The 72089-nt window shown below is 42.6% G+C and overlaps 1 protein-coding gene across 4 annotated transcripts; it reads left to right on the top strand.

Moving 5' to 3' along the window:
* The first annotated feature begins 13156 nt into the window (after positions 1 to 13156).
* Positions 13157 to 63144, top strand: LOC106574301 (activin receptor type-2A). Of its 4 annotated transcripts, XM_014150108.3 has the most exons (12): positions 13157 to 13575; positions 14181 to 14323; positions 44765 to 44972; positions 45988 to 46109; positions 47125 to 47279; positions 53288 to 53437; positions 53807 to 53950; positions 56023 to 56168; positions 56288 to 56402; positions 56682 to 56820; positions 57237 to 57367; positions 57903 to 63144. In XM_014150108.3, the coding sequence occupies exons 2-12, from the start codon at positions 14269 to 14271 to the stop codon at positions 58095 to 58097; spliced, it is 1560 nt and encodes a 519-aa protein (XP_014005583.1). In that variant the 5' UTR covers positions 13157 to 13575; positions 14181 to 14268; the 3' UTR covers positions 58098 to 63144. The 4 variants fall into 4 exon arrangements, with proteins under 4 accessions (XP_014005583.1, XP_014005586.1, XP_014005584.1 ...); XM_014150111.3 differs by having other exon boundaries at positions 13157 to 14323; positions 45991 to 46097; XM_014150109.3 differs by having other exon boundaries at positions 13157 to 14323; positions 45991 to 46109.
* The last annotated feature ends 8945 nt before the right edge of the window (positions 63145 to 72089 follow it).

Raw genomic sequence — 72089 nt, 5'->3', positions numbered from 1 at the left:
AGGTCGCAGTGGTGGGTAGTATATGGGGCTTTGGTGACAAAATGGATGGCACTGTGATAGACTGCATCCAATTTATTGAGTAGGGTATTGGAGGCTATTTTGTAAATGACATCGCCGAAGTCGAGGATCGGTAGGATGGTCAGTTTTACGAGGGTATGTTTGGCAGCATGAGTGAAGGATGCTTTGTTGCGAAATAGGAAGCCAATTCTAGATTTAACTTTGGATTGGAGATGTTTGATGTGAGTCTGGAAGGAGAGTTTACAGTCTAACCAGACACCTAGGTATTTGTAGTTGTCCACATATTCTAAGTCAGAACCGTCCAGAGTAGTGATGCTGGACGGGCGGGCAGGTGCAGGCAGCGATCGGTTGCAGAGCATGCATTTAGTTTTACTTGTATTTAACAGCAGTTGGAGGCCACGGAAGAAGAGTTGAATGGCATTGAAGCTCATCTGGAGGGTTGTTAGCACAGTGTCCAAAGAAGGGCCAGAAGTATACAGAATGGTGTCGTCTGCATAGAGGTGGATCAGAGACTCACCAACAGTAAGAGCGACATCATTGATGTATACAGAGAAGAGAGTCGGCCAAAGAATTGAACCCTGTGGCTGTAAACCCGATGTCAACACAACATCAATCATAAAACCAAACCCAAATAATTTTTTGTGATGCTGAAATAGAAGTAGCTATTATATGTCAACTTAATCAGATAGTGGAATGTTAGGCCTCTAAAAATCCTCCTGAGATATTCACTGAAAACTGTTGCTGCATAAGTGTCCACTGCACGCTTTGCTGGAGAGGCTGAAGTGAGGCACATGCCTGCTCTGTACGTACATTTAAGACATATTTAATGTACGTATGCAGTATGCCAATCATGAACAACCTAACTAACTAGCATCATCATATGCAATGGATGGATGTGTAATGCCGTTACAGGAGATTTTGTTTCCTAATGAGATTATGAGGAGGGTAATACTGCATTCCAAATGACACCCTATACCCTATATAACCCTATGGGTCCTGGTAAAAAGTAGTGCACTTGGTTGGGAATAGGGTGCCATTTGGGACACAGCAGGTGCCAGTAGGATGTACCCTATATGTATTGTTATCTCTATGCCATGTAGCCTAAGCCTGTACTTCATTGCAAAGCACATTTTCCTATGTGATATACTATTCTATTCTTCCTTCCCTTACATTGCTGCCTTACTCAAGAAGCGAGAAATAGAAAGGAAGAAAGAGAAAAGGATGACAACATGACTATGCCATGTGGTAAGGCTGTTAGCCTTACTACATGAACTCCATCTAATCCTGTACAATTTTATCCCGGGGCCTGGGACTATAGGACAGTAATGGCTTTGGCAGAGATCAGCTGCAGGCAGGTGGCAACCATTACCAGGTGTGAATAAGATCAGGTGTGTCAATGGATCAAGCTGTTTAGATCCAAACGGACTTCCTGTCACCACTTGTCTTTGACTTTTAGATTTAGCAACATCGTGAGTAGGCATTACAAGGCAGTAACTAAGTGATATATATTCAGTTTACTTCAAGATCAAATTGCCATATCTCGCTATTGAATACTGGCCTGTTCATACTAGCTGTAGGGGTGTTATATTCCACACTACTGAAGCAAATGTTTTCTCCCTAAATGTTTTGGATAAAATCATTTAACAAGCCAGAACATTGGCAAGTGTCCTTCTCAAGTGATTACTTTTATTACACACGCATGGCTTATATAGCAAGTTCTAGGCTAAGGATAGGAATGCAGAAAGTTTGTCAGAGCAGTACCATTCTGTATGAACAATTTAACATTCCCTAACAAAAACCTAAATATAAACAAACAGCCAACTCGCTGCCAAGGCTGTCCTACTTTTTCATCCTTCAAATACATAAACATTTTCTATGTTAAAAGAATGACAATATCCCCAAACTGGAATACATGGTGTTGGTGAACTTGGTAAGTTATAGGAAGGAGAAGTAGCCAAGGTTTGTAGAGAAGTTCTCACAAAGATTTTAAAACAAGGAACATTTCGACAAGTGGGGACAAGGAAAAAGGCTATTTTAGACTTAGGGGTTAGGTTTAGGGTTACAATTAGGGTTAGGGGTTAGAGAGGGCTCCCGAGTGATGCAGCAGTCTAAGGCACTGCATCTCAGTGCTTGAGGTGTCACTACAAACACCCTGGTTTGAATCCAGGCTGTATCACAACTGGCCGTGATTGGGAGTCCCATAGGGTGGCGCATAATTGGCCCAGCGTTGTCCGGGTTTGGCCGGAGTAGGCCGTCATTGTAAATAAAAATGTGTTCTTAACTGACTTGCCAAGTTAAATAAAGGTTCATAAAAAAAACAAAATGGGTTAGGGGAAATAGGATTTTCAATAGAATCAATTGTTTGGTCCCCACAAGAACAGTAAAACAAATGTGTGTGTGTGTGTGTGTGTGTGTGTGTGTGTGTGTGTGTGTGCTCGCAGTGGGAGAGAATTTATCTTAGTGGCATACTGTAATCTCTCCTGTGCCAAGATCCCTGGCCTTGTTTGGCGGTTGTCCCATTTGGCATGTAGAATTGTTTCAAATCTTAAATTGTGCTCCTGTCATACATTTATATAGACTGCTGCTTGACTACAACTGACAAAGAAAGTGTTCTCGGTGTACAATTGGGGTCCTCAAACCAGTGGGCCTGCTGTAACATTGGCAGGAGGACATCCCTACTCTATTCACCTCACATTGTACACTTAGCAAGCTACGTAACAGCAGGAGGACATGGCTGCCCGGTTGGGTAATAGTTGAAATCCTGTGTGACCACTTGGCCTTTTTAACTAAGAACTAGTCCTCATGTAATTAGGATATGCTGCTCTAGTCCAATTACCGTCTCTTATGCAGCCAGAGATTGGGATTGGGAGTGAGAACAAGTTTAAGTGCATGTGTGTGCCTATGACCTATTGGGTCAGAATCTTTCAAACCAGAACCATAAAAACTTGAGCAATAATCCAAACACTTAATGTTAAAAGGTATTTCTACTGGCTACTGTAGCGCTCCTACAACACAATGCTACTGTATTTTGCCTGCCAACAAAGTACCTAACACACAGTGGTGTTATATTTGTGTAGGTATGACAACATCAGTGTAGCTTGGAAAAACACTACAGTATGACAAATCACTGTTGACATCAAAGAATTCCAACTATCCCAGACACTGAGCCTTATGTGTTACAGTAGCACACAAGTAGAATGGGTACGCCTTTGTGTGTTGTGGGGGAGAGAGAGAGAGGGGGGGGGCACTGTTGCCTGAGTACATTAATCATAGCCTCATCCATCAAAACCAATTTAGCCTGATAGATCACCTTGTGTAGTCAGATAAATCCTTCAGCTACCAACATGCAGGAGGCAAATACATTAATTTCCTTGAGACACAGGGTTTATGGGTACATTTCACCACAAATCACCACCAGTCCACCATCATGAAATTGTAAAAAACATGATCCTGCTTGTGGTAGGCCTACACCTTTCCTTGCTCCACTTACCATTGATTTTCCAATCAACTCCACGGGGGTTAGCTGACTAAACTCCACTCCATGGTGAAGGAAGTTTATGATGAACTCCGCCAATGGAGTGGAGCAGAGACCAGGCTTTGTGGAATTCAGCTCCGACTACATCAATCAGCCAAAAGTCAGTTCTTAAAAAAAAAAAAAAAAGAATTGCGTTCCTTTCTTTGTTTGCTGAAATCCACACTTTTTCAATAAATGTGTTGCACGTGGCAATTGAATCTCAACAAGGAAACAATCGGAGGTTATATTAAATTAACGTTTATTGAAAAAGTATGAATTTCAGCAAACAAAAAAAGGCACGCAACTACAGAGGACAAACATAGTTACAATGTAAGCGTTTAATCATTAAAATGTTTAAGTATTGACCTTGGGTGAATTGATGTAGTCAGAAGCGAGAGGTTTTACTCCGCCCAAAGTCTGTCCATAAAAATAAGCCCAAGAAAGAGGGTTTTAACTTCTATGGGCTACGTGGGACGCTAGCGTCCCACCTGCGGGACACAGCCAGTGAAATATCAGGGCGGCAAATTCATCAGGGCGGCAACAAAATGTCATAATTCAAATTTCTCAAACATACAACTATTTTACACCATTTTAAAGATACACCTCTCCTTAATCCAACCACATTGTCCGATTTTCAAAAAGGCTTTACGGCGAAAGCAAAAAGTTAGATTATGTTAGGACAGTGCCAACACAAGAAAAACCACACAGCCATTTTCCAAGCAGGAGAGGGGTCACAAAAACCAAAAATACAGCTAAAATTAAGCACCAACCTTTGACGATCTTCATCAGATGGCACTCCTAGGACTCAATGTTACACAATACATGTATGTTTTGTTCGATAAAGTTCATATTTATATCCAAAAACCCCATTTTACATTGGTGCATGATGTTCAGAAAATATTTTGCCTCAAACTTCCGGTGAATCAGAACAACAATTTACAAAAATACTCATCATAAACGTTGATAAAATATTCAACTGTTATTCAAAGAATTATAGATAAACATCTCCTTAATGCAACCGCTGTGACAGATTTTAAAAAATCTTCACGGGAAAGCACACTTTGCAATAATCTGAGTACGGCACTCAGAAAAATACATCAGGCAATACAGATACCCGCCATTTTGGAGTCATCTAAAATCATAAATAGCATTATAAATATTCACTTACCTTTGATCTTCATCAGAAGGCACTTCCAGGAATCCCAGGTCCACAATAAATGTTGTTTTGTTCGATAAAGTCCATAATTTATGTCCAAATACCTCCTTGTTGTTTGCGCGTTCAGTAAGCTACTCCAAATGTAGGATGCACGCCGAAAATTTCATGACGAAAAATCAAAAAAAGTTATATTTACGTTCGTAGAAACATGTCAAACGTTGTATAGCATCAATCTTTAGGGCCTTTTTAACATAAAACTTCAATAATATTCCAATCGGACGATTGCAATGTCTTGAAAAACGTTATGGAACACAGCTACCTCATCACGTGAATGTGCGCCAATGAACTCATGTCATTTTCTGAGTCACCAACTTCCCGGCCTTCTTGTTCACTCTCTGTTCACTGCAAAAGCCTGAAACAAGGTTCTAAAGACTGTTGACATCTAGTGGAAGCCCTAGGAAGTGCAAAATGAACCCTAAATCACTGTGTGTTAGATAGGCAATGACTTGAAAAGACTACAAGCATCAGATTTCCCACTTCCTGGTTGGATTTTTCTCAGGTTTTTGGCTACCATATGAGTTCTGTTATACTCACAGACATCATTCAAACAGTTTTAGAAACTTCAGAGTGTTTTCTATCCAAATCTACTAATAATATGCAAATATTTGACTCTGGGCCCGAGTATTAGGCAGTTTACTCTGGGCACGCTTTTCATCCGAAATCAAAAATACTGCCCCCTATAAACAAAATTATTTTTGGGAGGCTGGCTTCTTGACTGGAGGCTTTACTGAGTTTGAAGTGGAAGGAGTACAGGGCTTAGCATGTCTCTCTCTCTCTCTCTCTCTCTCTCTCTCTCTCTCATGCTAAAAAGAGATTTCGGCTTGGAAAAGTTCGATATTTTCAGGAATCAGGTAATTGGTTAAGGGAGGAGGATTGGAGGGAAAGAGAGAGGAGGCTGAAAATACTGAGGGAGGCAGAGGATAGGTTTGAATCAGTTGAAGCTAGCAATAACAAGGAAGAGTGTATGTCGAGGAAGATTGGTGTCAAGTTCAAACAGAGTGGGCCGGATGCCAGTTTGAGTTCTGGAGGTGAAATGGAAGGGGTAGAAGGAATTGTGAGGAGCTCGGAGCCCGAGCCTTGCATTGATGGCTGATCCACGGGTAGTTGGGTGGAAAAGATGGTGGGTGCTGTTGAGTCGGTAAGTGGACTTGTGATGTTTGTTCGTGTTTCTTCAGATCAGAGGGAGACGGCACTTTGTGCAACGCAACCCAGGGAAATGCCGGTATCTTGCTTTGCGCTTAGGTACAGGGCACCATTGAAGGGAGGGATTTCTGGGTTAGCGTTAAGTGTGGAGGTGGAGCAATTTATGTTGAAGATTCCTGGTGTTTGTGCCACTCGCCACTTGGTGCGATGCAGATCCGGTGGGGAGTGTGGTGATTCAGAATCTTTACTTAACACAGTAATGTTAGGATACATGAGTAATGCTGTTAAAGCTTTTTGTGGCGAATACACTGCGGTGTTATGTGTCACGTTTATGGGCATGTCACAGAAGTGTGTAGGAGAGAGATTCCAAGATGTGGGAAGTGTGCAGGAGGACATGGGACAGAGGAATGTGCAGTTTTGGTGGAAAACGTTGTGCGTCTCAACTGTAGGAGTGCCCATGTTGCTAGAGATCAGATGTGTCCTGTGAGAGAGAGGCAGGTTGATGTGGCCAGGGTCTGAGTAGTGCAGAAGATGTTGTATGCTAAGGCAGTGAAGAAAGTAGAGGAAGGTGAATCAAGGTTGAGGGATTCTGAGAGGAGCCCTGTGAATAGTAGATCTGTGCTAGAACCGAGGGATAGGCCAATGAGTGATACAGTAAGGTTGGTTTCTTAGCGTTCATAGCAATCGTTATCAACTGTACCACAGAGATGGATCATAAGTCACAGAAAATAGATGTTGTGGTGGCAGCTGCAGAGAAGTACTTGGGGTTACGAGAGTTGACTTCAGAAGAGTTACAGGGTGTGTTGAGTGGTAGTGTCCCGTCCTCTCAGGCCGTTGCCCTGGGGTAGGATCAGATAGGGTTAAAGTAGTAGAATAAGGTGGTGGGTTTTAACAAGTGAAGGGTTAGTTGGTAGGGTAATTAAAAATATGTTACATTTGACATTTTAAATTTAAAAAATCCCGTTTCCCCTTTTCCCATTTTGTATCACAACTATTGTTCAGTTGGGGGCTGTAATGCAACATACTGGATGCTAACTGCCGTAGAAGAAGAACTGAGGAATTTTAGCATTTTTGGTCAACAAAAAATGTAATTGCTAATTTGCTACGTGAGACTTATTCGATCAAAGAGAAGTGTTATAATGGTTAGGTTGTTACGAATGCACTAATATAAGTGGCACACGTGGCATTTCGGCAACTTTGAAGAAAAAAAAACGACTGAGTTTTTCCTGTAATATAGATAGAGGACTCATCATGGATATAACCTGTTTGAGCATGGACATTGCCATTGAGGGCTTCCACCATTTTAAAGTAGTCATTTGGGTGGGGATTCCTGTACGTTGGGAGCAATCAGCCAATGATGAAGAAGAAAATTGACTACTTTAAAATGGAGATTGCCTCAATGGCATTACCCATGCTGTCACCAATACTATAATGGCACAAATACAAAGATGAGTCCTGTATCTATCTCTATGGCCTGTTCACATGCATATCTGCCTTCTCATTGGCTTGAATGGTCACACCTGATCTCTCCTCCTCCCGTTTGCTTTCCATCTTTGAGGACATGTATTTCCATTGTTATAGTGGTCATTCGAATATCTTGACAATAGTTGTCTCTGCTCCACTCCGTTAGTGGAGTTCATCAAAACCCACTAAGCATTTACCGACAACGACATCCTTTGGAAGTCTTTTTTTGGTCATGTTTGAATGTCTTTTTTTGGTGCAGTCCGGACCGGCCTTGATTTCAACGTCCAAGGAGATGACTATATTTGGTTCAGATTTTGTCCTGTCTGGACCGGCCTTGATTTCAACGTCCACAGACCTTCATTTGGCCCAAACATAGACGTCTATAATTGGTTCAGATTTGGTCCAGTCCGGGTATGGCCTATATTTGGGCCAAATATAGACGGCTATAATTGGTTCAGATTTGTTCCGGTTCAGACAGGCCTTGATTTAACCCGAACATAGATGTACAGTTTAAGTCGGAAGTTTTACATACACCTTAGCCAAATACATTTACTCCGTTTTTCACCTGACATTTAATCCTAGTAAAAATTATCTCTCTTAGGTCAGTTAAGATCACCACTTTATTTTAAGAATGTGAAATGTCAGAATAATAGTAGAGAGAATGAATTATTTCAGCTTTTATTTCTTTCATCACATTCCCAGTGGGTCAGAAGTTTACATACACTCAATTAGTATTTGGTAGCATTGCCTTTCAATTGTTTAACTTTGGTCAAACGTTTCGGGTAGCCTTCCACAAGCCTCCCACAATAAGTTGGGTGAAATTTGGACCATTCCTCCTGACAGAGCTGGTGTAACTGTGTCATGTTTGTAGGCCTCCTTGCTCACACATGCTTTTTCAGTTCTGCCCACACATTTTCTATAGGATTGAGGTCAGGGCTTTGTGATGGCCACTCCAATACCTTGACTTTGTTGTCCTTAAGCCATTTTGACACAACTTTGGAAGTATGGTTGGGGTCATTGTCCATTTGGAAGACACATTTGCGACCAAGCTTTAACTTCCTGACTGATGTCTTGAGATGTTGCTTCAGTATATCCACATAATTGTCCTACCTCATTATGACATCTATTTTGTGAAGTGCACCAGTCCCTCCTGCAGCAAAGCACCCCCACAACAAGATGCTGCCACCCCTGTGCTTCACGGTTGGGATGGTGTTCTTTGGCTTGCAAGCGTCCCCCTTTTTCCTCCAAACATAATGATGGTCATTATGGCCAAACAGTTCTATTTTTGTTTCATCAGACCAGAGGACATTTCTCCAAAAAGTACGATCTTTGTCCCCATGTGCAGTTGCAAATCGTAGTCTGGCTTTTTTATGGCGGTTTTGGAGCAGTGGCTTCTTCTTTGCTGAGCGGCCTTTCAGGTTATGTCGATATAGGACTTGTTTTACTGTGGCTATAGATACTTTTGTACCTGTTTCCTCCAGCATCTTCACAAGGTCCTTTGCTGTTTTTCTGGGATTGATTTGCACTTTTCGCCACAAAGTATCTCTAGGAGACAGAACGCGTCTCCTTACTGAGCGGAATGACGGCTGCGTGGTCCCATGGTGTTTATATTTGTGCACTATTGTTTGTACAGATGAACGTGGTACCTTCAGGCGTTTGGAAATTGCTTCCAAGGATGAACAAGACTTGGCTGATTTCTTTTGATTTTCCCATGATGTCAAGCAAAGAGGCACTGAGTTTGAAGGTAGGCCTTGAAATACATCCACAGGTACACCTCCAATTGACTCAAATGATGTCAATTAGCCTAACAGAAGCTTCAAAAGCCATGACATCATTTTCTGGAATTTTCCAAGCTGTTTAAAGGCACAGTCAACTTACTGTATGCAAACTTCTGAGCCACTGGAATTGTGATACAGTGAATTATAAGTGAAATAACCTGTCTGTAAACAATTGTTGGAAAAATGACTTATGTCATGCACAAAGTCGATGTACTAACCTACTTGCCAAAACTATAGTTTGTTAACAAGAAATGTGTGGAGTGGTTGAAAAACGAGTTTTAATGACTCCAACCTAGAAGTATGTAAACTACCGAATTCAACTGTATATAATTGGTTCAGATTTGGCCCGGTCCAGACCGGACCAAATCTGAACCAATCATAGATGTCTATGTTTCACAAGTTTGGACAGCACAGCACAATACAGTACAGTAGAGCACAGCAGAGTACAGTACATCACAGTACACAGTAAATAAATGTACAGTATAATACAGTAGAGCACAGTAAACTGTACTGTACTCTACTGAATTAAACTATACTGTACTGTACTCTAATGAATTAAACTGTAGTATACTGTTTTGCACTGTACTGTAGTTTACGGAATAAAACTATGATGTCCTGTACCGTACCATATTTACCGAACTGTACTGCACTCTACTGTGTTCTACTGTACTAAACTGTGCCGTACTATACTATGATGTTCAAACTTGTGAAACATCGCCTGGACGTCTATGATTCATTCAGATTTGGATCTGGTCTGTACAGAGTAAATTTGTACTTGTTTGAGGGCGGTATTCATTAGGATAATACCCAGCATGCTTATTTTTAAGTTTACATTTTGGTAATTCAGGAGATGCTCTTATCCATTCAGTGCATTCAGCTAAGGTACACAAATGAAAACATCACAGTCATAGCAAGAAAACAATTATGTAACTGTTATTGATAATGTTATTGTAGTTGAAGTGGTCTTTTGGTTTATTCTGTAGGTTAGACTACTTTGAACATCATTGCTGCCAGTTTTAAAAGCTACTATAAGTGCATGAGACATGGGAGCAATAATCAATATTTTGCTGCAATCTCCAGTTGGCTCCTCTGTCCTACATTAAGGATGTACTCTGAGATCTTAAGCACAACAAATATGTAACATATTGCACAAATTGGATTCCCTGAAGAAGGCACAGCGATAACGAAACATTGGTGTTGACTGGGAGTTATATATATATATATAGAGAGAGAGAGTATGCGACTCTCTTTATTTATTTATATAGCTTACAAATTGGATTCATAACATATTACACGAATATCAAATTTTGTACAATATCATGCAAATTGCAAAATGTGTAACATATCACACAAAATGGATGACATAGTACACAATTGAATGATGTAGTACACAAAATACAGTGACCACTTTTGGATCGTGAGCACCAATTTCAAAACTACTGTCTGGAATTATACAAAAGTTTGAGAGTGCATTCTGTTAAGGATCCTGTAGGACCGTTGTCCCTATACCGGGACGGTTGTTGCTAAAGTGCGCTAACGTGACTAGAATGACATTGTAAGTAACAGCAAACTTTCCAGGACATAGACATGTCTTATATGGCCAGAAAGCTTACATTCTTGTTAATCTAACTGCACTGTCCAATTTACAGTAGCTTTTACAGTGAAAAAATACCATGCCATTGTTTGATGAGTGCACAACAACAAACTTGTATCTCAGCAACTGGTTTGATACAGTCACCTCTGAAGGTAAATAATGTACTTACATTCAGTAATCTTGCTCTGATTTGTCACCCTGAGGGTCCCAGAGATAAAATGTAGCATAGTTTTGTTTGATAAAATATTTTTTTTATATTCAAATGTATGAAATGAGTTCTACAGTTTCAACCCCTGCTGTCTCTGGCTCCACACCCGCCCCGCCATCTAGATGTGTGAAAGTTAGTGTATAAGCTAATGATCCATCATGTATGAAATTTCTGGGAGTGTGTAAACTTACATTTTGTATTACCATATCATTTTTGTATGTGCTCTATAGTTATGTACTTGAAAATGTATCAATTGACCAATTCGGCACATTTGGCCAGATTTGATTAGAAAATATTGTGCAGTATTGCAATGCTTCACTGGATCAATCTGAAACTTGGCCGGGTGGCCAAAATCTAAATTGTCCCTAGACTCCTATATTATATTATGGTCTTTCTCTTGCATTTAAAAGATGATAGAAAATAAATAAACAAAAACATGTGTTTTTTGCATTATCTTTTGCCAGATCTAATGTGTTATATTCTCCTACATTCATTTCACATTTCCACAAACTTCAAAGTGTTTCCTTTCAAATAGAATCGAGAAAATGCATATCCTTGCTTCAGGTCCTGAGCTACAGGCAGTTAGATGAAATGTATCAGAAATACAGTGTAGACATTGTTAATGTTGTAAATGACTATTGTAGCTGGAAAAGGCTGATTCTTTTTTTTAAATTGAATATCAACATAGGCGTACAGATGCCCAGCAACCATCACTCCTGGGTTCCAATGGCACGTTGTGATAGCTAATCCAAGTTTATAATTTTAAAAGGCTAATTGATCATTAGAAAACCCTTTTGCAATTATGTTCGCACAGCTGAAAACTGTTGTCCTGATTAAAGAAGCTATAAAACTGACCTTCTTTAGACTAGTTGAATATCTGGAGCATCATCATATATGGGTTCGATTACAGGCTCAAAATGACCCGAAACAAAGGACTTTCTTCTGAAACGCGTCAGTCTATTCTTGTTCTGTGAAATGAAGGCTATTCCATGTGAGAAACTGCCAAGAAACTGAAGATCTTGTACAACGCTGTGTACTACTCCCTTCACAGAACAGCACAAACTGTCTCTAACTAGAATAGAAAGAGGAGTGGGAGGCCCCGGTGCACAACTGAGTAAGAGGACAAGTACATTACAGTGTCTAGTTTGAGAAACAGACGCCTCACAAGTCCTCAACTGGCAGCTTCATTAAATAGTACCTACAAAACACCAGTCTTTGCGTTTATGGTTACTACATGATTCTACAATGTAGAAAATAGTAAAAATAAAGAAAAACCCTTGAATGAGTAGGTGTCCACATTTTTGACTGGTACTGTATGTGCAGTTGAAATTTGACCATAGAATCAACGTCCAGAAAATATGTATTTTCACCATTCATTCAGCATGTAAAATGCACCTGATTTCAACATCCTTAAAATATGTATTTTCAACGTCCACAAAATACATATTTTCGATGTCCAGAAAATGTAACCTTTATTTAACTAGGCAAGTCAGTTAAGAACAAATTCTTATTTACAATGACAGCCTACCGGGGACAGTGGGTAAACTGCCTTGTTCAGGGGCAGAACAACAGATTTTGACTTTATCAACTCAGGGATTTAATCCAGCAACCTTTTGGTTCCTGGCTGAACGCTCTAACCACTAGGCTACCTGCCTCACGTAAAATACTATTTTTCTATATCCGGAATATATGTATTTTCAGCGTCCACAAAATACGTATTTGCGATGTTTAGAAAAGGCGTATTTTCGATATCTGGAAAATAAGCCCGGAAAATACGTATTTTCACCTTTCATTCCGCACCTAAAATGCACCGTCTGGAAAATACATCTAAAAGAAAACATAATTTGCTTTCTGGGAAACTTCCTTCATGGAGTTGAGTTTCGTCAGCTAGGGAGTATATTGCTTTTTGGGATTGTCTCTCTTCCTTCATGGGTTGATCTGAAACTGAACAGGACATGTAAAACAACTACCTATTAGAATCTATCATATTTATTTCACCTATCCAATGATTTTCGTTCAGAGCATATGAAGGAGAGGACATAAAAGGAGGAATCCACGTAGACTATTGAGATGTATCCCAAATATGAACGGTTCTCTTCCTCTCTGATTGGATTCCAGTCATCTTTAGGCTGCCCGAGCTCGCTTTCGATTTGACGAGAGGGTGTTTGAGTAAACGGAGGGGAGGGGTCTGAGGGTGCAGTAAAGAAAAAAACAAAGACAATCCACACCAAACGCCATCTTGAAACTGTGGCACTGGTCACAGAAGAGGGAAACTATGAGGATACTGCACGCTTGGGAAAATGCTGTACTGCCGTTCTTGTCTTTGATACACTCATGACTTGACAGCAGCGTGTTGTCAAAACTTATTCGCTGTTGATCTCATGTGCGTTTCCCAACGACGTGTCTGATAACATTTTGGTTGCTCCAAAGCTGCAATTGGATACGATTTTTACAGACACTGGTTGCCAGCTTTTACGGTGTGCACAACTAGCTCGTAAAAGCCAAATGACAGAACACATTGCAATCCATTGGGAAGGGGAAATACAATGTTTCTGTTTGGAATCGGATTATGCGCTAGCATAACGTTAACGTTACATGTTGGAAGGTGAAGACAGCGTTGTGAGGACCAAGAAATGAGATGTATGAAATATAACGTTAGTCCACGAAATGTGGTGTATTGAAACGTCTTATCTTGCAAGCTGATGTTAGATCATTTACGATAACTAGCAAACTACGTAATTTAAACTACCTGAAACTAGCTAACCTGCTAAGATTGAGGGTTAATTAGATATGTTCCATGATATTGTTGCTAATTTGACTGTTTAGCATATTTACCTGGTTTCGTCTAACTAGGTAAATTAACAAGATTGAATGTAAAGAAAGGTAACATCAATGTTAAACACAGTGGAATAGTTGCCTAGTAATATTGCTAGCTACAAGTACTGTAACGTGCTACGGACAGTTAGACCAACCTGCAACAAGTCAGTCATTAGCTATGGTTTTAACCATTTTGTAGCCTCTAGCTAGCTACACAAGTATCACCTCTTCCACATTTTTGGGCATAATTCTTCAGGACCTGCAACTGTGTAACGTAGTAGTAAGCCTATAGGCTGGCCAGTGGATATTTTGGAGTGGGTCTTCTCAACAAACACCTGTCAACTGGAAAGTCCGTGTCAATACCACGCAATGTTGACAATACTAGCTTGCAAACTAGCTGGCTAGTTACATTTTCTTTTTTTGCACAGACCTTCACAACACACGGTGGAGGAGCAAACCTTTGCAGCTGTGTGTTGTTTATTTCCCAGAAATAAAAGGATTTCAATTGGATTGAAAATGGGAGCCGCTAGTGAGCTGGCGTTTGCTGTTTTTCTCATCTCGTTTTCCTCAGGTGGGTGGATATCTGTTGGTAAAATAATTGGCTTTGTATGCATGGTTGTGTTAGAAATACTGTACTACTGTACACAGTTAGTGATACAATGCGTCATGGCCTTTGACCGTGACACTCGCCTCATTTTAAAGTTTATTACACTTTGTTTGAACAGAGATCCCGATTTGTTTTTCTTATTCATTAACAAGTATACTGATACCTCCTGTTATGTAAAAAATGCAATTTGTTGCATGGCTCAGTCTGTGCAGTAGCAGTGATTGCATACTTTAATGCACTTGGGTGTCTTCTGAGTCAGGGACTTGTATAAGTGGGAAGATATGTTAATTCATAATGTAAGACAAATCGCAGTGTGTGGACATACCTGGAATATGCCTCATCCTCAGTGTGTGCCGCATTACATTTCCAGTGCACCAAGACCACTGACAAAACAAAAAAAAATCAGAAGCATCCATGGTGCTATCATCTGAGGGGAACTAGCCATAAGTCACCTATGCCATCTATCATTTTGTAGAGTGTTAGGGGTCAAAATGAAACTGTATATGGTGTTATACTTTGTATTTCATGTCATATACAAGTTTCTCAGGAACACAACACTATATTTCATGAGGATAGGACTTACTGTTGCTGAGATCTTATCTGAAGTGATCGGAAAAGGTCAAAAGGTTGTGGGCTGGTCTATGTTAATCCCGAGTCAAATATGGCACCAAATCACCTGTTGGGATTCTTACATTCAACATGTTTTTTTCCCAATAAGATATTGTTTTGCCATTTTTAGGGCTGGTGTAGAACAGAGATTCAAGTAAAATGTATTAAATTAAAATGCAATATTACACAAACATGGCACTTAATTTGCAAATGAGGCAGTACGGAATGCATAATAACAGTAATGTATGACCAAGAATTTTAGGTAGGTTGGTCATATTAACAAATGATCATGATTTATACAAAACTGAGAATGTGTAACAATATGAACCAATTTATGAAATTAGAATGCAACTTTTTATACTACTTTATGCAAAGTAAACTCAACAAAAAAGATGTCCCTTTTTTCAGGACCCAGTCTTTCAAAGATCATTTGTAAAAATCCAAATAACTTCACAGAACTTCATTGTAAAGGGTTTAAACACTGTTTCTCATGCTTGTTCAATGTACCTTAAATAATTAATTAACATGCACCTGTGGAACGGTCATTAAGACACTAACAGTTTACAGACAGTAGGCAATTAAGGTCACAGTTATGAAAACTTAGTACACTAAAGAGGCCTTTCTACTGACTCTGAAAAACACCAAAAGAAAGATGCCCAGGGTCCCTGCTCATCTGCATGAATGTGGCTTTAGCATGCTGTAAGGAGGTGAAATAAAAAAATGAAGACTGCAGGTGTGGCCAGGGCAATAAATTGCAATGTCTGTACTGTGAGACACCTAAGACAGCACTACAGGGAGACAGGATGGACAGCTGATCGTCCTCGCAGTGGCATACCACGTGTAACACCTGCACAGGATCGGTACATCTGAACATCACACCTGCGGGACGGGTACAGGATGGCTGTACTGTGAGACACCTAAGACAGCGCTACAGGGAGACGGGATGGACAGCTGATCGTCCTCGCAGTGGCATACCACGTGTAACACCTGCACAGGATCGGTACATCTGAACATCACACCTGCGGGACGGGTACAGGATGGCAACAACAACTGCCCGAGTTACACCAGGAACGCACAATCCCTCTATCAGTGCTCAGACTGTCCGCAATAGGCTGGACTGAGGGCTTGTAGGCCTGTTGTAAGGCAGGTCCTCACCAGACATCACCGGCAACATCGTTGCCTACGGGCACAAACCCACCGTCGCTGGACCAGACAGGACTGGCAAAAAGTGCTCTTCATTGACGAGTTGCGGTTTTGTCTCACCAGAGGTGATGGTCTGATTCGCGTTTATCGTGGAAGGAATGCATTACACCGAGGAATGTACTCTGGAGCGGGATCGAGGTGGAGGGTCCGTCATGGTCTGAGGCGGTGTGTCACAGCATCATCGGACTGAGCTTGTTATCATTGCAGGCAATCTCAATGCTGTGCGTTACAGGGAAGACATCCTCCTCCCTCATGAGGTACCCTTCCTGCAGACTCATCCTGATATGGCCCTCCAGCATGACAATGCCACCAGCCATACTGCGCGTTCTGTGCGTGATTTCCTGCAAGACAGGAATGTTAGTGTTCTGCCATGGCCAGTGAAGAGCCCGGATCTCAATCCCATTGAGCACATCTGGGACCTGTTGGATCGGAGGGTGAGGGCTAGGACAAATATTATTTTTTTTCTCCATAAATGTCTGGGAACTTACAGGCACCTTGGTGGAAGACTGGGGTAACATCTCACAGCAAGAACTAGCAAAACTGGTGCAGTCCATGAGGAGGAGATGCACTGCAGTACTAAATGCAGCTGGTGGCCACCAGATACTGACTGTTACTTTTGATTTTGTTCAGGGACACATTATAAAATTTCTGTTAGTCACGTCTGTGGAACTTGTTCAGTTCATGTCTGTTGTTGAATCTTACGTTCATACAAATATTTACACATGTTAAGTTTTCTGAAAATAAACGCAGTTGACAGTGAGAGGACGTTGCTTTATTTGCTGAGTTTAGTATACAACAGAACAACAGCAAAAAAACCTTGTGAAGATGCTGGAGGAAACCGGTACAAAAGTATCTATATCCACAGTAAAACAAGTCCTATGTCGACATAACCTGAAAGGCCGCTCCAAAACCGCCATAAAAAGCCAGACTACAGTTTGCAACTGCACATGGGGACAAAGATCGTACTTTTTGGAGAAATGTCCTCTGGTCTGATGAAACATAATTAGAACTGTTTGGCCATAATGAACATGGTTATGTTTGGAGGTAAAAGGGGGATACTTGCAAGCCGAAGAACACCATCCCAACTGTGAAGCACGGGGGTGGCAGCATCATGTTGTGGGGGTATTTTGCTGCAGGATGGACTCGTGCACTTCACAAAATAGATGGCATCATGAGGCAGGAAAATTGTGGATATATTGAAGCAACATCTCAACACATCAGTCACGAAGTTAATGCTTGGTCGTAAATGGGTCTTCCAAATGGACAATGACCCCGAAGCATACTTCCAAAGTTGTGGCAAAATGGCTTAAGGACAACAATGTCAAGGTATTGGGGTGGCCATCACAAAGCCCTGACCTCCAATTTTATAGAAAATGTGTGAGCAGAACTGAAAAAGTGTGTGCGAGCAAGGAGGCCTACAAACCTGACTCAGTTACACCAGCTCTGTCAGGAGGAATGGGCCAAAATTCACCCAACTTATTGTGGGAAGCTTGTGGAAGGCTACCCAAAACATTTGACCCAAGTTAAACAATTTAAAGGCCATGTTACCAAATACTAATTGAGTGTATGTAAACTTATGACCCACTGGGAATGTGATGAAATAAATAAAAGCTTAAATAAATCCTCTTCTATTTTTGACATTTCACATTCTTAAAATAAAGTGGTGATCTTAACTGACCTAATGACAGGGAATTTTTACTAGAATTAAATGTCAGGAATTGTGAAGCTGAGTTTAAATGTATTTGGCTAAGATGTATAGTTTTGGCATATTTATTTCATGTAAACTTTCTTTTGTTGTCCAGAAGCCAAAGGCACAACCCTAGTCATATTAGCAACCCATCCTAGTTATTGCATCTTTAGATTCTTTGTACATTTCTAACAGATATTTGAATCTCTGTCACATATGGATGCGCCGTCAGGTGCACTGTTTAGAATGGTGTTTTCTGGCGCTTTGCATTTTGGCAAGTGTTTGAAAATGTTTTATTGGCAGTTAATTACATCAGTTGCATGTTCTGTTAAGATGCATTACCATCATTTAAATGTGATTTCAGTCATTCTGAGCACCGTGGGTGGAAGCCCTAATGGGTTATGCACCAAATGACCGGTAAATTCAAATCTTCCCGGGTCACGTTGTTCGGCACCACATTTTCTGAACCGAAACCCTGATACAGCCACTGCAGAGCAGCACTGCCTCTCGCCCAGAACGTTATCTCAGCGAACGGCGTCAAGCCAACTTACTCGCTCATACAGCTAGCTAGCATCTTGTCATGAAAACAGGTGGCAATGTGAATTTTGACTTCTCATACACCAAAATGTAGCTACAAAACTCAACTTTGTAACTTATGTTTTTTTTGTGTCTCTGAAAACATCTGAATGACCAAAGCGAAGGAAAAACATTTAACCTTATATTTCAGTCCAATGGATGTCTGATGACTGAAACACCCTCAGAACGTTCCCATACTTGTTGGCAATACAATGTCACATCAATCTTACTCTGGTAGAGCGTAATACCAATGGCAAAGAGCAAATATGAGCGCACGGGTTTCGTGAAGGCTGTCCCACAGATTTTACAGTTTTTAGCACGGCACTTTGCATTTGGGCCCATGGTTAACTTCCACATTCAGGTATTCAAAGGATTTTATGTATTTTAACCATATTTAGTGAAAGTGTTTTTGATCACACATAGCATCCATTGTTTGTCGTGTCACCTAACTGAGTACCCACTGTCAATAGATGTTATCTTAGATGGCAAATCATTGGGGAAATACCATCCTGACCTGTACTGTTTTCATTTGAGTGGTGTCACTGTTTTGTCATCCTGTGGCATCACATAACATCTAGGCCTATACTGGAAATGCAAAATAAAACCATATGCTTTTGTCTGGTGGTGGTGGACCTCGTCTGATTAATAAAGACTACAACTTGCTGACTTGACACTATATGGAATTAAATGCAGAATCCTCACTGGGGAGCAAGCTGCCTAGATAATCTTGTATGCTGTCTGCTTTTGAAAGCTGCTGCTGCCCTAACAGTTGGTCAGTCAAGCAGTGTTTCCCCTATATTCATTTAGCAGCTGAGACGCGCTTTTAAAGGGATAGTCATTGGCTCAATGACTGGAAGTCTATGCAAACAGCCACCTTTGCCACCGCTGTTGAAAAAAATCCTAGGGGAAACACTGTCAAGGTTATATTTTCAAGGTTTGATGACACATGTAAAAGTATTAGCTTTTCTTGCCACATTACACATTCACATTATTTCATGTACATCTTTCATTCTGTGTTAAGCCTGAATATCTGTCACTAAATGTGGGTGTTTGTATACTGAAGTGAGTAGGAATTATGAGGACAGTAAATATGCATACCCTAGACCCTGAAGAAAGTACTGTAGTGTGACGCTCAATAAAGAATTCAAATGTCTAGCCTCAAGTAGTCCTTTGACTCTGATTTGGGACAAAGGCCCATGTAGAGTTTGATCCTCTTTAAAACAAGGCTAAAGAGGTTAGACTACACAGCCATATGCTAAGGGTAAAGTAGCTGTAGCCCAGCCGCTTAAAGCCTCAGCTCAAAAATGTGTAATGACTTATGTTGGCTTCACCAAAGCCAAGCAACAGCACTATAATTGAATCACACTCATCTTGACATGTCATGTACAGTAATAAAGACATGCTCTGCTGGACTGTAGATTTGTTACTAAAACTGAAACCATACTCCGCTCTGACTGACTGAAGTGGTTGAGGTTTGGTGTGGGATAATAAACGGCTCAATTGCTGTCGCTCGCCTGCCCATGGCCCATTCCATTCCAGGCTTTGTATCCGGTTCAGGTTACCTGCTGCCTCGCTCTCTAGAGTCTGGACTTGGGTTCAAATAGTATTTGAAATCATTCAAGCTTAAGCTGTGTTTGATTAAGCTTGCCTGGTGCACCAGGGCCAATGGAATAGTCCCACAAGTGCAAACCACTCCATTTCATATACTCCAGGCAGGCTCAAGTGAACACTCAAAGTATTCGGAAGAGGCCAAATACTATTTGAACCCAGGCCTGCAGCATCCCTCGGAGTCTCCAGGGAACCCTGGAGGCCCCAGAGCGGAGCCCAGGCGTTCCTCACCGTGTCAGTTAGTGAAAAAGAGCATGCTCCCACCCCCACCAAGGCTCATGTTGACACTGTCAACCACCAGAAACCCAGACCAGAGAAATGATGAAGCCAGACAGATGTAGCAGGCCTAGCCCCCCCCCCCAGGCTTCAGGATGGCTGGATGGCACAGCTGCAGAACATCTCCTTAGTTTTGGCTAGCACAGTTTTTTCAAATAGCAAGGGGAGTTGCACTAAAGATCTTCACGTGTCCAAATATTGGACTCGTTCCGCACTTTTACAGTTTGTTATTTGGGTTAAACTCTTTCTGCAATATTTTGGTCGCTCACAGTTTAAGGAGCTGCTGGTGTTGGCTGGCACTGTGCCCCAGTTTCCTTGTGTCCTTCCTGAATAATTAGGGCCCTAACAAATCTGTGATGTGGATGGAATCCAGACAAAACTGAATTCAACAATATTCAAAAATGTATTGATTTTAGTAGGAAAACCACTAAATGTAATCCGAGATCTACTGCATAATTTTTTTTAACATGACTTAAACGTAAGCCTATGCCATATTAACCAATTAAAAATAAGAATGGAGCAATGAGGTTTGTGCAGTAAACTTTAGGCCCAATACATTATCACTGTGTATTGGCTTTGCTTGAACTGCCCTGCCAATGCATTGTTGTTCGGGCCATTGTTTTAAATTTATATTTGAGGTAGGCTATATTATCACACTGGTAATATATCGGTTGTTGTGTTACTTGTGAAACACAGCTGAGTGAGCATACATTTAAATAATTCAATTTTTCTATTTTACTGGGCTGATGGTGCTGCATCTGATGGTCATTCTCAGCAGAGGAAGAGAGCAGCAGACTGAGTATCTGCCTCTCAACATCCCTCCACTCTCCCTTTCCTCCACTGACACTGACCAAAAAGGGACACTGCCTTCCAGATGATGGCAACTCGAATCGCACTGCATTATTTCTGCCTCGTGCACAAATTCATGTTACTCCTATGAACAAAGTTAAATATTCCTCGATATTAACAAAGTCCCAAGCCGCTAATAATAATAACAACAACGCAAGCCTATAGATACTCGTTCATTACTGCTACAGTGCTTGTTGTAGCACAGAGTGGAAATACGAAGAACGTGCATTCTTTGGCTTATAAAAGTGTTGAATACAAAGTTTTGGCAGTGCTGAGTAATAACTGAAACATGAACTCACTCATAAAAACACTATCTCTTTGCTCTATTCGTTGACAGTCTCTCTGAAGTCATGGTTTGAAACATTTTGAAATCTCACAATATCAGCTTTGCTGTAGCTTTCTTTTATGCCTGCTGCGTTACTGCAGACACGGTCATCTGAGCCATCCGATTGGCCAGTGGCAGGCCTATAGTGCACTTGATTTTCTCTCTGGGCCCGCCGGGAAGGCAGAGTTTGTACCTTCAGACACATGAAATGGTTCAAAATTGCAACCGTCAGCTGAATCTACCCGCAACAGCCCGAGACTAATAAAAAAATTAGGAACACCAGGATTTATTGTTGGGTTTTTAACAAAAATGTTTCGCGATCGACCGGTTGGTGACCACTGTTCTAGAAAGTTGAGTGAAGTTAAATCTCTTGCCGCTCTCTGTGGGTGGATATTTCTGCTATGCGGTCTCTGGGCTACTGCACGCAGCTTAGAGGGAACATAGGTTATCAAATAAAACAAATAAATTATTCACATTACTTTAATAAAATATGGTTAGTAAGTAATGAGCATTAATTGGCAGTCACTACCATCATGGGACTTTTATTGTTTAACTCAGTGTTAAAGAATTCACCCAGATAGTGCATTTAACACCCATTTCTTTTAATGGAAATTGAAAACCGCGATCATTTTTTTTATAACCATACCGACCTCAAAAAGCACTAATTGCTCAGCACTACAGCTTGGTGTGGCAACTGCTTGGTATCTGACCAAAGCCACTACAAAGGGTAGTGCGTACGGCCCAGCACATCACTGTGGCTGAGCTCCCTGCCACTCAGGACCTCTATACCAGGCAGTGTCAGAGCAAGGCCCTAAAAATGGTCAGATTCCAGCCACCCAAGTCCATCCACTCACACATACTACACTGACACTCCAACACACAAATACACATACACAAACAAAATACTCACACATGCGTATTGATGCCACACACACTTTCACACACTTCACATACGCTGCTGCTACTCTGTTTATTATCTATCCTGATTGCCTAGTGACTTTTACCCCTACCCACGTGTACATATTACCTCAATTAACTCTTACCCCTGCATATTGACTCGGTACCGGCCCTCCTTGTATATAGCCTCGTTATTTTTATTATGTTTTTTTATTCATAGCACATTTTTCTTACTTTTTAACTGCATTGTTGGGAAAGGATTCGTAAGTAAGCATTTCACGGTAAACTCTGCTTCTGTTGTATTCGACACATGTGACAAATAAAATGTAATTTGATTTGTATTTTCCTATAACTTTCTGAAGAGGGAACGCGGGAATTCCCCTGCCTGTCTGTGAGTTTTTCTACTTTGTATAGCCGTTAACGATGATGCTAATGATAAAATGATTGATGGAAAGCCTTTCCCAAAATCCTTCCAAATTAAATGTTAACTAAAAAGTTGCCTATGCTTACCTGGCAGAATGATATCAGGATTATTTTAATCAATCTAATTGCGATTTGTTGAGCAAACTCTGCAATCACATGTGCACTGCAGAAACACCACTAACCAAACTATTCTGCTGCCGTGCACTTGAACTAAAGGGTGTCCAACACCCAAATATTAAAGTTTCTCAGATTTTTCCCAGACCTCAAAAGTGGTCTCTTGATGTGTTTTAAGCATACTTTTGTTGTTTTCTATTTTAAAAAAAGCGTAATTTTGAGAGTGATCTTCAGAATTCAAATGTTTGTGAAATGGCCTGTGCAATTTTAAGCTTCATTAGTTGAGTGACAACCAATGTAGTTTGCTAGGTTATTGTTATCAAATGTGCTGTTGAAAATTGTGTTTTATCGGAATAAAGTAACCTAAGCAACTGCCTGAGACGACTCTCATCTGGTAATATAGCCTAGCTGCTGATCAGGGCTTAGGATGCATTTACATTTATTTTGATTGTTCAGGTTCACCAACATCAATAGTTTTGGTAGTTTTGCTTTCAACATCAGTATATATGGTCATTTTTAGATACAGTGTATTCAGACCCCTTCACTTTTTCCACAGTTTGTTACTTTGCAACCTTATTCAAAAATTGATTTTTTTTTTTAATCAATCTACACACAATACCCTATAATAAAAAACGAAAACAGGTTTTTACACATATTTGCGAATTTATAAAAAACGAAGAATCCTTTGCTCTGAGACTCGAAATTCACCTGAGGTGCATCCTATTTCCATTGATCATCCTTGAGATGTTTCTAGAACTTGATTGGGGTCTACCTGTGCTAAATTCAATTGATTGGAAAGGCGCACGCACACACCTGTCTATATAAGGTCCCACAGTTGACAGTGTATGTCAGAGTAAAAACATAGCCATGAGGTCGAAGGAATTGTCAGTAAAGCGCCCAGACAGGATTGTGTCGAGACACAGATCTGGGGAAGGGTATCAAAACATTTCTGCAACATTGAAGGTCCCCAAGGACACAGTGGCCTCCATCATTCTTAAATGGAAGAAGTTTGGAACGACCAAGACTCTTCCTAGAGCTGGCCGCCCGGGCCAAACTGAGCAATCGGGGCGAAGGGCCTTGGTCAGGGAGGTGACCAAGAACCCGATGTTCACTCTGACCAAGCTCCAGAGTTCCTCGGGAGATGGGAGAACCTTCCAGAAGGACAAACATCTCTGCAGCACACCACCAATCAGGCTTTTATTGTACAGTGGACAGACGGAAGCCACTCCTCAGTAAAAGCCACATGACAGTCCGCTTGGAGTTTTCCAAAAGGCACCTAAAGGACTTTCAGACCATGAGAAACTAGATTCTCTAGTCTGATGAAACCAAGATTGAACTATTTGGCCTGAATGCCGAGCGTCACGTCTGGAGGAAACCTGGCACCACCCCTATGGTGAAGCATGGTGGTGGCAGCATCATGCTGTGGGGATGTTTTTCAGTGGCAGAGACTGGGAGACTTGTCAGGATCGAGGGAAAGATGAACAGATCAAAGTACAGAGAGATCCTTGATGAAATCCTGCCCAGTCTCATGACCTCAGTCTGGGGCAAAGGTTCACCTTCCAACAGGACAATGACCCTAAGCACAGCTAAGACAACGCAGCGATGCTCCCCATCCAACCTGACAGAGCTTGAGAGGATCTGCAGAGAAGAATGGGAGAAACTCCCCAAATACAGGTGTGCCAAGCATGTAGCGTTATACCCAAGAAGACTCAAAGCTGTAATTGCTGCCAAAGGTGCTTCAAATAATTACTGGTCTGAATACTTATGTAAATGTTATAAAAAAAATGTTTTTATACATTTGAAAACATTTCTAAAAACCTATTTTTGCTTTGTCGTTATGGGGTATTGTGTGTAGGTTGATGAAAAGCAACAATTTAATCTATTTTAGAATAAGGCTGTAACAAATGTGGAAAAAGTCAATGGGTCTAAATACTTTCCGAATGCACAGGGTCAAGTTGATAAAGTGATTGTTGTCCCTGTTATGACATTTTCTGCCCGCAGTTGACGGTTGAAGCAGAAGGAAAAGAAAACTTCCAAACAGTCTTAAACATTTTGATTTTGAGATGGGGCTGAAATCCAGAGTTATATATTAATTGGCTATATCATAGCTGATTTTTGGAGATAAATATTGATACATTACTAGCTCAATCTCTGTTAACCCACTGTTCCTAGGCCATCATTGAAAAAAAGAATTTGTTCTTAACTGACTTGCCTAGTTAAATAAAGGTAAATAAACAAATAACCTGCAGAAATGACTAGTTAGTCATAATAATAATGTATTACATTTGTACAGCACTGTTCATTATACAATAATAATCTCAGTGCATAAAATACAAGTAAAAAATGTGCATTCGTACTGAACAAAAATAGAAATGCAACATTTTCAATAATTTGACTGAGTTACAGTTCGTATAAGGAAATCAGTCAATTTACATAATTTAATTAGGCCCTAATCTATGGATTTCACAACTGGGCAGGGGTGCATCCATGGGTGGGTGGGCATAAACCCACCCACTTGGGAGCCAGGCCCAGCCAGTCAGATCGAGTTTTTCCCCACAAAACAGCTTTATTACAGACAGAAATACTCCTCAATTTCATCAGCTGTTTGGGTGGCTGGTCTCAGATGATCCCGCAGGTGAAGAAGCCGGATGTGGCAGTCCTGGGGTGGCGTGGTTACACATGGTCTGCGGTTGTGAGGCCGGTTGGACATACTGCCAAATTCTCTAAAACAACGTTGGAGGCGGCTTATGGTAGAGAAATTAACATTTGATTCCCTTGCAACTTCTCTGGTGGACATTCCTGCAGTCAGCATGCCAATTACACACTCCCTCAACTTGTGTAACAAAACTGCACATTTTAGAGTGGCCTTTTATTGTCCCTAGCACAAGGTGCACCTGTGTAATTATCATGCTGTTTAATCAGCTTCTTGGTATGCCACACCTGTCAGGTGGATAGATTGCCTTGGCAAAGGAAAAATGCTCACTAACAGGGATGTAAACAAATTTGTGCACAAAATTTGAGAGAAATAAGCTTTTAGTGCGTATGGAACATTTCTGTGATCTTTTATTTCAGCTCATGAAACATGGGTCAAACACTTTACATGTTGCATTTTATATTTCTGTGCCGTATAGATGCGTATAGAATCGTCTTGAAAGGGAAAGATGCACTTCCCATATTCTGTCAATTGGTGCTTATACCCACTTACACAAAGGTATGTCTATGGTAAGACGTGCATAAATAGGCTAAGGTTACCGTTAGTAAACCATGGGGTTTCACATTCAGCACAATGTGATTTTTCTCAGTGCTCAGGACTCAGGAGGCCTAAAGTAAGAAGGGCCTAGTCCTAAGTGTAATTTATGTGTCCTGCAGATGTTGCCTTATGCTTCACAGGACTGCAGTAGTCTAGACAGACTGGCTGCTCAGCGTACGGCCTTGCTTAGATCCAGGATGATTAACACTGGTTGTTCTACATTTATCATGTTCTGGTTTCAAGTCTCTCAAGACTCTCTTTCCCCTTGCTCATTTTGCTCCCGATAAGATTTTTCATGCCTTACTGTCATCAGATTTTTTTCTTCTCCCTCTCACTGACTCGCTTCCCAAAGCACAAAGGGAAGTCTGTTTTAAGTAGATGGGTTATATGTATCTGCAGCTTGTTGAACAGACGGGTTGATTTGCTTCCAGTAGGCTAATGCACACTAAATGGTTAGAGGGGGACCAATTACTAATAATCATGGCCTATTTAAAGACCTGTAGAACATGCGCATGAGGTATTTTCAAGTCCTGTGGATGAATGAAGCGCCAGTGTAGTAAGAGATACTGGGGAAGACCTTTTTATCAAATAGGCCTGAAATGGTCCTCTCGGCTAAATAGTCCTAGCTATAGGTGGTTGTGAGCAGCCATTTACTTTTCCGTGGTTGAATTGCTCTGAAGATAAGCATTGAATTTTGCTTTCCCCGTTCCCTTCTGGTCATAAATTATGCTTACCACAATTTTCCTCAAGATAATTCCAGACAATTTAGCTAGCTGGGGTCAGTGCACTTACCCCTACACCCAACACTGCTGAGGATAATTAGCAGTTTAAAATTGTATTTCCTTCCTGTAGAATAAACTGTAAGAATGTACACTATGCACAGAGCTGGCTGTAGCCTATTAGGCTGGCGCAGGGCCCTGGAATATGGGTGCTTGTACAGTAGACTAGTTCATTGCGTGCCCTGAATGCTGTAGCCTTGGCCGTAAGCAGTTTAATTGAAGTAGAGACTGATAGGCTGTCGGACATTCCAGCAAGGATTAAGGGGATTGGATGCTGTTGCTGAGTTTGGTGGTTTTACTGGCCTGTATGGAAAGACTGCAGGCTTTGTGACCGGGTCTGGCTAGCGACTAACCGGTTCAGTGTGCTTTGTTTGAAGTCAGTATCAACTTATTATGAATAGAGAAATTATTTATATTGAATAACCAATAACGATACATAAGCCATTTCCAAGTATTGTTAGTTGCTTCTTAACAGTCACTAGAGATGCTGCTCGACATTTGGCCATAAGTGGCTGATTCCAAGGGTCCAGCATCCCTCACCCTGTCACAGTAAAGTGATTTCACCAGGCAGGCAGATTGGAGAGCAATATTCCTCCTGATGGTCTACAGTGGCACTTCTACTGTATATTATATAACTGTAACCCAATCCCAGGAAACCAGCCGCATAGGGGCCGTGTGTGTGTGTGTGTGTGTGTGTGTGTGTGTGTGTGTGTGTGTGTGTGTGTGTGTGTGTGTTGCAGCAGCAGGGTGCACAACCACATGATTCCGCCTGCAGTGAGTCTCCTGTCTCTCTACTCATTGCATAATGCAAGCTGGCTGATAGTCAGCAGCAACCCTACACTGCAGCAGTTGCAGCTGTATAGCTAGCCACTCCTGTCCCTCAGCCACATCACAGAGAGAGAAACCAGGCCCAGTGTTTTTCCATAGCTCCTCCTATGTCGTTGATCATGGCAGAACACGGGCATGTTATTCAGTGGGTGCAATGTCCAGGATGTAGTAGGTATATCTGTAGTCTCGATCGCCAGACTCAGGGTCCCCCACAGCGGTTGTGGTGAGAGACTAGTAGATCTGTAATGCATAGAACACAAACAAAGGTTTTTCTTAATCAGATAACGCTGCATCTTCATACTCAAGTTGGTTGTAATTGTGCAATACAGTTATTGGGTTGAAGGAGTCAACTGAGTGTAACTGAGTAGTAACAAGTGGTTCTAGAAGTTGAACACTCCCCGGTGTCAGTAGAGCTGTTAGCTGTTTAAGGGACCCCTCTCTCACCCATATCTTTTCCTGCCAGTTGTTGGTATTGTAATATGATGCCCCGGTACTCTCGACATAGCCGAGAAGAGAATGAAAAACAATTTCTTCAGGCGTCTGCTACTCTGCTTCTTGACGCTGCTTTATTTATCTGAACTGGGCCCTAAAATGCCTGACATATAGGGTTTTTCTAACATCACGTGAAAGCATAAGGGTCCTGGAAAAATAAACATTAGGCTATATGTCATTACAATTAGTGCTGACTCCGTAGGATCTTAGCTTTGCAGAAGTAAGCAGTGTAACACCATGCAGCTCTAATGGGGCCTGGTCAAAAGTAGTGCGCTATATAGGGAAAAGGGTGCCAATTGCGACACTTCCTACGTAACAGCTACAAGCCTCGGCAGCTGCTGTGCATCCAGTCAGACAAACAGCTGGCTGTAATTGCCCCAATTTTTCAGTTTGACAGACTGAAACAAGTCACTCTTCCAGCTAGAAAGTTGTAGTAGGTGTAGTAAAAGCTGCTCCTGGTCCCAACTGCAGAAAACCTGGGTTGTATTCAGTAGGAATAAAACGGTAGAACACGATCCAAAGAAACTGAGTGAAATGGGGAGGTAGTATACTGAACTTGTCCAATAAGTCATTCTCAACCCATGTCCACTACTCTCCTCACAAAGCCAGTTCTTAAGTCTCGTGAGGCCTCTGCACTCTTGCCTTTGGCTAGCTCCAGTGCTGTTGGAGGTAAAAGCATTACCGTTTAACTTCTTGCCATTCCTCTACACTAGCAGCATCGCAGTGCTTGAGGTGTCAATACAAACTCATGTTCGATCCCGGGCTGTGTTGCAGCCGACTGGGACCGGGAGACCCATGAGGCGGTGCACAATTGGCCCAGCGTCGTCCGGGTTAGGGGAAGATTTGGCCGGCCGGATGTCCTTGTCCCATCGCGCTCTAGGGACTCCTTGTGGCAGGCGGGAGCATGCATGCTGACTTTGGTCACCAGTTGTAAGGTGTTTCCTCGGACACATTGGTGCGGCTGGCTTCCGGATTAAGCCAGTATTGTGTCAAGAAGCAATGCGGCTTGTCAGGGTCGTGTTTCGGAGGATGCATGGCTCTCGATGTTCGCCTCTCCCGAGTCCGTACGGGAGTTGCGGCGATGGGACAAGACTGTAACTACCAATTGGATATCACAAAATTGGGTTAAAAGTACAAAAAAAGATATATACATTCACCACTCCAGTTTATCCTGGAGTGACCCCTGAAATCAGTCCATTGTAAAGGCTGCTGTAATGTTGTACTCGGGGAGCAACTGAATTAATGACTCACTCTGGAGATTTCTCAAATGAATTCCCTTTCACTCCATCTTGGCACTGGGCATCATCACGAGAGCAGGGATTGTTTTTTTAAAGGGTAAAGATGCACCCAGCTTGAAGCAATTCTGTGTGGAGTTTATTTGCGTTCTGTAGGCCTGTCTCTCACAAAATCAACAAGCGAATCGTCAATAATCATTATTCATTAGGATATTTGCTCTGTGTCTTTGTGTCGATTTAATATTCTTGTAATTTTTTTTATTTAATCAACAGCATGAGCAATTCCACCCTCTGCTATGACTATGCCAAGTCTTTAATGAATAGTTTGGTTTACACACACACGGCAGTGCAGGAGGTCCCCCATGCAGGGCCGGTTCCAGACGTAAGAGACATAAGTGACATTTCTGGAGGGTTAAGGAGCTCAGTCTGGGTCTCAACTTACTGTTGAGAGTAACAATAATAGAATACACAAAGTGCAATTTCGAAATGTGGTTGTGTATCAGCAGTTTTTCTCTTGTTATGTCAGTCACTGACAGTCACTCAATTAGCCATGTCGGCTAACAATTTTAGATTGGTAGTTAGTCTTGCCAGCTATCCAAACTTGTATTAATCATGGCCGAATACCGACCGGACACCTGCCCAGGGGCCCTGACCTCCAGGGGGGCCACATTGATAGCCACTGGACTGAGCGGAGCCCTTTAGCTCTTAAATGCTCCGGGCCTCAAGCTCGTATGATTACCTTCTCAGTCCCAGCATCACCTTTTGGCTTCTGGACAGGCAGCAAGTCAGGCAGGCAGGGAGTCGGGGAGCCTTTGGTGAGGCTGCCAAGTCCAGACTCACTCCCTGTACTGCAGTCCACCAGCCTGTCAGTCAGTCAGTCAGTCAGTCAGTCAGTGTACTGTACATAAAAGGCAATGGCCCTGTCTGTCTAAACCACAACATTTGATTGCATTTAGGTTGAGTGGGGAATGGGAGATTGTCTTGGTGGACAATGTTCACTTTGCATTTGCTTGTACTGAAAGTAGCCAATTAATGTTCCCTTAAACTTAGTTGATGCTTATACTGTGGGCATGTTTCAGTACATCTAAGGACAAAGATGTTCTCCAAGCTAGAAATGGAAGGCACTCAGGGCAGAGTGATAGTTAGGCTACACTCTGAGCAGGGGGCAAATCAGAGTAAGTATTGCTGTGAGCAGCACTGCTCTCTCTCCATGTACAGTAGTAGTACCACTACGGATGCACGATATATCGGTGAACTTATCGGAATCGGACGATTATTAGCTAAAAATGCCAACAACAGCATCGGCCCGATGTCTAGTTTAATGCCAATGTGCAAAACTGATGTCAAAGCTGACGTGCATACCTATATAACGTAGGTACATGACGTAATGACGCCACGTAAAATGTAGCGCTACATGTGCAACACAGCATTCCTAACCACAATGTCGTCTGTGTGGACCGAGCAGTCAACAAGTCGAGCAGGCATTTGAAAGAGTAATAAAATTTCAGCGATACAACTCAAAGGCGGCGAAATCCAATAATGGAATTCATTGCCTTTGACAATCAATCGTTCTCTGTCGTGGGTGATGTTGGCTTTCGCCGACTGGTCGCGCACCGGTACACACTACCAAGTGTGCTATTTTTCAGATTTTGCCCTACCGGAGTTACACAGTAGTAGTGTCACTCCAACAAAAAATGTTTTTACATTGCGTCACTGCTATTAGCTTCACGACTGACATTTGGACCAGCGATATCAACCCCATGAGCATGCTGAGTCTGACAGCACAGTGGGTCGTCAAGGATTTCGTACTGAGGAAAGTTGTTGTGCATGCTCATGAATGTGCTGGTTGTCATACCTCTGCTGCCATTTCAATGGCATTTGAGAACATGTTTGAAACATGATCACACTAGCTAGCTCCATTCAAACAACTGACTCGATAAATAAGCTCATCAACTGCGCCTGCAGCAGACGTGATACCCTCTGTCGTGGCATTGAAACGCCTGCTCAACAGAGCGATTCGGTGGCATTCTCTCTTTACTGTGTCGCCACCATGCTCGATGCTATGTACAATGACCGCTACTTCGATGCAGACAAGAAACAGGGTTTACGTGAAATGTTACATACACAGCTGGACAAGATGGACATGGACACAGTGACAGTGTGCACCGAGGAAGCGAGGCCACAGACAGCCAGAGCTGAAACTTTACTGCTTGACATGTAAACTCTGCAACAACAACAAAAAACGTCCTCTCACTGTCAACCTTGTTTATTTTCAGCAAACTTAACGTGTAAATATTTGTATGAACATAACAAAATTCAACAACTGAGACATAAACTGAACAAGTTCCATAGACATGTGACTAACAGAAATAGAATAATGTATCCCTGAACAAAGGGGGAGTCAAAATCAAAAGTAACAGTCAGTATCTGGTGTGGCCACCAGCTGCATTAAGTACTGCAGTGCATCTCCTCATGTACTGCACCAGATTTGCCAGTTCTTGCTGTGAGATGTTACCCCGCTCTTCCGCCAAGGCACCTGCAAGTTCCTGGACATTTCTGGGGGGAATGGCCCTTGCCCTCACCCTCCGATCCAACAGGTCCCAGATGTGCTCAATGGGATTGAGATCCGGGCTCTTCGCTGGCCATGGCAGAACACTGACATTCCTGTCTTGCAGAAAATTACACACAGAACAAGCAGTATGGCTGGTGGCATTGTCATGCTGGAGGTTCATGTCAGGATGAGCCTGCAGGAAGGGTACCACATGAGGGAGGAGGATGTCTTCCCTGTAACGCACAGTGTTGAGATTGCCTGCAATGACAACAAGCTCAGTCCGATGATGCTGTGACACACCGCCCCAGACCATGACGGACCCTTCACCTCCAAATTGATCCCGCTTCAGAGTACAGCCCTCGGTGTAACGCTCATTCCTTCAACGATAAACACCAATTCGACCATCACCCCTGGCGAGACAAAACCGTGACTCGTCAGTGAAGAGCACTTTTTGCCAGTCCTGTCTGGTCCAGCGACGGTGGGTTTGTGCCCATAGGCGACGTTGTTGCCGATTGATGTCTGGTGAGGACCTGCTCTACAACAGGCCTACAAGCCCTTAGTCCAGCCTCTCTCAGCCTATTGCGGAAGTCTGAGCACTGATGGAGGGATTGTGCATTTCTGGTGTAACTCGGGCAGTTGTTGTCATCCTGTACCTGTCTCGCAGGTGTGATGTTTGGATGTACCGATCCTGTGCAGGTGTTGTTACACGTGGTCAGCCACTGCGAGGAAGATCAGCTGTCCGTCCTGTCTCCCTGTAGCGCTGTCTTAGGCCTCTCACAGTACGAACATTGCAATTTATTGCCCTGGCCACATCTGCAATCTTCATGCCTCCTTGCAGCATGCCTAAGGCACGTTCACACAGATGAGCAGGGACCCTGGGCATCTTTCTTTTGGTGTTTTTCAGAGTCAGTAGAAAGGCCTATTTGGTGTCCCGAAGTTTTCATAACTGTGACCTTAATTGCCTACCGTCTGTAGGCAATTAAGGCTGATAAAAAAAAAACACCATCTCAAGAGAAGGGAATGTATATGTGCTCTTTACAATGATGGAAGAAAATATACTGTCAGACTTTTTGTTTGGATCTGAAAAAATTCTGTTATTGTCCAAATTGAGTGTCCAAACTTTGGCTAGTTTTGTGTATCTAATATATACAGTGGATTTAAAGTCTATACACCCCTGTTAAAATGCCAGGTTTTTGTGATGTAAAAGAATGAGACAAAGATAAATCATGTCAGAACTTTTCTACTGTTAATGTGACCTATAATGTGAACAATTCAATTGAAAAACAAACTGAAATCTTCGATGAAGAAAAATGAAAAATAAAAACCTTACAATAACCTGGTTGCATAAGAGTGCACACCCTCTTATAACTGGGGATGTGGCTGTGTTCAGAATTAACCAATCACATTCAAACTCATGTTAAATAGAAGTCATTACACACCTGCCATCATTTAAAGTGACTGATTAATCACAAATAAAGTTCAGCTGTTCTAGTAGGATTTTCCTGACATTTTCTTAGTTGCATCTCAGAGCAAAAGCCATGGTCCGCAGAGAGCTTCCAAAGCATCGGAGGGATCTCATTGTTGAAAGATATCAGTCAGGAGAAGGGTACAAAATAATTTCCAAAGCATTACATATACCATGGAACACAGTGAAGACAGTCATCATCAAGTGGAGAAAATATGGCACCACAGAGACATTACCAAGAACTGGACATCCCTCCAAAATGTATGAAAAGACGAGAAGAAAACTGGTCAGGGAGGCCTACAGCAACATTAAAGGAACTGCAGGAATTTCTGGCAAGTACTGTCTGTGTGCTACATGTGACAACAATCTCCCGTATTCTTCAAATGAATGGGCTATGGGGTGGGGTGAAAAACATCCAAGCCCGGCTGAAGTTTGCAAAAACAAACATCAAGTCCCCCAAAAGCACGTGGGAAAATGTGTTATGGTCTGATGAAACCAAGGTTGAACTTTTTGGCCATAATTCCAAAAGGTATGTTTGGCGCAAAAACAACACTGCACATCACCCAAAGAACACCAAAGAACACCATACCCACAGTGAAGCATGGTGGTGGCAGCATCATGCTTTGTGGCTGTTTTTCTTCAGCTGGAACTGGGGCCTTAGTCAGGGTGGAGGGAATTATGAACCGTTCCAAATACCAGGAAATTTTGGCACAAAACCTTCAGGCGTCTGTTAGAAAGCTGAAGAGGAAGTTCACCTTTCAGCACGACAACGACCCAAAGCACACATCCAAATCCACGAAAGCATGGCTTCACCAGAAGAAGATTAACGTTTTGCAATGGCCCAGCCAGAGCCCAGACCTGAATCCAATTGAACATCTCTGGGGTGATCTGAAGAGGGCTGTGCACAGATGTCCTCACAATCTGACAGATTTGGAGCGCTTTTGCAAAGAAGTGGGCAAATATTGCCACATCAAGATGTGCCATGCTAATAGACTCCTACCCAAAAAGACTGAGTGCTGTAATAAAATCAAAAGGTGCTTCAACAAAGTATTAGTTTAAGGGTGTGCATACTTATGCAACCAGGTTATTGTGAGGTTGTTTTTTTTTCCACCTCAAAAGATTTCAGTTTGTTTTTCAATTGAATTGTTCACGTTATAGGTCACATTTAAAGGTGGAAAAGGTTCTGACATGATTTATCTTTGTCTCATTATTTTACATCACAAAAACCTGGCATTTTAACAGGGGTGTGTAGACTTTTTAAATCCACTGTATATCTCATTGCTTAAATGTTTGCATAAATAGGACCTTATAGATGCCCAGTCTTGGTCATATGGTTTCAGTTTTTCCACAGGTGCATGTTCATTAATTGTTTATGGTTCATTGAACAAGCATGGGAAACAGTGTTTAAACCCTTTACAATGAAGATCTGTAAAGTTGTTTTGGATTTTTACGAATTATTTTTGAAAGACAGGCTCCTGAAAAAGGGACGTTTCTTCTTCTGAGTTTTTGATGAAATTCTGGTTTTGAATGAAACGACTGAACAACGAAACAGCACAGCAAGTAAGTGAAAGAAATAGGTTTTGATTATGTTTTACTGGTAATGGGGGCATATGTAAATGACCAAATAATGTGTGTGTGTAACCTTTATTCAACTAGGCAAGTCAGTTAAGAACATTTTTATTTACAATGATGGCCTACCCCGGCCAAACCCGGACGACGCTGGGCCAATTGTGCGCCGCCGCCCTATGGGACTCCCAATTTACATTTACATTTAAGTCATTTAGCAGACGCTCTTATCCAGAGCGACTTACAAATTGGTGCATTCACCTTATGATATCCAGTGGAACAACCACTTTACAATAGTGCATCTAAATCTTTTAAGGGGGGGGGGGGGGGTAGAAGGATTACTTTATCCTATCCTAGGTATTCCTTAAAGAATACCCAATCACGGCCGGATGTGATACATCCTGCATTCGAACCAGGGACTGTAGTGACGCCTCTTGCACTGAGATGCAGTGCCTGAGACCACTGCGTGTGTGTGTGTGTGTGTGTGTGTGTGTGTGTGTGTGTGTGTGTGTGTGTGTGTGTGTGTGTGTGTGTGTGTGTGTGTGTGTGTGTGTGTGTGTGTTTTAACTATTTAACTACTAGAATGCTTAAAAGGCCACTAAAATTGTAAATATCGGTTATCAGTATAGGTTTTTTGGCATGGAAAATATCGGTATCGGCCAAAAATGTCATATCGGTGCATGACTAAGTACCACCATGTCTTCTGTAGCACAAAGACCTCTGTATATTGACATTTCCTCCGACATTGTGTTATCTTAACACTGCAACTGCAGTTCCTTCTAACAAGGGATCATGAGTTGACAGAAGTTTGCGGGTTTGCTCATTGTAAACCTGTGGTGAGGGATGTTTTTGTTAAGTCTGAATGCCTGGCTCTTGAGTGTTGTTTTGGCTAACCACAAAAAACAGCTCTGATTATGATGGGGCTTGAAACCATATGGTTCCTCCAGACTAGTTTTGCAAAGTGTTGTGACTATTTTGTTACATGCTTTGTGGATTACATTAATTCCGGCGGATGACTTTTGTTAAACAGAAGGATGAACTACTTTCATTGAAAACATGTCACACGTATCTGTTCTGTTTAACAGAGGCTTGTGGTTAGGAATGGTTTGGTTTTAAACAGTGAGCCTGGACTGCACTCATTTTTAGTTCTTCTTCTGAACTTTGGCTAGCTCCAGTGCTGTTGGAGGTAAAAGCATTTATAAGCTTTTTGGTTTGTTTTCATAAACATATGACTCATTCTGAAATGCTTTAAGATGTTATCGAGAAGTTTCTCTCTCTCTCACCCATATAATATCTCTGCAAACAAATAAATCATTGTTAGAACAATATCGAAAGTGTTGAAAAATAAAAGTTGTTCAGTACCATAAAACAAAATTGTGTCCCAAATGGCACCCTATTCCCTACATAGTGCACTACCTTTGACCAGAGGCACTGGTCAAAAATAGTGCACTACGTAGGGAATAGGGTGCCATTTGGGGGACACATGCTGTGTGGGAGGGAATGTGTTCTTCAGGCATATCTGCCACTTTGTGTGGGCTATGCTATGCACTCACCCTGATTGGTATCTGAAGGAGCAGTAACTAGCGATCGAGTCAGAAGATTGATTGAGCATTTCTTTTGGAAGTATTTTGCTTCCATTCTGTTCAATAGTCTAGTGTTCAACTTAGCCTATGGGACGCAGGAACATTGTGTGCAATATTGCTTAGTTTGTACTGTAGAGCTACATTGGCTACTTTATGTAAAGGGGAATTTCCATCTATAAGGACCCATGAGCACCAACGTGAAGTTCATAGGAGCATGAGAAATTGGGTGTCAAATGAAAGCTAGTCTATATGAGAAGTTGAGGCATTTGTGGATTTTTCAAGCATTTTCAATTCTAAAAATGTTGAGTAAGAAAAGGCTTTGATTTCTGGTCAAACGGATGTAATAGGAGTCTTAGACGACATCAGTGGTGTAAAGTACTTAAGTTAAAATACTTTTAAGTACTACTTTACTATTTATATTTTTGACAACTTTTAGTTTTACTACATTCCTAAAGAAAATGAGGTACTTTTTACTCCATACATTTTCCCTGATACCTGTTACATTTTGAATGCTTAGCAGAACAGGGAAATGGTCTAATTCACACACTTATCAAGAGAACATCCCTGGTCATCCCTACTGCCTCTGATCTAGCGGACTCACTAAATACAAGCTTTGTTTGTAAATTATGTCTGACTGTTGGAGTGTAACCGTGGCTATCCGTAAATTAAAAATATATATATATATAGAAAATGGTGCCCTCTGGTTTGCTTAATGTAAGGAATTTGACATTTCTTTCAATACTTAAGTATATTTAAAACCAAATACTTTTAGACTTTTACTCAAGTAGAATTTTACTGGGTGACTTTTACTTTTACTTAAGTCATTTTCTATTAAGGTATCTTTACTTTTACTCAAGTATGACATTTGGGTACTTTTTCCACCAATGGCAGACATCTACCAGAAAAGAGTAGGCTATTAGAAATACATCAAAACACAATCATGTTGAAGTAAAGACCCCTGCCAACTAATATCAAAATAAATGATTTGCCTCCTATAAGTTTAAAAAGCATTGCATTGCCAATTCCGTTACTTAAACCTACATATCTTTAAAACCTCTTAACGATCAGACCCTTTTTTTCAATTTCCGCCTAAAATGACATCCCCAAATCTAACTAAGACAGCAGGGGTTCAAACTCTAGAACCCAGTTCCTACATTTGAATATAAAAATAGATTTTATCAAACAAAACTATGCTACATTTTATCTTTGGGACCCTCAGAATGACAAATCAGAGCAAGATTACTGAATGTAAGTTCATTATTTACCTTCAGAGGTGACTGTATCAAACCAGTTGCCATGATAAGTGTTTTGTTGTGCACTCTCCTCAAACAACAGCATGGTATTTTTTAACTGTAATAGCTATTGTAAATTGGACACTGCAGTTATTAACAAGAATTTAAGCTTTCTGCCCATATAAGACATGTCTATGTCCCGGAAGGTTGGCTGTTGTTTACAACGTCATTCTAGTCACATTAGCGCATGTTAGCAACAGCCATCCCAGTTTAGAGACACTGATCCTGTAGAGATTAAAGGCAGTGCAGTCAAAAATGAGATTTTCCTATGTTTTATATATATTTCCACACTGAGGTTGGAATAATATTTTGAAATTGTGTAAAAGTCCCTTTTTAGTGTAAGAGTGTTTGAAAAGACTGCTGAAATTTCAGCTTGTTTTGGTGGGATGGAGTTTTGTCCTTCAGTTGTGACATCACCATATGTTAGTTAATAGGCCAATAAGAAAGAGTTCCAAACCTCTCTGCCAAGAACAGCACATCCCCACCCTCTCCACTCAAACCACTCAGGCAGTCCTAGCAAAATTGTTGCTTGAGATATTGGTCTTTGCTGAGAAGCTTTTTTTTTTATTACCATTTTACTAGAAAACAATCACAGTAAGGTGCCTTCAGAAAGTATGCATACCCCTTGACATATTCCACCTTTTGTTTTTACAGCCTGAATTCAAAATGGATGACTTTTTTTTTCTCTCACCCATCTACACACAATACCACATAATGACAATTTGAAAACAATGTTTTTAGAAATATTAGCAAAATTTACACTGCGTGCACAATTATTAGGCATGTGAGTATTCTGATCTTATCATTGTTTCTATTCACATTTTCAAACTCCAAACCATATAAACTTGAACGCTTATTGGATTTAATCATTTTTAGGTAATATGTATTTGTGTAATGAGGGAGGGTGTGGCGAAAGTGAATAACACCTTATATCAAGGTGTGCATAATTATTAGGCAGCATCATTACCTCAGGTAAAATGGGCCAAAAAAGAAATGTAACTGACACTGAAAAACCAAAAATGTAAAATGCCTTTCAGACGGATGCGACACTCTTTAACTAGCTAAACTATTGAGGTGTGACCACCGGACATTCAAACGTTTTGTTGCGAATAGTCAACTGGGGCGCAAAAAACGCATGGGGAAGAAAAGGCGCAAATTAACTGCAAAAGACTTGAGAAGAATTAAACGTCAAGCTACCAGGAACCCATTATCCTCCAGTGCCACCGTATTCCAGAACTGCAACCTACCTGGAGTGTTCAAAAGTACAAGGTGTCAAGTGCTCAGAGACATGGCCAAGGTCAAGAAGACTGAAACAAGACCACCACTGAATAAGATTCACAAGTTGAAGCGTTTAGATTGGGCAAAGAAATACCTGAAGACAGATTTTTCAAAGGTTTTATGGACAGATGAAATGAAAGTGACTCTTGATGGACCAAATGGATCGGCCCGTGGCTGGATCAGTAATGGACACAGGGCACCACTTTGAGTCAGGTGCCAGCAAGGTGAAGGAGGGGTACTGGTATGGGCTGCTATCATTGAGGATGAGGTAGTTGGACCTTTTCGGGTTGAAGATGGACTGAAACTCAACTCCCAAACCTACTGCCAGTTTCTGGAAGATTCTTTCATCAAACAGTGGTACAGGAAGAAGTCCTCAGCATTCTAGAAGGCCATGATCCTTATGCAGGATAATGCTCGATCACATGCATCCAAGTACTCCACTGCTTGGCTAGCCAGCAAGGGCCTCAAAGACGCATGAATAATGACCTGGCCCCCTTCCTCACCTGACTTAAATCATATTGAGAACTTGTGGGCCCTTCTCAAACGTGAGATTTACAGTGATGGAAGACAATACACCTTTTTGAACAGCATTTTGGAGGCTGTGGTTGCTGCTTCAGCGAAAATTGATCGTGAACAGATCAAGAAACTGACAGACTCCATGAATGGAAGGCTCATGGCAGTTATTGAAAATAAGGGTGGCTATATTGGTCACTAAATATTTTTGAAAGGCCAAAATTTTTATATAATTGTTATTTTGTGTTACTTATCTGTTACACTTACTCTAAAAATTGAGAATAAACAAGTGAGTTGAGAGAAATAATTTTTGTAATTTTAGTTGCCTAATAATTCTGCACTACAATAGTTGCCTAATAATTGTGCACACTTTTATACATTTCCCTGAGAAAGACAAAACTCACTTTTCCATTCAGGTTTGAGGTTCAATAACATTTTGGATTGACTGAGAGCATTGTGTTTGTTCAACAATAAAATTAATCCCGAGGAATACAATTTGCCTAATAATTGTGCACGCAGTGTAAATACAGAAATATATAGTTTACATAAGTATTGACACCCCTGAGTCAATACATGTTTGAATCACCTTTGGCAGCGATTACAACTGTGAGTCTTTCTGGGTAAGTACCTAAGAGCTTTGCACACCTGGATTTTACAATATATTTGCACATTATTCTTTTAAAACTTCTTCAAACTCTGTCAAGTTGGTTGTTGATCATTGCTAGACAGCCATTTTCAAGTCTTGCCAGAGATTTTAAAGCCATTTTATAGTCGTCGTTGGCCTGATGGTGAAATCCCTGAGCGGTTTCCTTTCTCTCCAGCATCTGCATTAGGAAGGACGCCTGTATTTTTGTAGTGACTGGGTAATACACCATCCAAAGTGTAATAACTTCACCATGCTCAAAGGGATATTCAGTGTTTTTTTTACTCATCTACCAATTAGATGCCCTCCTTTGCGAGGCATTGGAAAACCTCTCTGGTCTTTGTGGTTGAATCTGTGTTTGAAATTCACTGCTTGACTGAGGAACCTTACAATTATCTGTATTTGTGGGGTACAGAGATGAGGTAGTCATTCAAAAATCATGTTAAACACTATTATTACACACAGTGAGTCCATACAACGTATTGTTACTTGTTAAGCACATTGTTACTCTTGATCTTATTTAGGCTTGCCATAACAAAGGGGTTGAATCCTTATTGACTAAAGACATTTCAGCTTTTCATTTTGTATTAATTTGTAAGCATTTATAAAAAACATAATCCCACTTTGACATAACGGGCAGTGACACAATTTCAATTGAATACATTTTAAATTCAGGCTGTAACACAACAAAATGTGGAAAAAGTCAAGAAGTATGAATACTTTCTGAAGTCACTGTAATTGTTACCCAGAAGTGATTTGACATTGAGATAAAAAAAAAAACATCTGCATTGGACCTGTTTAAGACATTTTCTAATTTCTCTCTCTCTCGTGAAGAGGGAGGATAAGGAAAGGTAGACCTACCAATTAGTTATAGTGTTTTAACTGATATCAAGTTTGTTTATTAATTATTAGGCTGTGATTAAAACTGGTAATTTTGTTACCAAATCAGTAGCAGAATTCATAGAAATCATAGTAGCCACAAACCACAGTTTGGTCACATGCTACTTTTCTCCCTTCCACTGGCGTACTGTTATGTTCAGATCATAACATTTTTTTTTCTTTCTGTTGTCTGGTGGTCAAAGCAAGACTGTGAAAACCGTCTGGACAATCTGCCTCTCTCTCTGTCTCTCGTAATTCCGTTACCGGATGTAAATCCACTTACTACCTACCGTAGTTAAATAACCAAAATAAATTGGTGTCATGTCATAGTTGACACCACATTCTTTCAGCAGACATTTTTCAATCTTAATTCGGAGCAGATATTTAAGAGTTTTTGGAAAAGCTGCATTAACAGAGGGATATTTTCCCATAATTCTCTTAACAATCTTTGCTTCATTCTTAACAGTAATTTGTTTTTGTGACAATTTGTGGAAATTGTTAAATGTAGACCTTGTGCATGGAGTTGTAGGGTTTGTTAAACTTTGAAATCAAAGGTTTTTGTTTATAATACATTTTAATTGAAAACTGAGTCAAAGCGTAATTCTGTTACCATGGAATTGCCCAAAGGCTTCCATAAAACAGCATATTCTTGAATACAGGAAGAGAGAACCACCTGCATCTTATTCCCAGCATTGCCTTTCGCTCCTGTGAGGAGAGAGAGAGAGCGTTTGGCCTCCCACCCACACACAGCAGCCCTGGCAGGCTGTGACTGAGGCAGTGACGTGGTGCTGTTGAGCCCAGGTCTGCCAAGCCGATACCAGGGGATAAAAACGGCCCTACAACAGCCTACACCCTGGGCACAGAGCAGCACAGCCCACTGTCAGAGCTGTTCTTAGCTCCTGAGTGAGAGAACCAACCAGAGCAAGCTGAGGTGGCAGGGGGACCAGGGCCGGGTCAGTTTCAGGCTGGGCCAACCCAAGCCAATGGAGATAGGGCTGGGAGTCTGGTTCCCAAACATGGGTCTTCTCGGGGTTGTGAGGTGGGAATTAGAGGATTCCCACTGGAAGAATGGTAACTAAGAGCAGTAGGACAGAGCTTTCAGAGCAGTACTCCTTCTCTTACCCGCTGGAACAATTCTGTTTCACCTGTTTAATAGGTGGAAACTGAGGTCTGTTTGTATGGGATCATCTTTTTTTGACCACTTATAAATTGAATGAACAAATCCCCCATGCATCAGGGGCGAAGCTCATTCCTTAATGATTATTGCTGGACTTTGGCCCTCCCGTGTGTGCAGTTCTCTAACTGTGTGAGGCAAGTGCAATGCACAGCAAAGGTGAGGATTGGATTTATATAGCACCTTTCTACCAACTGAGGTACCCAAAGCGCTTTACATAGTAAGGGGAAAACTCACCTTATCCACCACCATTTTGGTAGAGAGTGCCCTCAGCCTGGATGCTGTTTACGTTGTAGTTTAAAACGACCTACCGCTGCAGCCCGACTCTGGCCAAAAGCACTTGACTTCTGTAGCCCTTTTTTTTCAGCCTGACTGATTCAGTCAGTGCCCTGCTGAAAAATACATGACGTAGCTAAAGTTAGACCCATACCTCAGTTACATGGAAGCTGCTGTACACATCAATAGCCTAGCTGTTCTATTTGAAAATGCACGTGTTGTTTTCCTGTGTGTGCACTGCATCTGTCTGTGTTTTTTAAGGACACATAGGCTGTAACCAGAATGCCACATTTAGCCTCTCAGTTAATCAATCAGTCAGATAGTAAAAGCAGACCAATTTGACATCCATACACTACTGTCCAGTGAACTGAACAAATTATATGAATGAACACTAGTTGAGGCAATTGCTGTCCTGTTATGAGCTCAGTTAGCCTATGTTGTACAGTGCATTCAGACCAATTGTCTTTTACCACATTTTGTTACGTTACAGCCTCATTTATTAAATTGTTTCCCCCCCCTCCCCCATCAATCTACACACAATACACCATAATTACAAAGCAAAAAACAGGTTTTTAGAATTTAAAAAACCCTGAAATATCACCTTTACATAAATATTCAGACCCTTTACTCAGTACTTTGTTGAAGCACCTTTGTGGCAGCGATTACAGCCTTGAATCTTCTTGGGTATGATGCTACAAGCTTGGCACACCTGTATTTGGGGAGTTTCTCCCATTCTCTGTCAGGTTGGATGGGGAGCGTCGCTGCACAGCAATTTTCAGGTCTCGCCAGAGATGTTAAATCGGGTTCAAGTCCGAGCTCTAGCTGAGCCACTATAGAACATTCAGAGACTTGTCCCAAAGCCACTCCTGCGTTAATTTGGCTGTGTGCCATTGTCCTGTTGGAAGGTAAACCTTCGCCCCAGTCTGAGGTCCTGAGCGCTCTGGAGCATGTTTTCATCAAGGATCTCTCTGTACTTTGCTCTGTTCATCTTTCCCTCGATCCTGACTAGTCTCCCAGTCCCTGCCTCTGAAAAACATCCGTACAACATGATGCTGCCACCACCATGCTTCACCGTAGGGATGGTGCCTGGTTTCCTCCAGACGTGATGCTTGGCATTCAGGCCAAAGAGTTCAACCTTGGTTTCATCAGACCAGAGAATCTTGTTTCTCATGGTCCGAGAGTCCTTTAGGTACCTTTTGGCAAACTCCAAGCGGGCTGTCATGTGCCTTTTACTGAGGAGTGGCTTCCGTCTGGCCACTCTACCTTAAAGGCCTGATTGTTGGGGTGCTGCAGAGACGTTTGTCCTTCTGGAAAGTTCTCCCATCTCCACAGAGGAACTCTGGAGCTCTGTCAGAGTGACCATCGGGTTCTTGGTCACCTCCCTGACCAAGGCCCTTCACCCCCGATTGCTCAGTTTGGCCGGGCGGCCAGCTCTAGGAGGTTCCAAACTTCCATTTAAGAATGATGGAAGCCATTGTGTTCTTGGAAACCTTCAATGTTGCAGAAATGGTTTGCTACCCTATCCCAGATCTGTGCCTCGACACAATCCTGTCTCGGAGCAACACAGACAATTCCTTCGACCTCATGGCTTGTTTTTTTCTCTGACATGCACTGTCAACTGTGGGACCTTATATAGACAGGTTTGTGCTTTTCCAAATCATGTCCAATCAATTAAATTTACCACAGGTGGACTCCAATCAAACATCTCAAGGATTATCAATGGAAACAGGATACACCTGAGCTCAATTTCAAGACTCATAGCAAAAGGTCAATTGTTATTTAAATACGTTTTTTTTTGTGTTTGAAATGTTTTGCTAACAATTTTTTTTTTTTTTTACTGTTTTTGCTATGTCATTATGGGGTTTTGTGTGTAGATTGATGAGGAACATTTTTTATTTAATACATTTTAGAATAAGGCTGTAACGTAGCAAGATTAAGAAGTGAAGGGTCTGAATACTTTTCGAATGCACCGTATGTAGAATACAGGCTGTGAATGACCTGTTCGGCTTGTGTATCTCTTGCTCTGTCCTGTAGGTGCAATCCTGGGTCGCTCGGAGACACAGGAGTGCGTTTACTACAACTCTAGCTGGGAGAAGGAGCGAACCAACCGCAGTGGCATCGAGCCTTGCTACGGAGACAAGGACAAGAGGCTCCACTGCTTCGCCACCTGGAAAAACACCTCGGGAACCATCGAGATCGTCAAGCAGGGCTGCTGGCTGGACGATGTCAACTGCTATGACAGGTTAGGTAGTGTCTTATTCTGAGGCAAGATTGTAGACTTCGGGTCTTTGTGGTCCTCTGTAGCTCAGTTAGTAGAGCATGGCGCCAGGATAGTGGGTTTGGTTCACGGGACCTCCGATACATGAAAATGTATGTACGAAAACAGTCACTTTGGATAAAAGTGTTTGCTAAATGGCATATATTCTTATTAGACTTAAGGCTAGTGTTTAAGTTAAAGGGTTGGTGGTCTGAAGCACTGTACTTCAGTCCTTTCTTGCAGATGGTGACTAACACTTATTAGTTTAGGTCATACTGTCCTTTGTCTGAGGGTTGACTTAGTACATCTTTAAAGGCGCTGCATGGTCAATCCGACATCTGCATTGGCCGTGCAGAATGTACGGTGATATGGCCTCTGCATAAGTCAGGGCATTCATACTTCTTGCGCTTCGCGGAGCAGCGCAAAGCTGTTGTGAAGGAAGTTGTCAAGGAAGTGAGTTTGTGTTTATACAGGTCCTCCCGCCCTCACCTACCGTCAACCAATCATGTCAATGCGGAGCTATACGGAGCCATCCGTATTGTTATGAAACTTGAGAGGTGCATGGCGATACGGTACGGAGCTCAATTTGGCCACTGCCTCCGGAGGAGGCTCCGCAATTGCGTCACACCCTCCATACGGCGTCTCCAACCACATACCACGTTTTCGGTTCAAGCATAAATTGGCTTTTAGTATAGTGCCTAAAGCTCTGCTCTTTTATTTCTCATTTCTACTACAGCACTTGTCAGAGTGGTTGTCTGTCTCTTCCTGTAAAGATGTAGTGAGAGAGTGAGAGAGAGAGTGAGAGAGAGAGAGTGAGAGTGAGAGTGAGAGTGAGTGAGAGTGAGTGAGAGTGAGTGAGAGAGTGAGAGTGAGAGAGAGAGAGAGAGAGAGAGAGAGAGAGAGAGAGAGAGAGAGAGAGAGAGAGAGAGAGAGAGAGCCAGCTCTCTACCTTTGTGACGGAGGTGTTCTCTTCTTCTGTCTTCCTTTCTCTCTGCCGCAGTAGTGAATGTGTGGAGGCGAAAGAGAGTCCGGATGTCTTCTTCTGCTGCTGCGAAGGCAGCATGTGTAACGAGAAGTTCCTATACAGCCCCGACACACAGGCTGTCCAAAGTAAGTCGTCATGTAAGTTCACACACAGGAAGCTGATGTTATGTCACATCCTCCTCTGTCAGTTTTCCAGCCAAACACAGACAATCAGTCAGTAATTATAACCTAACCCAAGAGGCACTGGGGCATATTCACCAACCAACACTAGAGGTCTTCTGCTTTACCAGGTCTTCTGCTTTACCAGGGCCCGTAGGTCTACTGCTTTCATTTGAAACTCTGTGTCCAGGCTGGCCACTGTCCTCTCTATGGCGGCCAGTAGCAACTAGTGTCGTCCGTCAGGGCCACCAAGCCCAGCCCCAGACAACCTCAGTGTCACAGGAAGGGAAACCGCAGCAATAATGCAATCCAGCCGTGACTGTGATGGCAGAGAACTGTGATGGCAGAGAACTGTGATGGCAGAGAACTGCGATGGCAGAGAACTGCGATGGCAGAGAACTGCGATGGCAGAGAACTGCGATGGCAGAGAACTGCGATGGCAGAGAACTGCGATGGCAGAGAACTGCGATGGCAGAGAACTGCGATGGCAGAGAACTGCGATGGCAGAGAACTGCGATGGCAGAGAACTGTGACTGATCACATCAAATACTATATCTTTGTGATATGACAAGTGGGCACACTGCACAGTAAGGCTTAGCTATTTGTTTTTTGGGTCACTTGGTTGTTTCGGTGGTTATTTTTGGCTGCTGGCTTAAGTTCTCATGAAATGCATTTCACTATTAATCTCACTATTTAGAGGATTTTGTTGAAGCGACCCAGATGTGTTGAGCTGTGTTGGAACTATTTTTAGAGTGTTGCACTACTAGTCTTCTGATACCATTGTGTATGGCGTGATGAAAATATGAGGGGAACAAAGCACATTTGCATACCTGTATTAAGGTGTATTCTCCCTCTCCCTGCCTCCTCCTCACCAACCCCATTCCCTCTCTTTCCACCACCCTCCCCATTCTCGCGCCTTGATGTACCCCTTACCTCTCATTTTCTTCCCCCTCCTCCCCATTACCGCCCTCTCCCCCCGGTCCCCTATCCACAGCGACCTCCAACCCGTTTTCCCAGAAGCCTCAGCTGTTCAACACCCTGCTGTACTCTCTGGTGCCCATTATGGGCATCGCCGCCATTGTCCTCTTCTCCTTCTGGATGTACCGTCATCACAAGCTGGCATACCCGCCCGTCCTGGTGCCAACACAGGTAAGAGTGTGTGTGTGTGTGCGTGCGTGCGATGTCCAGAATAAACAGAAGACGTACTCCTCACTGCTTGGTATTTTAATCTTGATATAGGAGTGACTCACTAACATTTCCAAGGAAAACGGATGCAAAACAATGGATGGCAGAAGAGAACATTGAACCTGCTGATCTGAAGTGAACACACGTGATTAGCTGGAGAGTGACAGGAAGCCTAGCCCCGACTCGGACCGTGTGCGTGGCAGTCCAAGCAGTGTATGTGGGCACAGCCTGCCACTAATACTGTGAAATGTGTATCTGCTCAGCACTCAAGCCATTACTATAGCCCCATACACAGGCACACGACGGACACACACAAAGCTGTTGTTTGTTCACCCTGGTTAGGCTCACAGGATAGGGCTCTGTGCTCATAGGTCGGACAAGGGTGGCTCACTCAAGCCTGCTCCTGTACAGCTCTTTGTAAACTGCCGTTCAATAAATACAAATGTCACCAGAACACTGCCTTTCCTCCGCCTGTTGCCCTTTGCAGTGTGTTTGAGAGGGAGCCCACGATGCCGTGAAGTGTTTGGTTACTGCGTCATACGGAACAGTGTGTCCTGACCCCACTCCTCTGTCTCTACCCAAGGGCCAGGCAGGCTCCCTGTGTTTGTCATCTATTTCTGGGGTGAGCTGGGACTATTCTGGCATCCCTAACCCAGCACTACGTGGCCACGATGCCATGGAGGAGAGAGCACCCAGGGTGCGGTTTAGGCCTGAAAGGGAAAGTGAGGGGAAAAGCACAAACAAATAAATAATGCAGTCGGGCTCTCTCTCCCCCCCTTGCCCTCTCTCCCTCCCCCTTCCCCTCTCTCCCTCCCTCCTTTCCTCCCCTGGAGGCTGGCTCTAACCCTGGGCCCTTAAAGCATCCAGGTTTAATCTATAACGCATCTCCTTTGAGCAGAAGTGCTGATTGCCTTGCACTGCGAGCAGCTAATCTCTGACACCGGACAAAACTCTCCCACTTCGACTCTTAATCTCTGTGTCATGTCTGATTTGTTACAACAAGCGCCCCTCCGTTTCATTTGCCCTACGTGGGTTTGTTTCATGCTCTGCTGTAGCCAGACGAGCACTCATGACACACAGGTGAGGTGAGCCTGGAGAATGTACATTAAGAGCATTCGTCTATTTGTTATGAATACAACAATGGAATGCAGGAAATGCTAGGACACCGTTAGCCAGTGTCCTAGAGGTTGCCAGAGTCTGGCAGTAGTACATGCATACACAGGCCCAGGGCTAGTTCTGGCAGGGACATCATTTAGGACTGTCCTGCTTGGGCACAGCAGCCACTCTCCTAACTGCCTGTCTTACTGTATGGAACATGAGCTGAGGCCTCTCCATTATTAATGAGCCTTTTTAAAGGTAAACACTTACTGTGCTTTGTTACAGAGTGAGATTGAGCGAGAAGGGTTTGGCAACCTTTCAAGGGTCACCACAATCACGATCGCGTCCATATCTTCATTTGAGCCGGTATGCTACAGCAGGAAAATAATCCTGCAGGAACAGGAAATTTGAATTATGTGGATTATAATTAATGGACATTTCTGTAGGGGTTGATACACGTTTCGTTAAGGAGAAACAAGTCCGAAATTTCAAAGTGGAAATTACAAACTTTTAAAGCTTGCAGGAAAGTTCTCCTGCAACAGGGTGATCAAATTAAGATCCTACATCTGTATGGAAACAGTTGAGTATAAAAAAACAAGGCTCAGGCAGAAAAGGAGATGGCTGCTCTTTTAGTATTCTATACTTTTAACTAGCCTGCACTGAGTGTACAAAACATTAAGAATACATTCCTAATATTGAGTTGCACCTCCTCCCTTTTGCCCTCAGAACAGCCTCAATTCGTCAGGGCATGGACTCTACAAGGTGTCCACAGGGATGCTGGCCCATGTTGACTCCAATGCTTCCCACAGTTGTCAAGTTGGCTGGAAGGTCCTTTGGGTGGTGGACTATTCTTGATACACACAGGAAACTGTTAAGCGTGAAAGACCCAGCAGTGTTGCAGTTGACACATCGGTGCACCTACTACCAAACCCTGTTTAAAGCTTAAAAATCCTCCCCTTCATCTACACTGATTTGAAGTGGATTTAACATGTGACATCAATAAGGGGTCATAGACTGACCAGGTGAAAGCTATGTCATGGAAAGATGTTTTGTATACTCAGTGTATATTTGCTTTCCCACACAAACACATGGTCATCAGATGCTGCGGCGCCAGGCGATACTGTCCACATATTTGTTATCGGGGCTCTATTTTTCATACGGCCATGAGAGGTCAGGGGAAGCTGGAATTGATTCAGTAGCTGACTACACACACAGGCCCAGATCTTTCACATGCCAGACCCAGGAGGAGTAGAGAGGGGTGAGAGAGAAGAAAAGGGAGGAGGCCCACAGCTTTCACATCACAGGCCCAGGAGGAAAGCTGGAGAGAGAGGAGAGAAACGGGGAGAGATCTCTCTTACCAGAGTCATCTATCATCCGGGATGTGACTGCTGCTCCTTTATCTACCTCCATTTTCACCCTCACTGAAAACAATCATTTCTTTTTGCCTCTTTTCTATCCTGTAACAAGCACGCCTTTCATATAATGATAGAGGTAAGATACGTTTAATTAAACTCCCAACACTTTTCAATTTCAGTGGGTTTTGGTTGGGAGGGAGCTTGATAACTGGGCCCGTTTAATTTCTGACTGCTTCCTGATTTTGTTGTTTTATTTCTTTGGGATGGGTTTATTTTCTATGTGAGTCATCGTTGCTTTTATGGATCTTTTTAATCCTATTTTTGCATGGCCGTCATGCATTTTTTTTCGTCCTTTTGTAATGCAAAATACAGTGGAGTCAACCAATGACCAAACAAAGTGCATGCATGAGTCAATGTACAAAATGCATTCTATGAGCATGGATGTCCACTTTGGATGATAATATTTTGCACTTTTTAGTCTGTTGCAATGCAACCAAGGGTAGCTAACTAAGATGTCGTGTGCCAACATGTAAATGAAAGAGGGGTTGGAATCCATTGAATATGGAAAGGCTGCCTCTGAAATGAAACCTTATTCTCTTTATACTGCAATACGTTTACCCAGGGCCCATAGGGTTCTGGTCAAAAGTAGTGCACTATGTAGGGAATACAGTGTCATTTGGGATGCGGTCCATTCTTGTGCTAATACATGGATGAAAGAGGCATTGGACCAATTTAAATACAAGTATGGCCTTTGATGTGGCGCTGGTCAACATTTAGCCAAAGTTTCGCAACAAAGGACTACTGTTAACCCCCCAGCAGCATGTGATGCTTTCAATGTCATAAGTCAATTGCTGTAATTGAAGTAGCTGAGATGTGTGATTGTTTTGAAGGCCTCATACATCAGGGTGGGTGGGTTTGTGCAGATTACGTCAGATCTTTTTTTGATTTCCTGTGGTACAATGTGGTGTGCTGACAAAGTGTAATGCACGCCATTCAGCCGCCCAACCACCTTGTGAACGGAGCCTGGGTCAGGTGACACTGTGACTGACTGGTCACTGTACACAGCCCAGACCATAACAGTTCTAGAGAAAGAGATGCTGCTCCCGTTTTTGTAGTGCTTTACTTGAACTGTTTGCCACTGTTTGCCACTTTTTTGACCATAGCTGATCTGATCGAATTGCCCTCACCTCATTAACAGGGTTACCTAGGGTTACCTCTTCCAAATTGTCCTGTAGTACAGCTGGTATCTATGGTGAATGCTCCTTAGCCTCCTTGGCTGTGTCATGGTTCCTGAGGACTTAGGCTTTTAGAAACAAAACAGTCCTTCAATGCGATCACTCCTTGTCGCATGTGTCATTACATTGCTAGCCAAGGTATGCCTCCCAAATGACACCCTATCCCCTATAGTGTGCCTTACTTTTTAACCAGGGCTCATAGGACTCTGGTTAAAAGTAGTGCACTATATAGCGAATAGGGTGCCAATCGGGACACACACCATGATTCATAACCCTCTTACCACCACCAAGGACGGACCAGATCGTAACCCGGCCGTAAAATAAACAACACAATTGTTTTTGTTTTTTTAGCTCCTTTTTCAAAACATCATAAACGGGATGGAATTCTATTGAGGGTCATTTATTAGTGCCCAGGGGCGTCTCTCCATTAAACACAATACGGTTTTCAATCCTGCTTTTTACGACTCAGCAATCAAGCTTCTGATTAATTATTGAAACTATGGGGAGGAAAAGTCAGGCGTAAGCATGTAGGGCAGGCAGGCGTCTGGTGTGTTTACTGAAACCGTGGCCAATGTCAGAGCTGTTGCCTGGCTGGCTGTTGATGGCGGCGAGAGTCTGCCCCAACCTCCCCTCTCACCATTCCTCAGCTCTGCAGGGCGACAATAGTCCCCCCGAACCCCCTCTCACTTGTTCATCTTTCCATCAATGGTTGCCATGCCCTCCAGTGGACATTGAACCAGCCACTATGTATTGTTCGGTTTTGGGACTCCACATCGATGGTGACATCTCACTCTCTCTCTCTCGAAAGTCACACGTGGAAGTGATTAGTTTAATCCAGAGGACCAGCTGACTTGACCCATTTTATATTTGGAACACACACACAATTTGTAACACTTGCTCCCTCTACCACGTTGTTGATTTGAAACTAACCCTGCCCTAAGCCATCACCAGAGGGAGAGGCTTGACCCGTCCAGGCCACTCATATCAGGTTGCTCTTCATGCGATACAGTACCCAGATATAAATATGCTAAACACATGGCATTACTTCTGACAGCAGCTACTGCCACACCCGCCTTGATTTCAACCCCGCCGGGTTGGCACCCTATTGCATATATAATGCACTACTTTTGACTAGAGCCATATAGGCTTTGGTCAAAAGTAGTTGAGAAAATAGAGAGCCATTTGGGACGCATCACCACAATCGAAGGCTAAAGGCGCCCTCCCCTCTCTTTATTACCTAGCTTCATCTAAGTCCCAGACCTCTCCTCTCTTCTTCTCTCTCTTATTTACTCTACCTTTTATGCGGGAGGATTTGTAAAAGATACACTTGGTCCTCAAATATTCCTATAATAACATGGAATGATCTAATTGAAAATGGATGCCAGTCCATTTTCTTTGAAGAGACGGTAGGACTGACCGAGCAAATGCCCTGTGACGGCCTTGAGATGTCTTTGAGAAGACTCTGGGTGCGCCCCAAAAGGCACCCTATTCCCTATATACTGTAGTCCTATGGGCCCTGATCAAAAGTAGTGCACTACATAGGGATGCATCCTCTATCACCGTTGCATTCCACTTAGAACATTTTAGTCATTTATCAGACAGTCTTACCCAGAGCGACTTACAGTAAGTAGCGAGTGCATTTTTTAGTACTTGTCCCCTGTGGGAATCAAACCCATAACCTTGGCGTTGCAAGCGCCATGCTCTACCAACTGAGCCACACAGGACCACATAACTGAAGTAGAATACAACAATGCACTCTCCTTGTCTTGGAATGATCCCTGCAGACAGTGTTTTAAACGTTCACACCACTCTGTGTCTAGACTAACTAACACAGTTTTTCTTGATAAAAAAAATCTTTCTGATGAATCTCATCAGGTTCTCATCAATGTCTTGTCTGGACTCTTTTTAATAACAATCTGTCTTCCCAAGTGTGTGCCCAGCAATTACACAGCTTTTAGAGTTTAAAAATACTGTTCCTGTTAGTGCAATGACGGAACAAATTAGATACAATAAAATTGTATCCGGTGTATCAGCATCATGTGGGGACTGAATACTGTGAGGACGTGCACCTGTACTTTATCCGCTATTCTCAACTGAGAAGCAATGATGGAAATTAGAATTGGCATTTCAATTTACCTCCTGAATCAATTGACTGAACTGAAATGGAATTTAGCCCAACACCAAGTATGTAGCCCCAATGTCACACTAGTCCAGAGCGTATGAGTGTTTTCATTGATCCCAGTACCAACCTGCTGTCTATCTCCCTGTCTGCCCTCTGCTACAGGACCCACTGGGGCCACACACCCCTCCCTCTCCCATCATGGGGCAGAAGCCATTGCAGTTGATCGAGATCAAAGCCAGGGGGCGCTTCGGCTGTGTGTGGAAGGCTCAGCTCCTCAACGACTACGTGGCTGTCAAGGTCTTCCCCATTCAGGTATGAGTTGGATGTTGAGGTACACTGTTGATATAAAAATGACTTTTATATAGATAATTGATTGATTGAGGTTTAGCTCTGTTCTAGAAAGTTGGCTTGAGCCTCGTGTTTTATGGGACTGAAGTGTCCCATGAACTACTTTTAGTTATTGTGTTGATTTACGTCATATTTATGCATCACACAAGGTGAAATAGCTAATATATGCCATTCAGCAGACGCTTTTATCCAAAGCAACTTAGTCATGTGCGCCAACATTTTCCGTATGGGTGGTCGCGGGGATCAAACCCACAATCCTGCCATAGTAAGCGCCGTCCTCTACCAACTGAGCTACAGAGAACCTAACGTTGTGTGTTGGTGTGTCGCCTGCAGGACAAGCTGTCATGGCAGAACGAGTATGAGATCTACAGCCTGACTGGGATGAAACACGAGAACCTGCTCCACTTTATCGGCGTGGAGAAGAGAGGCAACAACATGGACATAGACCTCTGGCTCATCACAGCCTATCACGACAACGTATGTAAACAACTTGATTGTCAATTGAAATGTACATTTGTTTATTTCAGGGATCATGAACTGGAATCAACTGCGGGACGATTCTTTCTTGAGAGGATGGTCAGTGGGCCAGAATGTAATTACAAATCATTTGCAGACTGCAAATTGACCGCAAGAAGCCCAAACAGATACACTACCGTTCAAAAGTTTGGGGTCACTTAGAAATGTCCTTGTTTTTGAAAGAAAAGCACATTTTTGTTCATTAAAATAACATCAAATTGATCAGAAATACAGTGTAAATGACTATTGTAGCTGGAAACTGATTTTTTATGGAATATCTACATTGTTGTACAGAGGCCCGTTATCAGCAACCATCACTCCTGTGTTCCAATGGCACGTTGTGTTAGCTAATCCAAGTTTATCATTTTAAAAGGCTAATTGATCATTAGAAAACCTTTTTGCAATTATGTTAGCACAGCTGAAAACTGTTGTCCTGATTAAATCACATTAATTTATATAGCCCTTCTTACATCAGCTGATATCTCAAAGTGCTATACAGAAACCCAGCCTAAACCCCCAAACAGCTAGCAATGCAGGTGTAAAAGCACAGTGGCTAGGAAAAACTTTCTAGAAAGGCCAAAACCTAGGAAGAAATAAGGCCAGCATCCCAGAGTCGCCTCTTCACTGTTGACGTTGAGACTGGTGTTTTGCGGATACTATTTAATGAAGCTGCCAGTTGAGGACTTGTGAGGCGTCTGTTTCTCAAACTAGACACTAATGTACTTGTCCCCTTGCTCAGTTGTGCACCGGGGCCTCCCACTCCTCTTTCTATTCTGGTTAGAGACAGTTTGCACTGTTCTCTGAAGGGAGTAGGAAACAGCGTTGTACAAGATCTTCAGTTTCTTGGCAATTTCTCGCATGGAATAGCCTTCATTTTTTAGAACAAGAATAAACTGACGAGCTTCAGAAGAAAGTTATTTGTTTCTGGCCATTTTGAGCCTGTAATCGAACCCACAAATGCTGATGCTCCAGATAGTCAGCTAGTCTAAAGAAGGCCAGTTTTATAGCTTATTTAATCAGAACAACAGTTTTCAGCTGTGCTAACATAATTGCAAAAGGGTTTTCTAATGATCAATTAGCCTTTTAAAATGATAAACTTGGATTAGCTAAAACAATGTGCCATTGGAGCACAGGAGTGATGATTGCTGATAATGGGCCTCTGTACGCCTATGTAGATATTCCATAAATAAATCAGAAGTTTCCCGCTACAATAGTCATTTACAACATTAACAATGTCTACACTGTATTTCTGATCAATTTGATGTTATTTTAATGGACAATTTTATTTCATTTTTTTTCAAAAACAAGGACATTTCTAAGTGACCTCAAGCTTTAGAACGGCAGTGTATATTTGACAAAAAAAGAATAATTTCAAACCTTGCTTACATTTTGTATACGATCACATATATCTCTCTATTATGCATGGGAATACTTTGGAAGAGATTTCCTAAATTAAAATCACTGACACCACCCAAAAATAGTCTCAGACAATTTGGGGGGAGCAAATAAAATTGGCCTGCGGGTCGCAAATAAAATTGGCCTGTGTGTCGCCAGTTGGGGAACCCTGGTCTATTTGTTCTTAACCCCCAACCGACTACACACCACAGGAGGCTGGTGGGAGGAGCTATAGGAGGACAGACTATTGTAACAACTGGAATGGAATAAATGGTTCCACATCAAACATATGGAAACCACTTGTTTGACTCCTTTCCATTAATTCCATTCCAGCCATTACAATAAACCTGTCCCCCTATAGCTCCTCCCACCAGCCTCCTCTGCCACACATATACCAAGAGAATGGAAGCAGCACAGGGTCAGCCCCTGAAGCGGGTTTCCAATGACTGGCAACTACAGGTTGTCTGCCCTCCAGTGGTTGGACAGTGTTACTACAACTACTTTACCCCCCCCTCCTCCCATGTCACAGCTGTAGCAGGATCAGAGATGTCAAATTAACCAATGTCCTAATTTTTCCTGCGCACAATCCTACAGGGTGAATAGAGAAACGACAAACACTAATTGTGTTTCCCCCATAGGGCTCTCTGACTGATTACCTGAAGGCCAACGTGGTGTCGTGGAACGAGCTGTGCCACATCTCCCAGACCTTGGCCCGTGGCCTAGCCTATCTCCACGAGGACATCCCTGGGCTGAAGGACGGACACAAGCCCGCCGTCGCACACAGGTGGGTAGGGGGTGGTATCGGCCGGCCCGGTCCTACCTTGAATTTTTTTTGAAACGTTATTGTTCCCGGGAGGTGGGGGGGGCACTCTCTCTCTATCGCTCTCTTTCTGGCTCCAACAGGGACATGAAGAGCAAGAACGTGCTTCTGAAGAACAACCTGACAGCCTGCATAGCGGACTTCGGCCTGGCCCTGAAGTTTGAAGCTGGGAAGTCAGCAGGAGACACCCACGGCCAGGTAAAATAATGACGCTGGTTATTCTGATGCTGTATTAACCTGCAGAAAGAGCAGAATCTGTGAATACGTTATTAACAAATGTAGTGATACTGTAGTTCACTTTAAAATCAAATACATTTGCAGACTTCAAAAGCGGTGTAATATCCCACGATTGAAGCCCGTAAGAGGCGTGTAAATATAGGACAACCGTTGATTTCGGAGTGAACTATGACCTTAGGGCAGTGTGTTGTTGACATGACACAGAGTGTAACCTTGTAGCCTTGTGTTATGCTTCTCCAGGTGGGCACGAGGCGCTACATGGCCCCTGAGGTGCTGGAGGGGGCCATCAACTTCCAGAGAGACTCCTTCCTGAGGATAGACATGTATGCCATGGGACTGGTGCTGTGGGAGCTGACCGCTCGCTGCACCGCTGCAGACGGTGAGAGAAAAACGTGTGTGTGTGTCCTCGTGTGTTTGCAACGGGTAAGCTGACCTTGTGTGTCTCAGTAAGGATCAGTGACTCGGGGACACGGCCGACTGCTGACATCATGTGGAGCTGACGGAAGTGACCAGAATACTTACAGTGCCGAATGTGATCCCAAAGGACTCACCGTGTGTCTGTGGTTTCTTTGCTTGTGTGTGTGTGTGTGTGTGTGTGTGTGTGTGTGTGTGTGTGTGTGTGTGTGTGTGTGTGTGTGTGTGTGTGTGTGTGTGTGTGTGTGTGTGTGTGTGTGTGTGTGTGTGTGTGTGTGTGTGTGTGTGTGTGTGTGTGTGTGTGTGTGTGTGTGTGTGTGTGTGTGTGTGTGTGTGTGTGTGTTCTCTGTATTCTCATGCAGTGTGTGTGTTTTGTTGCAGGTCCTGTGGATGAGTACACACTGCCCTTCGAGGAGGAGGTCGGCCAGCACCCGTCTCTAGAGGACATGCAGGAGGTGGTGGTCCACAAGAAGCTACGGCCCTGCCTCAGAGAGTGCTGGCAGAAACACATAGTGAGTGAAGACCAGTGGTGGAAAAAGTACTCAATTGTCATACTTGAGTAAAAGTAAAGATACCTTCGTAGAAAATGACTCGAGTAAAAGTGAAAGTCGCCCAGTAAAAACTGAGTAAAAGTCTAAAAGTATTTGGTTTTAAATATACTCAAAAGTAAATGGAATTTCTAAAATATTGTTAAGTATAACAAGTTTTTTAAAAATCACATTTTAAGCAAACCATTTTGGGTGTCAGAGAAAATGTATGGATTATAAAGTACACTATTTTATTTAAGAATGTATTAAAGTAAAAGTTGGCAAAAATATATATAGTAAAGTACAGATACCACAAAAAACTACCTAAGTAGTACTTACGTATTTCAGGGGTACTCCGGGCAGAGCAAAATTCAGTTGGCGGTACAGTGACCAAAAAAGGTTAGAAAACAATTGGTTAGAACATAGAGCTAGCAACATCAGGGTTAAGGGTTCAGTTCCTGCATATGATAAAAGCTTCTGCTTAAATGACCATATATATATACTCTTATGCTTGTCCCAGGGCCTGGTGATGCTGTGTGAGACCATCGAGGAGTGCTGGGATCACGAGGCCGAGGCGCGGCTCTCGGCGGGCTGCGTGGAGGAACGCATCATCCAGATGCAACGCCAGACCAACATCATCGCCCCCGAGGAGATTGTCACCGTCGTCACCATGGTGACCAACGTGGACTTCCCTCCCAAAGAGTCCAGCCTATGAATGGACGGACATTGACTGGACGTGTCAGGTGGTGGACATGGAGCTATTTTGATTGGATGTTTTCAGGTATACATTGATCAACCAGAGTGGCCCGTTCAGGATCATGAACTCTGGATGATCCCGGGTTAAACTCTGACCCCTGACCCCCTCAGATGGGCGTGCTGGCGTGGTGTGTTTTAGTGCTGTGCGCTACACTACTGTCATTCAGGAAATACCTGGCTGTGCCCACCAACACTGGTTTGGTTTCTACCCACTTCATAGTATCATGATGTGTTGGACTCAGTTGGACGCCCATAGCGAGCCTCAAACTGTAAAAAAGAATCCTTCAAAAGAACAACACTAGGTCGTAACGAACCCTGTGAGTTGGGCAAAAGGGATATTTTATATATGAAGAAAACACTAGGACCTCCTAACAGACTTCTGTTCTATTTTCTAAGAAAAAGAAGAGGAAGAGGATGGACTCTACAAGACGAACTCTCACAGCTCAGTAAAGAAAAAAGGGCAACTTGTTTTAAAATTCCTTTGCTGTTTTCTTTCTGTGTTTGTATGATAATGACAATTGTAATGCCAATAAGAAACAGCTTCTGAATGTCACGTGTACTGCTGCTGTACATAATATCAAAACAATGGTAATCAAGGTTTATTTTAGGGGGGGATCCATTTCCAAGCATTACTACTTCGAAAGCAAAACCATAGACCTCCCTCAAGTCAACAAGGTATACCTCAGTTCCATCTTCATTACAACACTACAACCATAGAAATAGAACTACTATTGTTTCTAGTTCTGTTTATTGTATTTCTATGATTACAACAATCTCTCTGTAAACTATTCAGATGACATCATTACTTTGGTATTATTGAACTGTATACTGTACAGCTGTGGCAGGTGAAAATATAATAATTATCACCACAGTTTTTAAAACTAGTCCGCCTAGAGATGTATGACCATGCATTTACGCGAGCCTTCTTGTTTTTCTTCTTTGCGAGAATTTTTTTTTGGAGCATTATTTTGTCCTTCCTTGCTGTTTTTAATTTGTTTTTATTGGAAACATTTTAATCCTACATTTTAAGAGTATTTCAATAACCCCCTAAGTCATTGAAATGTATTTTTAAAAAGCACTTCCTTATTTTGGCTTGCTGTGTCAACCGAGTATTTAATGATGTGAGCATGCCTTTTGGTTATCCTTTGGTCTTCTTTTAAAAAAAAAAGCTCAGGAAGCTACTCTTCTGTCTCTCTTGACTCCCTAGTTATTACCCATCTTTATCTCCCAGTCCCTAGCTATTTCTCGAGTCCCTTGCTACTACCCCTCTGTCTCTCCCTATCCGTAGCTACTACCCTTATGTCTCTCCCGAGTCCCTAGCTACTACCCTCTCACTTCTGTCTCACCTGAGTCCATAGCTACTACCCTTCTCGCTCTCGCAGTTCCTAGCTACTACCCTTCTGTCTCTCCAGTTCCTAGCTACTACCCTTCTGTCTCTCCAGTTCCTAGCTACTACCCTCCTGTCTCTCCAGTTCCTAGCTACTACCCTTCTGTCTCTCCAGTTCCTAGCTACTACCCTTCTGTCTCTCCAGTTCCTAACTACTACCCTTCTGTCTCTCCAGTTCCTAGCTACTACCCTTCTGTCTCTTCAGTTCCTAGCTACTACCCTTCTGTCTCTCCAGTTCCTAGCTACTACCCTTCTGTCTCTCCAGTTCCTAGCTACTACCCTTCTGTCTCTCCAGTTCCTAGCTACTACCCTTCTGTCTCTCCAGTTCCTAGCTACTACCCTTCTGTCTCTCCAGTTCCTAGCTACTACCCTTCTGTCTCTCCAGTTCCTAGCTACTACCCTTCTGTCTCTCCAGTTCCTAGCTACTACCCTTCTGTCTCTCCAGTTCCTAGCTACTACCCTTCTGTCTCTCCAGTTCCTAGCTACTACCCTTCTGTCTCTCCAGTTCCTAACTACTACCCTTCTGTCTCTCCAGTTCCTAGCTACTACCCTTCTGTCTCTTCAGTTCCTAGCTACTACCCTTCTGTCTCTTCAGTTCCTAACTACTACCCTTCTGTCTCTCCAGTTCCTAGCTACTACCCTTCTGTCTCTCCAGTTCCTAGCTACTACCCTTCTGTCTCTCCAGTTCCTAGCTACTACCCTTCTGTCTCTCCAGTTCCTAGCTACTACCCTTCTGTCTCTCCAGTTCCTAGCTACTACCCTTCTGTCTCTCCAGTTCCTAGCTACTACCCTTCTGTCTCTCCAGTTCCTAGCTACTACCCTTCTGTCTCTCCAGTTCCTAGCTACTACCCTTCTGTCTCTCCAGTTCCTAACTACTACCCTTCTGTCTCTCCAGTTCCTAGCTACTACCCTTCTGTCTCTCCAGTTCCTAACTACTACCCTTCTGTCTCTCCAGTTCCTAGCTACTACCCTTCTGTCTCTCCAGTTCCTAGCTACTACCCTTCTGTCTCTCCAGTTCCTAACTACTACCCTTCTGTCTCTCCAGTTCCTAACTACTACCCTTCTGTCTCTGCAGTCCCTAACTACTACCCTTCTGTCTCTCCAGTTCCTAACTACTACCCTTCTGTCTCTCCAGTCCCTAACTACTACCCTTCTGTCTCTCCAGTCCCTAACTACTACCCTTCTGTCTCTCCAGTCCCTAACTACTACCCTTCTGTCTCTCCAGTTCCTAGCTACTACCCTTCTGTCTCTCCAGTTCCTAGCTACTACCCTTCTGTCTCTGCAGTCCCTAACTACTACCCTTCTGTCTCTCCAGTCCCTAACTACTACCCTTCTGTCTCTCCAGTCCCTAACTACTACCCTTCTGTCTCTCCAGTTCCTAACTACTACCCTTCTGTCTCTCCAGTCCCTAACTACTACCCTTCTGTCTCTCCAGTCCCTAACTACTACCCTTCTGTCTCTCCAGTCCCTAACTACTACCCTTCTGCTTTGAGACGCGGGTGACCTTTCACACTGACTATCTCTTCCTGGTGTCATCTCAACCATAGCGTTAAAACATCTCTACTTCTAGCCTCTCTATCATCTCATCTCGGTTGAGCCTTTAATCAGTGTGACAACATTACTACTGTAGACCCACCCTGGGCCAAACAAGGATGTCTCTCGTCGTCCTTTCGGAATTTGATTTGTGAATGTGTTCTATATTCCATTTATAGCTTGTTGTATGAGCTCAGACTTGTCTTCTGGGTGACATTGACACGGATGATGATGCGTTCATCTTTGCATTCTGTCTCTTCACACCTAGTCAGTGTTTTAACTGGAACTACAACAATGTTCAGGGATTCAATACTATGCTTTTCAGTAATTACTACAGTATATGCAACTCGTGCAGAATGGTGCAAGTGCGTACATACTTGCATTGCTGCAGGAGCGACTTTCACACCACTGTAGCATTTTTGTAAACAGTTAATCTTGTCTATTGATCTTTTAATTATTTGCAGACCTGAGCTTTTGCGTATTAGACAGAGAGCAGGTGGGCAGGTGCCAAATCAAACAATTATTACTTTACCTCTATCTGAAAGACAGTGGAACGGACTTTAGGGAAGGCCCAACTGCATTACTCGATTGTGTCTGTACTCTCGGGGGGTAAAGGCTGCAGTTGGCCGGTGGTCTCGCAGCGGATGTAGGCTCTATCACAATTTGTCTTTCCTTCATTCCTTGATTCCTCACATCCTATCTCCTTGCCTAATATGGTTGAGGAGGAGGAGGAGAGGGGATGCAAGGATTCAAGGACATTTTAATTGAGAAAGCCATAGAATGGTGGCCGTTACTGTGAATCCCCCCTCCCTCCCTACACACTGGAACCCTGTAGCGCTCAGCAATACAACTAGCAAGCAAAGGGCATTGGAGGAAGAGTGGAAGGGGCAGCAGTTTCCAAGCAGTTAGCGGTGAACCAACAATCAGATATACAATCACTACAGTACTACTGCATTATTTTGATTGTCATATGTGCTTTTGAGAAAAAATAAATATGTAGCCATGATGTGTTCCTCTGATGATTTCTGGTATTTTGAGGGTATCATTTTGTGTAACTGATTTTATTTTTAAACCACAGCTACTTGTACAGAGCTGATTTCACTGTACAGACGTTTTAAACCCCAAACCACACTACAATCTTCTTAGTTGATCAGACCTTGGCCTTCTTGGGAGATTTGATTTCTTTCAGATAAACTTCAGAAAGCCCAATGACATTTGACTTCAGGTTGACTGGAATATTAAAATGCACATTATGTAAATATACATGTCATTTTTAGATTGTAGATGATGGATATAGCATGAGGTTGTTTCTATTGTTTTTAGAATATATCACAAAGAAGCAAAAAAATCCCTGATAAATTAATTATTCCATAATAAGATTTTACCTGTTTATTTTGTATATCTATGTTTTTAAATTGTATCAATTTATGACCCAAATGGCCCGAAACGGTCACTCTTCCTTCCCCAGATGAAACTAATTTCTTTCTAAGGTGGTCTGATAAAAATCCCCTCAAATGAAACTCTGAATCAATAGTTTTACCATTTTCACACTACTGAGGTGAGCCAAACTAAGCCGAACCGAGTCGGTCTGGGGTGGCCTGGTTAAGCATCCACCATAGTTGCTGAAAATGACAATGTGATCGGAAAATATCAGAGCCAGCAAATTATGGTTTGGGTTGGCTCAGTAGTGTGAAAACGGTCATTGTTTTACCTCAGACATCCTAGCTCAGACCCCAGATGTTACACTACAGCATTGAGATACCATTGCTACAATATTCCAGCAGTGTTGCACGAATGTTATCCCTTGTATGTGACCAGCAGACAGTGTTTTCTGTAACACACTTCCTCTCAAAACAACACTAAAGCTAAACCTAGGTTAGCTTTGGTTCTGTATTTGCTGATAGTCAAACAGTGTGACTTGGCACAAATGACTGTTCTATTGGCTAGTGGACTTGCCAATAATTTTTATGCTTTGCAAGTTATTTAACAAACTTTTTCAGATGCCTGGTTGGAAGTGGATGTTAAATATTGTACAGAGAAATTGTATGCTATTGTCCCTAAAATAAAGTATAGTGACTGCTCATTGCTGATGTTGTCCATCTGAAATCTGTGAATTGTTTTTACCTAATAATGTTGGTGCTGAAAACAGACCACTAGATGGCAGCTTTTAGCATTGAATGGGTCTTAGGTTTCATCTTCATGCATCACTATAACAAGTATGGGTCATACACTGATGAAAAAAATGCTTGACTTTATTCAATAAGTAGAGCCAAATCATTCCATTTACACTCAGGAATATACACGTGGAAGAAACATTTTGATCAGGTCATTCATTGTCAGTCCGTGAGGGGATGGTTCAGGGTCCCATGTCTTTCAGTGGTTGTCCAAAACCAACCCTCAGACTGGACCCAATATTAAAGAATATTACCTTTGACAAGCATATCGACTCTCTTCAAACTGAAAGAAAGCCTTTCTTCAATATTGATGCAGATACCTTAAGAATTATCTATTTACGTTGTAAAAAAACCTATGATGGATAGTATGCAGGAAATTGTCTTCTACTGAGATGATGATGTCATGCGGACTCACCTTGATGACAACTTGTTTGTCAAAATGATGTATAGAATGGGATTTCCTCCACAAAAGAAAATGTGGTGTAAATGTATGTACAGTAATTCCCAGCAATAATATACCCGCTTTTGCGTAGCCTTCTGTTCATACATCCTTACCATTGTGAACCATTTTAAAGTTTATAGGTTCTTCATCGTAGATGTCATTCAAGTGTTTTATCACAATTATCAGGCAAAGTTCATGAATGGACAGACCTGAGGGGGAAATAAGGTCAAATCATTGATGGGTAATAAGATAGATTGTGAGGCAGGGTTACTATAAAATAAATCCTAACTATTTTTTTACTCATTCACTATGATAACTGAAGTTCTGAGCTCAACACAAAATCAAATCAAATGTTATTGGTCACATACACATGGTTAGCAGATGTTAATGCGAGTGTAGCGAAATGCTTGTGCTTCTAGTTCCGACCATGCAGTAATATCTAACAAGTAATCTAACAATTTCACAACAACCACACAAGTGTAAAGGAATGAATAAGAATATGTACATAAAAATATATATGGATGAGCAATGGCCGAACGGAATAGGCAAGATGCAGTTGATGGTATAGAGTACAGTATATACATATGAGATGAGTAATGTAGGGTATGTAAACATGATATAAAGTGTCATAGTTTAAAGTGACTAGTGATACATTTATTACATCCAATTTTTTATTATTAAAGTGGCTAGAGATTGAGTCAGTATGTTGGCAGCAGCCACTCAATGTTAGTGATGGCTGTTTAACAGTCTGATGGCCTTGAGATGAAAGCTGTTTTTCAGTCTCTCGGTCACAGCTTTGCTGCACCTGTACTGACCTCGCCTTCTGGATAATAGCGGGGTGAACAGGCAGTGGCTCGGGTGGTTGTTGTCCTTGATGATCTTTTTGGCCTTCCTGTGACATCGGGTGGTGTAGGTGTCCTGGAGAGCAGGTAGTTTGCCCCCGGTGACGTGTTGTGCAGACCTCACTACCCTCTGGAGAGCCTTACGGTTGTGGGCGGAGCAGTTGCCGTACCAGGCAGTGATACAGCCCGACAGGATGCTCTCGATTGTGCATCTGTAAAAGTTTGTGACTGTTTTTGGTGACAAGCCGAATTTCTTCAGCCTCCTGAAGTTGAAGAGGCGCTGCTGCGCCTTCACCACACTGTCTGTGTGGGTGGACCATTTCAGTTTGTCCGTGATGTGTACGCCGAGGAACTTAAAACTTTCCACCTTCTCCACTACTGTCCCGTCGATGTGGATAGACCTCCTCCCTGTAGGCCGTCTCGTCTTTGTGGTAATCAAGCCTACCACTGTAGTGTCGTCTGCAACCTTGATGATTGAGTTGGAGGCATGCATGGCCACGCAGTCATGGGTGAACAGGGAGTACAGGAGAGGTCTGAGAACGCACCCTTGTGGGGCCCCAGTGTTGAGGATCAGCGGGGTAGAGATGTTGTTTCCTACCCTCACCACATGGGGGCGGCCCGTCAGGAAGTCCAGGACCCAGTTGCACAGGGCGGGTTTGACGAGTTTGGAGGGTACTATGCTGTTAAATACTGAGCTGTAGTCGATAAACAACATTCTTACATAGGTATTCCTCTTGTCCAGGTGGGTTAGGGCAGTGTGCAGTGTGATTGCGATTGCGTCGTCTGTGGACCTATTGGGGCGGTAAGCAAATTGGAGTGGGTCTAGGGTGTCAGGTAGGGTGGAGGTGATATGATCCTTGACTAGTCTCGCAAAGCACTTCATGATGACAGAGGTGAGTGCTACGGGGCGATAGTCATTTAGCTCAGTTACCTTAGCTTTCTTGGGAACTGGAACAATGGTGGCCCTCTTGAAGCATGTGGGAACAGCAGACTGGGATAAGGATTGATTGAATATGTCCTTAAACACAACAGCCAGCTGGTCTGCGCATGCTCTGAGGACGCAGCTAGGGATGCCGTCTGGGCCGGCAACCTTGCGAGGGTTAACACGTTTAAATGCAGTCTTGCTCACTGTCTCATAACTACAGCGCCAGTAAGCAGTGGTGGAAAAAGTATAGTGATAGTAGTACCAGGCTTAAATTACCATGGAGTATGATTGCTTTGGAGTTCACCATAGACAGCAGACTTGGGCAGAATATCATTGTACTTTGTAGTTTATTTCAAATGCCAACTTAGAGAATCAACTAATGGCAACTATTTCCTTTGAAATTCAAATACAGGTCTCAGAAAAACAAATAATATTTGTAAGTATTTTGAATACCTCTCAGAACGATTAATCATATTTGAAGGTATTTGAATATATGCAAGTTATTTGAAAATATATATGATAATGGTTTGGAGGGCTTTCAGTTATCAATCAAATGTATTTATAAAGCCCTTTTTACATCAGCCGATGTCACCAAGTGCTATACTGAAACTCAGCATAAAACCCCAAACAGCAAGCAATGCAGATGTAGAAGCACGGTAGCTAGGAAAAACTCCCTAGAAAAGCTAGGAAGAAACCTAGAGAGGAACCAGGCTTTGAGGGGTGGCCAGTTCTCTTCTGGCTGTGCCGGGTGGAGATTATAACAGTACGTGGCCAAGATGTTCAAAAGTGGTTGTAGAGTGTGCAACAGGTCAGCAGTAAATGTCAGTTGGCTTTTCATAGCCGATCATTCAGTTAGAGACAGCAGGTGTGGGACAAAGTAGCACGTCCGGTGAACAGGTCAGGGTTCCGTAGCTGCAGGCAGAACAGTTGAAACTGGAGCAGCAGCACGACCAGGTGGACTGGGGACAGCAAGGAGTCATCAGGCCAGGTAGTCATGAGGCATGGTCCTAGGGCTCAGGTCCTCCAAGAGAAGAGAAAGAGAAAGAGAGAGAGAGAAATAAAATAGAGAATTAGAGGGAGCACACTTAAATTCACACAGGACACCGAATAAGACAGGAGAAATACTCCAGATATAACAGACAGACCCTAGCCCCCTGACACATAAACTATTGCAGCATAATTACTGGAGGCTGAGACAGGAAGGGTCAGGAGAGTAATGAATCTTAATATATAGCTTAAAATTAAATACTTCACGATTAAAGAAAATTGAAGAAGAAAAAAAATGTACAACCTGTTAGGGCGCATGAACCGCTAGCGAACACCTACGACAACATCCGGTGAAATTGCAGAACGCGAAATTCAAAATACAAAAAAATCGTAATATTAAACATTCATGAAAGTGTCATACATCATTTAAAAGCTTAACTTCTTGTTAAGCCAACCGCCTTGTCAGATTTCAAAAAAGCTTTACGGCGAAAGCATACCATGCGATTATCTGAGGACAGCGCCCCACATCAAAATACTTTTTCAACCAGCACAGGCGTCACAAAATCACAAATAGCGATTAAATAAATCACTTACCTTTGAAGATCTTCCTCTGTTTGCAATCCCAAGGGTCCCAGCTACACAATGAATGGTAGTTTTTGTTCGATAAAGTCATTTTTTTATATCCAAAAAAGTCAGTTTAGTTGGCGCCAATGATCTCAGTAATCCACTCGTTCAACATGCATACAAACGAATCCAAAAAGTTACCGGTAAAGTTCGTCCAAACAAGTCAAACGATGTTTCTAATTAATCCTCAGGTACTCTAATATCTAAATAAATGATAATATTTAAGACGGAGAATAGTATGTTCAATAGGGAAGATAAATAACAAAGAGCACACACCTCATTCACGCGCCAACAAGACTACTTTTCTAATGAGAGACACCTTGGAAAAACTACAACTACTTGCTAATATTCAAAAACAAGCCTGAAACCCTTTCTAAAGACTGTTGAAATCTAGTGGAAGCCATAGGAACTGCAATCTGGGAGGAATTATTTTGTATATCCCATAGGCTAGCATTGAAATGGCCTGTGACCTCCAAAAAAAAAAGGATTCTGGATAGATTTTCCTCTGATTTTCGCCTGCCATATCAGTTCTGTTATACTCACAGACATTACTTGAACAGTTGTAGAAACTTCAGAGTGTTTTCTATCCAATGCTACCAATTATATCAGCCTCCAGTATTTATGCTGCAGTAGTTTATGTGTCGGGGGGCTAGGGTCAGTCTGTTACATCTGGAGTATTTCTCTTGTCTTATCCTGTGTCCTGTGTGTATTTAAATATGCTCTCTCTAATTCTCTCTTTCTCTCTTTCTGTCTTTCTCTCGGAGGACCTGAGCCCTAGGACCATGCCTCAGGACTACCTGGTATGATGACTCCTTGCTGTCCCCAGTCCACCTGGCCGTGCTGCTGCTCCAGTTTCAACTGTTCTGCCTGCGGCTATGGAACCCTGACCTGTTCACCGGACGTGCTTGTTGCACCCTCGACAACTACTATGATTATTATTATTTGACCATGCTGGTCATTTATGAACATTTTAACATTTTAACATTTTGACCATGTTCTGTTATAATATCCACCCTGCACAGCCAGAAGAGGACTGGCCACCCCTCATAGCCTGGTTCCTCTCTAGGTTTCTTCCTAGGTTTTTGGCCTTTCTAGGGAGTTTTTCCTAGGGAGTTTTTCCTAGCCACCGTGCTTCTTTCACATGCTTTGCTTGCTGTTTGGGGTTTTAGGCTGGGTTTCTGTACAGCACTTTGAGAATATCAGCTGATGTACGAAGGGCTATATAAAAAGAAATTTGAAATTTGATTATATGCATATCCTAGCTTCTGGGCCTGAGTAACAGGCAGTTTACTTTGGGCACGTCAGTCATCCGAAATTCCGAACAATAACCAGTATGCTAAAGAAGTTAAACATAAACATTTATCAATCGAAGTAATGGAAAGTAATACAAATGTAAACCAAACAGATTTTATTTTATTATTGAACATTTATTTTTCAGAATTTCTTTACATCATGGTCATATCCTATGGTTCTTTAGCAGTAATTTTAGATGGTGGTTAATTAATCATTAAAGATGGTGATTGCATTTGATAAACATCCATCACAAATGTTTTGTCACTCATTAAGCAACGGTCAGGCCTGAATGTTCTACCAGCGATGCTGAAGATCCATTCCACTGGGTTTGAGGATGCAGGGACATGGAGGTACATTGCAGTCAACTTTGATAGGTTCGGGAAACGGGAGGCGTTGTCATTCCAGAACACAATGTCATTCCAGACATTTCAAGCAGGAAAGGAGCAGAGAGGTAGTTTGATACCTCTGTGGGGACAACAGCAGGAGGGGGGTTGAGGTGGTTCTTGTGCAATGGCAGGCTGGGGAGGTTGTGGAGCAAGGTTGGTTACTGCTGGTAGCCTACCTGCTCTGGGCACCAGAAGGCCTTGAAGCGAGGATCAAGAAGAGCTGACAGCTTCTAGAAACACTTTTCCTCAAAAGGAGAGAGATGCTTCTCCACAGACACTTTAGAGAGAATGGGTTTTATTGTTCTTCACCAAAACATTGTACAAGTTGTAGCAACAAGCTGAATTGCAGGTATTCAACTTTTTCATTCAACTTTTTCACCCCAGAGGTTTTATCTGGACATGGTTCGTCAGGACTTCAAACAGCCGAAGCTAAGTAACATTAACATGATGCCTTCTAATTGCAGTCGCTGTACTCATAATATACAGAAGAACGATCGCCTTACGGCGAGGATAGCTGTGCTGCAAGCCTAGCTTCAGACGCAATCGTTAGGCAAGGGCAATTTCAGTGTAGGAAAGGATGAAACAGCGTCTGTGCCACCAGTAAGTACAGATAGTAACGTTAGTATAAACCCCCTCGCACGGTCCCCGCAGCCGGACAACTTTCTCATGGCTTCTGGAGGGAAACGCTGTAGGAATGCTCAACCGGTGTCGCTTATTCAGCCGACAGAAACTTTCAACCGGTTCTCCACATTAAGCGAGTCGGAGTCGGAGGCCGAAACTTCTCTGGTCTCTGCTCCTCCCGTTATGGGGTCTGAGACGCCGAAGCCTCTCACCATTAGCTCTGACAAATTGAAAACCCTAGTCATTGGCGACTCCATTACCCGCAGTATTAGACTAAAAACTAATCATCCAGCGATCATACACTGTTTACCAGGGGGCAGGGCTACCGACGTTAAGGCTAATCTAAAGACGGTGCTGGCTAAAGCTAAAACTGGCGAGTGTAGAGAGTATAGAGATATTGTTATCCACGTCGGCACCAACGATGTTAGGATGAAACAGTCAGAGGTCACCAAGCGCAACATAGCTTCAGCGTGTAAATCAGCTATAAAGATGTGTCGGCATCGATTAATTGTCTCTGGCCCCTCCCAGTTAGGGGGAGTGATGAGCTCTACAGCAGAGTCTCACAACTCAATTGCTGGTTGAAAACTGTTTTCTGCCCTTCCCAAAAGATAGAATTTGTAGATAATTGGCCCTCTTTCTGGGACTCACCCACAAACAAGACCAAGCCTGGCCTGTTGAGGAGTGACGGACTCCATCCTAGCTGGAGGGGTGCTCTCATCTTATCTACGAACATAGACAGGGCTCTAACTCCTCTAGCTCCACAATGAAATAGGGTGCAGGCCAGGAAGCAGGCTGTTAGCCAGCCTGCCAGCTTAGTGGAGTCTGCCACTAGCACAGTCAGTGTAGTCAGCTCAGCTATCCCCATTGAGACCGTGTCTGTGCCTCGATCTAGGTTGGGCAAAATTAAAGATGGCGGTGTTCGCTTTAGCAATCTCACTAGTATAAAGACCTCCTCCATTCCTGCCATTATTGAAAGAGATTGTGATACCTCACATCTCAAAATAGGACTACTTTTCCAAAGGCAGTTATAGTCAATGAACTAATCACTGATCATAATCTTGATGTGATTGGCCTGACTGAAACATGGCTTAAGCCTGATGAACTAGTGACCATATCCCCCGCGCATCCCGCAAAGGCGGAGGTGTTGCTAACATTTATGATAGCAAATTTAAATTTACCCCCCAAAAAAACAACAACAACGTTTTCGTCTTTTGAGCTTCTAGTCATGAAATCTATGCAGCCTACTCAATCACTTTTTATAGCTACTGTTTACAGGCCTCCTGGGCCATATGCAGCGTTCCTCACTGAGTTCCCTGAATTCCTATCGGACCTTGTAGTCATCGCAGATAATATTCTAATTTTTGGTGATTTTAACATTCACATGGAAAAGTCCACAGACCCACTCCAAAAGGCTTTCGGAGCCATCATCGACTCAGTGGGTTTTGTCCAACATGTCTCTGGACCTACTCACTGCCACAGTCATACTCTGGACCTAGTTTTGTCCCATGGAATAAATGTTGTGGATCTTAATGTTTTTCCTCATAATCCTGGACTATCGGACCACCATTTTATTACATTCGCAATCGCAACAAATAATCTGCTCAGACCCCAACCAAGAAGCATTAAAAGTCGTGCTATAAATTCTCAGACAACCCAAAGATTCCTTGATGCCCTTCCAGACTCCCTCTGCCTACCCAAGGACGTCAGAGGACAAAAATCAGTTAACCACCTAACCGAGGAACTCAATTTAACCTTGCGCAATACCCTAGATGCAGTTGCACCCCTAAAAACGAAAAACATTTGTCATAAGAAACTAGCTCCCTGGTATACAGAAAATACACGAGCTCTGAAGCAAGCTTCCAGAAAATTGGAACGGAAATGGCGCCACACCAAACTGGAAGTCTTCCGACTAGCTTGGAAAGACAGTACCGTGCAGTATCGAAGAGCCCTCACTGCTGCTCGATCATCCTATTTTTCCAACTTAATTGAGGAAAATAAGAACAATCCGAAATTTATTTTTGATACTGTCGCAAAGTTAACTAAAAAGCAGCATTCCCCAGGAGAGGATGGCTCTCACTTCAGCAGTGATGAATTCATGAACTTCTTTGAGGAAAAGATCATGATCATTAGAAAGCAAATTACAGACTCCTCTTTAAATCTGCGTATTCCTCCAAAGCTCCGTTGTCCTGAGTCTGCACAATCCTGCCAGGACCTAGGATCAAGGGAGACACTAAAGTGTTTTAGTACTATATCTCTTGACACAATGATGAAAATAATCATGGCCTCTAAACCTTCAAGCTGCATACTGGACCCTATTCCAACTAAACTACTGAAAGAGCTGCTTTCTGTGCTTGGCCCTCCTATGTTGAACATAATAAACGTCTCTCTATCCACCGGATGTGTACCAAACTCACTAAAAGTGGCAGTAATAATGCCTCTCTTGAAAAAGCCAAATCTTGACCCAGAAATTATAAAAAACTATCGGCCTATATCGAATCTTCCATTCCTCTCAAAAATTTTAGAAAAAGCTGTTGCGCAGCAACTCACTGCCTTCCTGAAGACAAACAATGTACACGAAACGCTTCAGTCTGGTTTTAGACCCCATCATAGCACTGAGACTGCACTTGTGAAGGTGGTAAATTACCTTTTAATGACGTCAGACCGAGGTTCTGCGTCTGTCCTCGTGCTCCTAGATCTTAGTGCTGCTTTTGATACCATCGATCACCACATTCTTTTG

Source organism: Salmo salar, chromosome 16 (genome assembly GCF_965601325.2).
Source record: "Salmo salar chromosome 16, fSalSal1, whole genome shotgun sequence".
Lineage (NCBI taxonomy): Eukaryota > Metazoa > Chordata > Actinopteri > Salmoniformes > Salmonidae > Salmo > Salmo salar.
This window is presented reverse-complemented; position numbering and strand designations above follow the sequence as displayed.

What these genes read in the sequence shown, in the direction of transcription:
- LOC106574301 (XM_014150108.3), top strand. Translation starts at nt 14,269, where the DNA reads ATGGGAGCCGCTAGTGAGCTGGCGTTTGCTGTTTTTCTCATCTCGTTT. An exon ending in TCAAGGTCTTCCCCATTCAG is followed by an intron (nt 53,438 to 53,806) that starts GTATGAGTTGGA and finishes TGTCGCCTGCAG; the next exon opens with GACAAGCTGTCATGGCAGAA. An exon ending in TCACAGCCTATCACGACAAC is followed by an intron (nt 53,951 to 56,022) that starts GTATGTAAACAA and finishes TTTCCCCCATAG; the next exon opens with GGCTCTCTGACTGATTACCT.